The sequence below is a fragment of the Thunnus thynnus genome, chromosome 7 (assembly GCF_963924715.1).
Source record: "Thunnus thynnus chromosome 7, fThuThy2.1, whole genome shotgun sequence".
Taxonomy (NCBI): domain Eukaryota; kingdom Metazoa; phylum Chordata; class Actinopteri; order Scombriformes; family Scombridae; genus Thunnus; species Thunnus thynnus.
The window spans coordinates 1,130,471-1,202,559 of record NC_089523.1 but is presented as its reverse complement, the minus strand read 5'-3'; the positions used below and the strand labels follow the sequence as shown (position 1 = coordinate 1,202,559).

General features: G+C 39.2%; 1 protein-coding gene across 2 annotated transcripts; it reads left to right on the top strand.

Moving 5' to 3' along the window:
• The first annotated feature begins 20,976 nt into the window (after positions 1–20,976).
• On the top strand, positions 20,977–63,035 carry gal3st2 (galactose-3-O-sulfotransferase 2). Of its 2 annotated transcripts, none has more exons than XM_067593759.1 (4): positions 20,977–21,110; positions 52,430–52,534; positions 55,964–56,267; positions 57,850–63,035. In XM_067593759.1, exons 1-4 carry the CDS (start codon positions 21,055–21,057, stop codon positions 58,846–58,848), a joined length of 1,464 nt encoding a protein of 487 aa, XP_067449860.1. In that variant the 5' UTR covers positions 20,977–21,054; the 3' UTR covers positions 58,849–63,035. The 2 variants fall into 2 exon arrangements, with proteins under 2 accessions (XP_067449860.1, XP_067449859.1); XM_067593758.1 differs by having other exon boundaries at positions 55,964–56,624.
• The last annotated feature ends 9,054 nt before the right edge of the window (positions 63,036–72,089 follow it).

Here is a 72,089-nt window from a genome sequence, read left to right as displayed (position 1 = left end):
ATACCTGAATATCTTTGGAAAAATTGGACAGACAGACAGACAGACAAGGACCATGAACCTGTCAATGTTCTATGGCATGTGTAGAGTGTACAGTGCTAAGCACTTTTTTCATCGTTTGAGGTTTTAAGGCCCCAGTACTCCTAAGACACCGGTGACTGGCCCCAGGACACCTCCAAGGCCCCATTGGAGGGCTCCAGGAAGCCCCTGATGGGTCCCTTTCCCCTCTGGCTGCCCCAGGCGTTCCTCCTGAACCCAGTGGGAGGCTCTAGGACTCCCCAGAGCCCCCTAGGACTGCAATGGATGTCACGTGGCAACTAAGCAGGTGAACCCAAGTGTGAACACAGACAGGCCAGAGACAGGGTTGGAATGAAACAGTGTTTATTTTCAGAACGGCAGGGTTAGCTAGCCAGGTGAGGCCCAGGGAATGGTTCACAACGGAGCCAGGCAGAGATCCCATAGGTGAAGTATGGAGCCACAGAATTAGATGTGGAGGGAGTGTCAGGGGAGACAGCAGGAGCAGATATAACAATGAAGGCCACCAGGACCCTCCAGGACCCCAGTGAAGGGCCCTGGGACTCCCCAGAACCCCTGAGGTCCGAGCCCAAGCCCCTAGTGAGACAAAAACTTGGACAATAGTGAAGTCATCATTTATTTAAAGTGCATTATCTCACAAGAGTGTCTCAACATACTTTACAAAAAACAAACAGCAGCAGAACTAATAAAAATACAACTGATAGAGTATTAATAAACATTAATTAAAATAGAGATAAAACAAACAAAAATGTAAAAACAATGGCAATAAAACCACCAGGCTGCCAAGAGAGGGTTGTTGCACCAAACAGAATGTTACAATAAGTTATACATTGTAGGACAGAGAAAACAGGTGAGTTTTAAGTCTAGCCTGAACGTTTTCCAGAGAAGGAGCTGTTCTAATATAAATGGGAAGACTGTTCCAAGCTGTGAAAATGCTCTAAAGCCTTCCAATTTTTTTGTGAATTTTGGGAATGAATAAGTAAGAGGTACCTGGAACGGAGGAGACATGCCTATTATATGGTAAAATTAGATCATTGAGGCAACCAGGTTATTGCCCATATAGTGCTTTATAGGCTCTAGTGAGTACAGGCAGCCAGTGGAGAGAGATCAAAATTGGAGTGATGTGATCAAAAATTCTGGTTCTGGTTAGGATTCTTGCAGCTGTGTTCTGAGCAAGTTGACTGGAGTAGGCCAGAGGCCAGGGAATTGCAATAATGAAGCCTGGAGGAGATGAATGCGTGAATGAAAATCTCTGCATCAGATCATGAGAGGAACAGGTGGATTCTGGTTATCTTATGGAGGTGGTGAAAAGCTGACTTAACTGTCTGTTTTTCTGCATTTCAGATTCATCTTTGTTTAACATTAAAAAGTTAGAAGACATCTGATTTTCAATTTAGGACAGGCAAGCATGATGATTTGAGAAACTGATGGATTGAATGGGTTGAATTTGGAATGTATAATTGTCATCAGCATAGCAATGAAAATGAACCCCATAATTGTGAATAAATGAAGTATACCAGATGGTATACCAGATGTGGTAGAGTTAGACAGGTTATTATTAAAAAACTCTGTTTAACAGTGACTCTGCAATGACTCTAACAGCTTGGTGGAAATGTCACCAAATAAACTCCACTATTTCACAATCAAAATACACACCAATCTGGAACAAACCTGACTTTTTACTTAACCGAGACCCCTCCAATTCCTGGAATCGACAGTAAAAATAATTACACATCTTAAACATATATTCCAAAACAACATTATGCATCATTCCCTCACTTGGTCCATCAGTACAGTATTGGGAAAGAACATTTTTTGGAATATTCTAAACTCAAATCTTTAATCAGAGCCACAGTCAACACAAAGACCCATCTCCTGTAGTTTCAGAGTTAATCAGCATCTCATCGCAAGGAAAACTATACAAAATGATATCCAAATGCTTGCAACAAAATGGGAACATAACCTATTTGACCACTCCTGTTAGCATCTCCTGGACTCAAATCTGCAAATATATCTTCCATATAACCAAAAATACCAACATGCTCATACAATATGAGGGAGCTCACAGAGTTCACTTCACTGGCTATAAAATGTTTAAAATCTGATTCTTTGAATCTGAAATCTGCTTACACTACACTCAAGACACCTGTGATAACTACATCCATGCCAAGTAAATCATTGAGCAGCATACATCTCATAGCCCTAACCCTCACCAAGAAAGCACACCTTATAACTGAAAATCAAGAAACTCTGTTAACACAGTACAATGGAAAAACCTACTTGAAGATTACATATCCATGGAAAATTGTCCACCTCCATAAGAAATCAGACGAATCAGTGTGATTCAACATGGTCACCACCCTTATAATTCAATCCTAATCTCAGTTATTCCCACCTCATTCTTCTTGTGTTGGTCAATAGCAATCAAAAGATCATTTGTCACCTTGGCGAAAGCAGTTTCAATAGAATGGAATGCTTTCTAAAGGTTAGAGATTGGTCTAGAATTACTGAGAATGTTAGGGTCAAGATTTGATTTATTTCTCTTAACAACTGTTGCTTTAAATACTGGGAACAATGCCAGCAGCAAATGACTCGTTAAATTGGCAATAGAATCGTGGCAATAGAATTCTTAAGTGTGGTTTGGATTCCAAGTTACCAAACTCTTTTCATTTGTTCAGAATATACAGTATACTCAGGTGAGGTCACATGGTTCTCTCACAGCAGCAACACCCCAGCTGCCTGATTCACAGTATTTTGGCCTTTTGAATACCTGAGGAGTATTCCATCTATACAGCTAAAGAAAGCTGTGCTTACTTGAAAAAGCCTGGCTAGAATTAACATCAACTTTCACTTGAGGCTCATGCCTCTCCACTAACACAGTTTAGCCGTGTCTAGTCAATGCTAACTCTAGCCAGGCTGGAATAAGCTTGCAGTGTGCATGTGCATGGAGTACATAAGTCGATTGTTGAAAAGACGATAATACTATGTTGCAAAGAAGGGAAAACTAGAGTGGTGTCCTTCTCAGCAGCGGAACAAACCCTGCTGATGAAACTATATAAAGAATATAAAGGAGTCATCACCAAAAACAGCAAGACTGGCACAATTAACATGGTGAAAGTTAAAGTTAAAGATGAAAGTTAAAAAATAACAAGTTGCAGTTGGAGATGAAGAAACTGGAGAAGGACATAAGTACAGTTGAAAGCACTGTAGCATTGGAGGGCTCCAGGAAGCCCCTGATGGTTACATAACTTCAAACGTCACAGTTACAGCTATAATGTTTGAAGATATATAATTAAACACGGTGGTCCAACCTATCTGACATTTCTGTTGGGTTTATTTTATGTAGTGTTACTTTGCTAGTGTGTTTGGTTTGTTTTGTGGGGGGTTGAAAACCCGGAGTGGAGTTTTGAGTTGTCTTTCTTTTATGTTTGTGAAACAGTATTGAACTGAACTGAGGGTTTGTGGGGAAAACACAATGAACTCTTTACTGAGTGGATTGAACTCTGAGACTGTGGGATGAGTTACACACGCACACTCAATGAAAAACCCTTCTCCACCCTTTATCGTTACCCGGCACTCCCATACACATCAAAACTTTGCCATTTCCTCTTCAGTTGAGAGTATATCTCAGCTTCCACTCCAGCATCCTCCATCACCTGTACCTGTGAGTCAGTGACATGGCGTAACTAGCTTAAAAATGTTTGTGAAGTTTGCGGACGTAGTAGCTAAATCTGTCCATGGAAAAATTATTTTTTTCAGCGGACATCAAGATTGAGCTAACAAAGCAGTTTTGTGTTTATATGTGTAGTATTTATTCAGTTTGGGAAATCCCATGATCTCTAAAAAGCATTAGCTCAAGTTGGCTGGCTGACTCAACAAGGACTAGAGATCATCTCTGTTGGTAGGTCATTACTAAGGTTCGGCCTACTTGCTGGAGTAGTAAACTAGGTTTCATTACATAGGCGTTTACTGATGTGAGTGATTTTCCAGGTATTAGTCATACCCCATGTATTTACATGGAAACGGAGATAACACTAGCAAATTCTTTTTAATTTTTAGAGCGAACTGCCTCACAATATGAATACATTGTGTTTATGTATATTTTATTTTGTTGGTAAATGTTGTATAATCGCAATATTACACTCGAGGGTGTGCTATTGCTGTGGGTGTAATATTGCTTAAATTAATACTTTTTCAAATGTGACTATGCAACCAGATTTTTTTGAGTGGCAGTGCATTTCACAAATGCCAGATTGCAAGTGGGGAGCAGCTTCTCCTCTTCCACTTCCAGCTCGCGCATTGCACAGAGGAACATAAGCCTACTGTCCGCTAGCTGGCTGCTTTTAATGTAAGTTAAGAAAGAAACAAAGAACTTTGCTTGAGTTTGTCACAAAAAAACATTGTGGGGAGTAGGAGGAAGAGAATTGAGCTCAAGTTCAGTCATCATTCTCAAAACAGACATCTACTCCTGTGCCAGTTTCTCCTCAAGTGCCAAGTAGTAACAACATGTACATGGCTGCTAATTCAGCAGCAACAAGCTGTACTGTTCAAAGACTCTTTTCAGCTGTCAGCACCAAGTCGTCTCCTGCTGTAACTTAATCATCAAAAGTAAGCTAATTTACCATTTTGGGCTGAAGAAGGCTATTGCCTATTTTAATATTATTGTTTATTGGGTAAAGTTGTGTTTTTGGGTGTACAATTGGATTTTATGCTGTTGTTGCGTCTGCCATCTGTGTGTGTGTGAGTGTGAATGTGTGTGTGGTTTATGTGGCCACTGTGCCAGGCTATGTTGGTGTCATTTTTATCATTACTGAGCATGATGCTGGTGTACGTCTCTCCATAAGCTTGATGATGCTGTTGTGTCTGTCAGCTGTGTTGTGTGTGTTTGAATATGTGGCTGCCGTGTCAGGCTATATTGGTGTCATTTTTAATGTTACTGATGTACCTCTATCCATAGCTGTGCTGTTGCATCTGTTAGCTCTGTGTGTGTGTGTGTGTGTGTGTATGTGTGGTGACACACGTATTGTTTCTGCTGCAGTGGGATTGCTGCAAGTATTTAATAAACTCAAAAAGTTTTTGGGGCGGGGGTGTTTAATAGTCAGCAACCCGGCATCTCCAACTGAAATCGGGTTCTCGTGGCTATGGGTTCACCCGCCAATTTATGAGCCACATTCACAGCCATTTGTATGTAATTCCCTGCACAGTCAGGAATGGAAAATCAATCATCACAGTGGTATGGATAGTTTTCTTGATAGAATAGAGTGTAATGACACAGTTTTTTGTGAAATTTTTGTGAGCTGACTGGTGCTGAAGCAACAGTGGCTGTAGACTATAATGAATGCACCAGGAATATGTTGCATTTGCGATTTCTGTCTAAGTTAACACTTTCTCTGCTGTCTGGGTTTATGTTTAGTTGCCACTGTGTGCAATAAAATAGTTAATTAACAGTGCTGTGTGCTGTAGAGCTGATGAGCTGCTGGTGCAAATATATTGTGGTATTTTAGACTGGACAGGCTATGAAAGACCGTAAAATGGTCACTCGTTTTTCATAAGTTAGTTTTTCTGGGAAAAGATGGCCCACTCACTTTAAGTACTGGCCCAATCAAAATACAATTTCTACCTACACCACTGCACAAGTACAATACTTGTGTAAATGTACTCTGAATTACAGCTACCAAACCATCATCACTCAGTTCCATTTGTGAATGTACACAGTACAGTGGCTTCTGACTGGATCTTTCCCCTTCATTAGTCTCTCTTATTGGCTGCTTTACATTCAGTTTGTTCACATGAGTATGAGCCTTTGGGAAACCAAACACTCTCTCTCTGCAGTTATTTCATACATAGGTGTGAGAATGTGGTTGTGGTTGCAGCTTAGAGCAGAGCTGCTATGTTTGCATTTGATAGTGTGTGAGATGAGTGTGGCTGTTATTTCAACATCTGTATCATCATCAGTGCCCATAGCTGAGAATTTGAGGAAAAATAACTGCAGCGGAAAGTTAGACAAGTCTGTTGGCTGAATGGCTGAAGTAAAGAAGGTGGAGTCTCTACATGGCCGCAACTTTATTGCAAATTCTATTCATTACACAAATTATGCTTGCTTGGCTTACAATGCTAAACATAAAGATGAAATACTACAAAACCACAAAGATACTGAAAAGTAGCACTGTGCTTAGAATTATGTTGTCTTTTCAAAAATTAAATTTAGCATCAACCTCAGCAGATCTAAGAAGTGAACTCATACTGATGTGCTCATCAAAAACACTTTAGCACTTTCAAATATTTAATATGACAGAAAATGAAAGAAAAAAAGAAAGGAAAAAGAAATTGATACAGGGCCGGCTCATCTACCTACATGTAGCATTTTTAAAGCTTGCACTGTGTTCAGCTTTCAGTATGTCTGTCTGTTCCTGACTGGACTGTCAGAAATGTTTACTGACAGCATGCATGGTTAAAAGGGCTGGCCAGGGTGGCCAGTGCCACCCCTACAATCTCATTGGCCATCCCAGATGTCAAACCAAAATTTCTGCCATGACATTGGCTTCCACCTTGCTGTGGGGTGGGTGTTTGGCCAACACAATTGTTCCTACCAAGACACTATGACTGTATGGTTGACAGAGGCATGAGGGGGCCCCTGAGGGCTGACTCACACTGTCTCAAAGGGAATCCCCCTGAACTGGGTACCATTGCAGCGACAACCAGTAATAAGAACCCCCTAAATTGTTAGTTAGCAAGCTAACAATTTAGCTTCCTAGCTATTTACTTTGAGATAATATGAGACTGATTGACAGACGGATGACAGAATCCGATGTAAACTAAATAAATAGTTTTAGTTGAAACAGGGTTCTCTGCACGTCTTCCAGCAATATGCAGCTGAATCAAGTGCTTCTCAGTTCAAGGACAGCAGACTTACAGAGAACAAAAGGGACTGGAGCACACTGATGAATTCACAGCCTTTAATTGTGCAGAGTTTGCATAGTTTTAGCTTTGCTAAGGTTTGTGAAACCAGCCTGTGAAACTGAGCTTTAATTTACTGAACTGAAGTTAAGTAAATTAAATGTAATAAATTAAAAAAAGATGATAGGATAATATAAATTAATAAGGCCTGAATATATTCTGTTAATACTTTGTGAATATACTATTGTTGCTTAGTATCATAGAGCAGCTGTTTCTTATCTCTCCATAGGAACGTTGGTGTTCCTATCAACAACAAAAAAAGGAAAAAGCCCCCCCTCCAGGTCCTGATATTGATGAATGCGAATACTTTTATTTTTTCTTATCAGGTTCATCAACTTCCACCATCTCCGGCGCTTTAGCAACAGCACTTTTTTACTTTTAAGTTGTTTGCATTTATCTTATTTTATTTATCTTATTTCTTTAATATTAAACTATGTGTTTTTATTGTAACTAAGGAGTTCATACATTTGTTTTTTGCTGGTAATAAATGTGTCAAAATAAAAATGTTTAGATTCTATAAATGCTTTTTGATTAATATCTGATTATTTAATAGGTGTTCTGGGGAATGTAATGGCATTGTATTGTAACATTTGCCCTCATTCATAATGTTTTCATATTTTTTCTTAAATTTTATTCTTTTACAAAGCAATAAGGAAAATAAGAAAATGTGGAATTCAACAAACTCTCTTAACTGCCTGAACTTGTTGTAAATTGTTTGTTTCAGCCTGATAAATGCCACCTGTTCATGAGGTGGTGCATGTTCGTGAGATGTGATCATTAGCATAATCCATGCCCCTAAAATTGCCATATAAGGCTCCATGTTCCGCTCCATTTGAGGGAGAGTTTCATCCACAAAAGGTTCCCAAAGAGTAAAATCACTGCACAACTTCAAGCTTGCTTTCAGAAATCAGAAGACAAACACATAACAAATTAAGGAGTGACAGTAGGAGACCTGAAACAATTCGAAAATATGAATCCAGCTAACATGTGATCAGAGCAGCTCTGCGCTGTGACAGAAATAAAGAGGGAATACTACAGGAATTAGATGCTAAAAAACATCTTTCTAAAGCAATACGCTCTGTGATGGGAGGCAGTCATATGACAGTCACAGAGATATTAGAGGAGAATATTATAGTCTACAGGTGATGTTACACTGTCAGCTGCAACACAAGATACTGGACAGAGAGCTGCAGAGAGACACAAAGGCAGCTGTCAGAGTGAGAGCAGTGTCCAACAACGACTGAAAAGTAGCAGCTATGCACCAAAATAAATCTAAAAATCCTTTCAAATAAAATGACAGCCATGATGATGAAAATATGTTAAACAGAATATAAATTATGCATTAAATTGGTTTTTATTTTACACTTTTTGTTAATTTGAGTATCATTTAAACTCCGAATTAATTCAGATTAGGACATATAATTGTAAATCAAATAATTGTTTCTCCCTGTGAAGAAAGGCAGAGATTATCTATTCATGACACATACGACAGGTCTGGACCACTCATAACTTTTGCTTGTACCTAGGAGAAAATTCTAAATATGCGAAAACTGATGAATGTCACAAATGTTCTTAAATCACTTGTACATACATTTTAAGAACAAATCTGTTCGTACAAGTGCTTCTTGCATGAGGTCCAATGAGTCTACACAATAGAATACCATCAGTTTTAACACAGTTTACACATGTTTATCCTTTATTTGACAGCAAAATCCTAAAATGTAAAGACCAAATGCTATTAGATTATAGCAGATTAGGCGCTGAAAATTAAGTGAGTGAGAAAGCCTACTGCGTAGCTGACCAGCATTTAATTGTGTTAAATCACACAAGCAAGGTAAGGATTATCTGCATTAAAATAACATTAATATTCAGAAGCCATATTTTAATTTAACATATCAATCCAGAATAAATGAAGGTCCAAAGAGAACTGCTGTAGTTGATAAGGTTTTGTTCCACAGCAAGGGACAGAGTTAACCAGTCAACACTACTGGTGTTACAGCCAGGCTGGGAATTGATTTCAGTAAGTTAAAAATCATCATGATCATGCAGTGGGTCTAACTCTATGTTGTGTTGCATAGTGGACAAGGACCACACTTTCTGGAATTGTCTTTCATTGCTTCTGACATGAAAATAGAATATCCTCCCTGGAGCAAAAATGAACAGGCCAGACAGTGATGATGACAAAGATGATGACAATCAGCTAGCAAGGATCAGCTAGGATTGACTGGGCCTTCTTCAAAGTCCTAATCTTGTACAGATGAGGAAGGTTATTCAAGGTCATGCCTGCAATTTCACTATGCACTTTAACAATACCCTGCAACCTGTTTCTGTTTTTGAGGGTAAGTGACCTGTACCAGCTGACAAAGGAGAATGTGAGGACTGATTAAATAAAACATTTGCATGAAGGTATTGTATGTTAAAAAAAGTATAGCTTCAAGCAATCATGATGCAATGAAGTTATGCTTCCCCCTTTCTAAATTTAACAATTAAGCTAGTGACAGTTCTATTGTGTAAGTTTCTTTATTTTCAGTGTATAATATTCTTTTTGCAATAATAATAATATATTATGTTTTTGTTTTTTCCCGATATTTCAGCTTAGCACTTTCAAGACATGTTTGATTTACACACAAATACATTTCTGCAAGTAGAAGGGTCTGTTTTCCTTCTAGGCAAATAGAATTGGTAAGTAGCCTATTGTGGCATCATAACTGTTACCTGGATTATTTGCCTATACACACAAAGATTACAACTAGTCAGAAAACCACTGCACGTCACTATAATTTCTCCATTTGGCTCTCTTCCAGGAATAGTCTATCATCTTGCTGAAAGTAAGAGTAAGACGCTTCATAAAGTAGTCTATTTAGTAGTAGTAATATTTTTAGTCACTTTGATTCCTAGGAGTGATTCTGAAAAGATTGATAAATATGGCTCCTAATGTTACATTCACTTATGGCACGCACTGTGGGGCCATAAAGATAGGGGCCATAAAAGTCAGCAGGCCTGCAGGCAGGTGTAGCTGTGAATCCAGTGAAGGAGATGCAGTAAACATGTAGTATAAGAGCATGTTACCATGTGCACATGCAGGTGGACCAAATAACAGGTCATAACCATTGACTATATATAAAGATGGACGTCATGACACCTCCCCAAAAGTGCAGCCAAAATATCGCGATTGCTCCCTAGTGGCTGGCTGCAGTATAGGTCATAAGTCCCGCCCCCTCCATGACATGAGCTAAACTAAAAAATCTAAGTACACGTCCAATAAATTTTTCCCAAGATGCTTTCTGTCATTTTAAGTAGTTTTTATGCTGATGTTTGTCCATATACTCATTTTTCTTGTAAATTTGTTTTTTATTAGTTACTTAACGATATAAATATAGCTGTGACAGCCGCTCTCAAACTCTGACTCTACTGACTGGCTCCAAATGACGTCACACAAGCAATATGGCAGCTCCCCGAAAGGAGATGTTTTGGCTTCACTTTTCCATAGCAGCAGGAAGTGGAGACACGTCATCCATATTTATATACAGTCAATGGTCATAATATATTATTCAATCCAGGGTCACCTTAAAAATGTCAGCTGTGTTTTGGTATTTGAATTGTAGTCCATGTTTAATACAAATTAACCCATGTCATGTCATTTAACTGAATCAATAACCAATGTTAGGCTATTATATGAAAAAAAACCCATGTGTACCTATTATTGCGCCCGCAGTAAATCAGTTTGAGCTGTAGTCACTATAAACCCCTGGCCATAATTCCACATGGTTACCTGAGACATGAGTCAGAACTGTGGATCCAAACCTGCTTTGATCAGGTTCCTCTCCTGGTGTTTGGATCCAAGTGGACCTTTGAAGACACACAATGGCTGACCTCAAACGGACCTTGATGACATGCTGCATGTTGCTGGGGATCAAGGGCAAGTAACACTGGTCACATGGAGCAGCTGATGATCAAACAGTGGCAGATAGTAGGGATGTGCAGAAGGCCCAGTATTTGTATTTGTACTATGTTTGTTGAGGCAGCAAAATTATTTATATTTGTATTTGTATTCAAATAAAAGTGTAAATAGGCGTAAAAATCCAGTTTTGCTTTTATTATGCTTTTAATTTTAGGATATTAATGTGTTAAAATAAGTGTTTATGAATAAACTATCTTACAAAGGAGATCTCCACACCGGGTCATGAACTCCAGTCTCCCAGGTCATAGACGACTGCACTGACTATAGAGCTAAACTGAATGCACTGCCAATGTGCAGACAGACCTCTACTCTCTACTATACACCCATAACCCAGAAACAGCACAGCATGTAACATATAGAGAAGAACTTCAATGGTGATTCTTGCTTTGCACTTTTCATTTACAACGTAACTTTGAGGAAAGGAACAACAGGTTATGGAGAGGCCCTTGGGAGCACTTTGCATGTGTCAGTAGCTCAGCTTTATCTCTAGGGAACACCCCCAACCCCAGGAGTAATGTTCAAATAAGGCAATGTGCGTCATGTAGCAGGTGGATGTGACTCCCTTCGTTGAGACCTGTTGATAGAGGTAACAGCAGAGCAGAGGACAGAGACTGAGATAGTGATGTAAGTGACCTGCGCAATGGTATTTGACATGGTTTGTTTTCTTCCCGAAAACAACATTTTTAAAACATTTGTATGAAATAAATGTTCGTGAAAAATCCGCTATTTGTGCTTTGCCGAATAATGTATTTGTATTTGGGCACACCCATAGCAGATAGTGTGTCTGAAATAGTGGGAACCAAGCTTCTTAAGATGAGTTGCAACACAAACAAGTAAATGTCAGGTAAGGCAACACACATAATCTTTCCATTTGGATTCCGCCATATCAAAGTCTAGTCAAAGATATTTATGTAGGCTACACATGCTAACTTTTTGGAACACATCTTCACTGCCGAAGTGTGTGTTATGTTGCAATTTAAATGAAGTAGAAACTACATCCAGTGTCCTCACAAGACATTTGTTCAAATGCCTAAAAAGTATGTTTGACTCACAAAGACCTCTCAAGGCCTGAAGACTGAATATGACTCTTATCTCTCAGGAACAAAATAGGAAGTATTGTGATCTTGTTTTAGGGCCAAAAAAAACCCTTAGATGAATTGGAAGTTTGTGACTTTGATACGGTTTGCTTCCTGTTTCCTACCAAAAATTGATACTGTTTTTTAGTGGAAAGTTTTACAAATATAAAACCTCCATGTATGAAAAATTCACAATAGAAAGAGTCATAATTGACCTTGTTTGCAGTTGGAGGTGTCCTGACAACAGTTTTACAGATGGTCTATGGGGAAAATGCTTTTTGGGCCACAGAGGGATTTTTTGCTGCAATACCGTGAGTGACCACTGGGAAAAATTGGCTGCAAGGCTGAGCAGTGAAGCCCTGTGCAGCTCTTATAATACAACCATGCAGTCCACGCAGTCACAACGCTGTCTTCCTGTAGACGCCAATCTACTGTGAATGTTTGGAATGCATCCTCAAAGCGGACTCCAGAAAGTAGAATAAACAGAGTATGAGTTGGCTGGGGATTATGTCTGTGGCTTCAACCTCTCTCTCTCTCTCTCTCTCTCTCTATCTCCCTCACTCACTCACTCTCTCTCTCTCTCTCTCTCTCTCTCTCTCTCCCTCACTCACCTCACTCACTCACTCTCTCTCTCTCTCTCTCTCTCTCTCTCTCTCTCTCTCTCTGTCTCTGTGAGTTTGTGTGTGTTGGGCTGGGGGTTGGAGGTGTGTACAGTGGGGTCACATTTCAGGTTGCAAGGTTGCACTCTGGGAAGTGACAGACCCCCTTGGCTTCATAAAAACTAAATTGTTTTCAGGGGAAACCTAAGAGTGTGAAATGACAGGCGAGTATGAGGGACACCAGGGTCAAAATTCTGCTATAACTCTTGTCTGACCTCATCCTCACCATCTGTAAAACACCACCTCCCACTGAGGATGCACTCCATTTCTCTGCTCACCACCTCGTCTTCTTTTTATGTGATGTTTTCATGAGGTTGTACTGGTGATTTACACCGCAACGCCTTCCAGCAAGACAGTTTTACAAGACTCTGATCTACCAAGGTACTCTGACTTCCAAACATAACTCCCACTTTTATTTTCCATAGCTATTTGAATTTGGAATCCTTGTTGTATAAATTCCCCTAGTAGCAACAGCTTAACATTTATGAGATTCTTTTTTTCTTCCTTCCTTCCTTTCTCCTTTCCTTTTTCTTTCCATCCTTCCTTCCTCCCTTCCTCCCTACCTCTGAGCGATTTGAAGCCTGCACGTCTGTTTCCTTGCAAGTGAATTGCTACCCATAAATACCACTCAAAATACAATGGTCCCCTCTCTGACCAACCCCTGAGGCACTCAGCTTCACACACACACACACACACACGCACACACACACACACACACACACACACACACACACACACACACACATACACACACACAGGAAAGGTGAATTCCCTAAGTGTGGCTACCTAAAAGCAAAGGGCACCCAACCCAGCAGGGATTGGTGTGTGTGTGCGTGTGTGTGTGTGTGTGTGTGTGTGTATACGTGAGGTCAAAGCACCACACACACTGTATACTGACATTCTCTGCTGTCCACCATCTTCATTAGATCAGATTTTGATCTAGAAATGCAGCTGTTAAATAAATGACACAGTCTGGAGTAAGAAGTTTCCCTCTCCTTACACTGATACAGGTCGGTGGTGGCTGAATCTCTTCGCTCCACTCAACAACACAGTAAGAGCCTGGGCACACCAGTGGCGTGGCAATGTCAGATTGCTGATTAAAAAAAATACATGATACTTACTGGTGGAGTCCACCTTTCCCACAGAGGATTAAATTACGTACGAACACACAAAAGATTCACACATGTATGTACATGTAACGTGGAATCCTCTCAGCTGCCGCTTCTTCTGGTGCCAAATCAAACAGGACTGAAATCTGAAGGAATATACTGTAACTTTGTTGAAGAGATTTCCTGTATGAAAACTTTAGTGAAGGTGGTGCAGTGTAGTCCAGTTTTTAGAAGTCCTGTAGTAGAGATATCTCACTGTGGACCAACTGTTGGACCAATTCTCTCCATTCTTAGGTTCTGCCACTAGCACAGCAAACATTTTTAGTCAGTTCTATCTCAGTGTACAATAAAGGAAGCAGAAAGTGTCTTTATTCAAACACGGTCTCTCTTCCCATTTGTCCTTGAGATGAATGATCCAGTTTTGGGTTCATGAAGCTATTCTGGTCATTGAGAACAGCTCCAGTTTTTCAGGATCTCTCACTGTGTCTCTCTGATAGTGAGCGAGACACAGAGACATAGTTTCAGTGGCTCTCTGAGGACAAGAGCAGTTCATAATGAATATGTATCCCTAAGAGTCGACAAGGAAGAATCAAATTAGGCCATTCTGTCTCTGCTGACCCACTGATGGCCTGACCTTTCTACTGATGACTGCTGGAGCGTGTAATCTGCAGCTCTCAGACTGAGACAGGGAGAAACTGTGCATGTGTGTGTGCGTGGGCATTTTTCTCCTGTTAATACATCCTCCCCGATGATGTCTTACCAATTTGCATGTGTGTGTGTGGAAAATGCACGAAAGAGGAAACTGACTCTGATGCCTTGTGTGGGGAGAAGAGAGGTAGAAGGTTTTGAAAAAGAAAAAGACAGTAAAGAGAAAGATGAAAAAGAATAGAAAGTGAATAAGAGCAAAGAAAGGTAACACAAGTGTGTCAAGGAACAGAGAGACATTGTTCTGATTTCAGCCACCTCTCAGAGTGTGTGTTTGTCTGGCAGGTTAGAAGTTTAAATGGCCACAGACAGAGTGAAGCTATGTACCAATCCAACCGCCTGAGTCAAGTTCCAGACGTATGACAACAAGTTTCATGTTCAGCTTGGTTTCTCATACTGCTGAAAACAGAATTTGATCATAACCTTTTTTTTTTTTTAACCTCTGCATGTTTTTCTTGTTCTCCTTCAATTTGTTGTCATGGCCAGTTCCTCATGTGTAACACTCTCCCTGTCACTGCCAAATCCCTGTCACTGTGTTTTAGCCCAGTAACTACAAATCACTTGTATTTTTCACCACTGTAGACCATTTCCCAAAATGTGTTTGATCATGTCCCACTTTCCTGATTTCACTTAATGCTATAATGTAAATGATTACTTAGAGTGATTTATTATTGCACTTCCATAGAGTTGGAGGAGATCAAAAGAAGAATGGTTAAAAGCAAACACTGAGATACCCTGAATTTTACTGGGACTCTACATCAAAAGTGAGACGTTCTATAAGCACTACTTAGCTTCCATTCTTTCAATCCACACTGACTCTGACCTCTGTTACAAACATCTCTGTCCTTAGAAGCTGCTGTCCTGTCAGTAGCAGCTCCTGACAAACATCAGGAAAAAATAAAACAATAAGTTTAAGAGTAGTAGTGATGCATCACACATGCATGTGGGTCAATCTCCAAAAACACTGGCTCCTACATTGTCTATAATGCAACTGGATCTATTGATAACATGTCTTTCAAGCTCCACACATCCAGTTTATAACACAGGCTTTCTATTAAAAATGTGTGGTTTCTAAGCCCAAACTAAGATAACCTTGATGACATTGCTGTGACATCATTAAAGTTACTTCTGAGAATTGACAAAGCTCCTCCAGCAAGTTGTTGTACTGTATTTAATGGGACCATGTACATTGTGAAACATAAATGTTAACATTTGATGTACTGCACCAGAGTTAGCTTCAAGCAAATTTTCATCTGCAGTCCCTTACAATTAAAACATATAACAGCACAATAACAAACAGTACAAAGCAAAAAACACACAGGATACATTATACAAAATACAAAGCTACACATTGAGCCAAGCAAAGACAGAAGGAAGGAGACTGCTAGCAAGCAAAAATGGATGTAGACAATTAAGGTTTTCTAAAAATCAACTCTGCAAATGTTGTACTTAAGAACTAGTCTAAATGATTAACAGGGACACAGGTGGAAAGACATTTTTAAATAATGTGAGAACCACAAACAAAATTCCATTCACCACCTTGTATTGGGGTGGAGGCGGAAATCTCAGAGACAGATGAAAAATGAACTGCATGGAGAGACACTACCAGCTATGTTTTTTCTGTTAGCTTGTTTTTTGTAATCTGGGTGAAATGACCCTTTAAAGCCACACACTGAGGCTGATTTAAATTGAATTTCACACACACACATGATTTACACACACCTATGGTTGTACACAATACCATCCTCTCTGGGCTCAGAAGGAGTGAGGAAAAGAGTCTGTGTGTCTCTATGTGTGTGTGGGGTGCAAAACTCACACAATGCCATGTTCACCCCTGTGAGGGTGACTGGTGCAGGCTCGTTTTACCTCTCTGTTCATGGAGACAAAGGAGGCTTTGTGGGCCAAAAGCCCCCCTTACGCCCCTCAAGCCCTGAGTCTTTATGCCACCCCCTCTCACAGCAGCACAAGAGAGGCACAGACAGCAGATTATATGGGCGGGCTTGGCACCAAGAAAAACATCTCTGATACAAAAAATGGCTACACTGCTCTGAACTAAAGGGGGTACTTTCAATGGCCAGGACTCAAATACCATGTGAGCGCTGGCCTGAGACTTGACTGCTGCATTGTTATAGACTGTGTATTGTACAGGAAAAGGATCAAGTTGTAAACCTGCGAACAGTCATCTTGGCTTTTATATCAGACATTGGTGATGATAACTCAAAAATCAAAACATACTGACAAGCTGTAAATGTTCAAAAATGTGTTACTTCTCTTGTTACTTCTTTTGGGTGTTTGAGCTTTTCTGTGCAGAATGATGTATGTGTACAATTTGACTTGTGTTTTCACATTTATCTGCTTTAAGGTGTGTTTACCTATGAGCTCGCAACTATTTTGGAGCTAATCATGATCCAAGAGGCTATTTGTGGAAACTTGAAGCCTCCGGTGCACACATGTTGAAAACTGACTTTGCAGAGGAGTACGAGACATCTCCAGTAGATTCTGGATTTTTGAGCATTTTTGTGGAAAAACCATATCAGACACACATTATTGTTCAAAACAGAGTATTTTTTATATGTCTTAAAAAATGACTGGAGGGGATATTTAAGGAGCATTAGGACTATGTGGTTAAATCTGGTGTATGGGAAAGTAACACAACAAAATACATATGAAACAAGATGATAATGTCAGCAGTAAGCAATACAACAATGAAAAGTCTAACTTTTACTTAAGTATAAGTAAATTAACAGTAAAATGCACTTCAAAAGTAAAATCATCTCCTTGTGAGTGTTCTATCATTGTGGATAATATTATTGGAATGTTGATACTATAAGTAGAATTTAATATGTATTTATTGAGTTAGCTTTTGAATAATATTTTTCCCAAGTGAATTCCTCTAAGAATCAACATCTGCTTATAAACTCATCAAATTAAGTCTAACTCAAATATCATTCTCAGAACTTTGTCTCTATTTTCCCTCTACACTAATTATCACCAGATTACAAAGTTCTTTTCAGGTAATTATTAAGAAAATATGGACATGTAAAAAAGGGCTAACTGCAGTCACACTGAAATCCTCTCTAAAAATACTGGAATCAGCCTGAGAAATATGCACCATGTGTACTTTTAACTTGAACTTTAACTGTAGAATGTAAACTCCCCTGCAATATTGCTAAACCTTTGAAATTCACGTAAAAACAGTTGAGGACATGACCTCATTGTACTCAGTGATAGTTACAACCTTACTGAAACACTGACAATGTTACAAACATTAACTGCAACTTGTCTTTCCAGAAATAGTTTCCTTGTTACTCTGGATAATCCACAGGCATCTCTGTGGAGTACAAAATAGTTCCAATGAGAAAATGTTATTTTTGTAATTTGGATGAAGTGACCACTGATTTCAGTGATAGTTTATGAATCTCTGGTTTGCTCCTTTTGATTCATTCTGCTGAGTGTTTGTCCCTCAAAAACATCCACTTGCCTTCCACACTCTTAGTAAAGGCGGTTTGTTAACATAAGTTCAATTGTGTTATCATGCAGTTATGCATGATAACACATGGAACACATTTGCATGTGTTCCATAGTAAAAGAGGTCAGAGTAGAGGAGATGTGTATACAGTAACTGTGTGACTGCTGACTTGACTGATCCGTTAATTTACACTATTAGTCACTACTGACAAATAAAAGACTATTTATGGAGAATGAGCCTGCAGGGACACATCTGGCTTCAAAATTGTTAACACTGACTATCATGCAGAGGATTTATTCACTGGGTGCCAAAGACTGGAAAATACATTCAGGGTGCTACAGTTTATGGACTAACTGCAGCAGTAATTTTATTTCTGAGGCAGTACACTTAATAGTCTCATAAATGCCAACAGGCTAATTCAATAAGCAGCTTTTCTAATTTAACATTCTTGGAGAGTCCTGGTAGCTGACCATCATGGAGCCCTTACATGGACCACCCTATTCCAGAGACAGAGCCTCTGATGCACTACAGAAACCTACCAACTGGAAAACTACAACCTCCATCACCCCTTCATGACATGCCTGACAACAGCAGAGAAGAAAAGCAAGACTATGGAATTGTAAAGTGAAAGTAACCGCTGTTTCCAAAAGTGTTTTCCCCTTTCTGTATCACAATTTGGCTTTTTTTTAAACAATATTCTCAGTGTTCACATAGACTCTCTGCATATAGGTTTATATTATGGCCATCAGTTTCAATTTTTAAAACTTTGTTTCTCAGAAATCATGTTTCGTCCATCAGTTTCGCATGGCAGATGGGCCTAAATACTACTATTCCCATGAGCCCCAGCTGCAATTGCCAGTGGAAAAGAAGCCAATAAGACACTTAAATCAGAGTGGAAGCCACGTTTTGTTGTTGAATTCATCCACAATTGACCCAAAATCCAAAACATAATTGATTAATTGATGCAAATGGAATGGAAATCCCTGTACTAACCTGTCAGAAAAGTTTTATAGAATGACCAGCTGCCCTTCCAGTTCGCTGAGGAAACTACAGAACAAGCTTGTTGTTTTTTCAACACTTAAGTTAATTTGTCAAAAAACACAGCTCACTCATCCATTTGCCTGATGCATTTGAGCATAAACATCCTAGGACCCTTTCCTACCACCAACCCAGACGACCGCTACGTCCGTGTGGCCATGGACTACTTCACCAAGTGGCCTGAGTGCCGCTACCACGGCCGAACACCTGGTCAGTGAGATGTTCTGTTGCTTTGGTGTGCCCAAGGATCTACACAGTGACCAGGGATGGAACTTCATGGCTGGAGTGTTCAGCGATGTCTGCAGGTGGATGAGCATCAGGAGGACCTGGACTACACAACTACATCCCCAGAGCGAAGGGCTGGTTGAATGTTCTAACTGCATCCTGGCCACCCAGCTCACTATCCTGACCAGCCGTCAGAAGCAAGACTGAAACCTGCATCTGCCCTTGGTCCTGTGGGCGTACCGGGTGGCAGTTAAGAAATCCACCAAGTGCACCCCTGCAGCCCTCATGTTCGGGCATGAGCTCTGTACTCCTGTGCAGAGCGGTTATAAAGAGCAAGACAATATACAGCAACAACAGGTGCGTGTGTGTGTGTGTGCAAGGGGGGTGGGGTGTGAGAGAGGAAGGAGGAGGAACAAGATGGCGGACGTGACCGTGAGATCAGAACAGAGACAATGGCTAATGGCACCTGCTGGTTTAACATGTCTCTAACAATAAGATAACTTAGACAGAGCTGACCTCCACTACTGAGTTATTGGCTCACCAAATGTGTGTGTGTGTGTGTGTGTGTGTGTGTGTGTGTGTGCCTGTGTGTGTGTCTCACACATGATGGTGGGCTAACACAAAGTAGTCCAAGCAGTTGGACACACAAATCAGTTTAGCATGATAAACACAACCAATCAAGCAGCAAACAACAATACTTCACAGTATTATCAGCAGCAACAATTGGACACTAAGTCCGTTAACTTAAAACAACAGCAATAAAACAACAGCATATGTAAATAATCCACTTTAATAACTTATCTCTGCCCAGTTCCTTAGCTCAGATGCTGACAGAGGGTCAACAACAATACGAAGCTGCTGCTATTGTTTGCTGCTGATGCTGGCAAGAATCACCCATTAACTCCCATCAATTCATCAATTCAATGACCAGAAAAAAGTGAGAAAGTAGAAAAACAAGCAAAACACAAATAAAGGGATTTGTGTGATATAGAGAGGTTTATATAGATGTGCCTTCACCAAATAAAGTGACAAAAATAATACGGAAAATAAGTGCGCTGAGCTGCTCTAAGCAGGCGACGGCGGATGGCGTACTCATTCTTGGCACGAAGATTGCAGTGTGCCGAATTAGCACCGCCGCACCCTCTATTGCGCCTCTCCTCCGCCACTCCGCCGACACGAAAATAGGGCCCACTGTGTCAGTTCAGCCACAACAAGAGGTACTGACAGAACAACACTTCCTGCTACAGTAAACTCAGTAAACTACAGCCTGTGGAAAGGAACACGAACCAAGTTCTTTACCAAAATAAAACTCAAATGCCAAGAGAGACCAAAGCAAAGTCCAATATTCATTCTGGGGAAGAACTGACATACAAGCAGCAGAATCTGTCAGGGCATGTCACTGCCTGAGGAAAAATGTAATGTAAATGTAAAATGTGTCATGTCTTTTTTCTTACATTTTGAATGAAAAGACTTGCATTCAACCTTGTTCAACTTGCCTTTGTGATAAACATTACTACAAACATAACTGAATTATTGTCATATCATGAAAGCAAATTTGAATTTGAGAGAATTGCAGTTCAGCGCTTTAGAGCATAACAGTTCTCTCTCTCTCCTTACTCTTACGCTTATGTTTCTCCTCTGTCTCTGAGCGTGGAAGTGCTGATGTTTCAGCAGGAGGAGTCTGAGTGAGAGAGCTAGAGATGCACAGAGAGGGGGGAGAGACAGAGAGAGAGAGAGAGAGAGAGAGAGAGAGAGAGAGAGAGAGGACGGCAGACAGGACGGGGACCGTAGAGACATTCGGAGCGGGAGTTGTTTCGGGGAGATGCTGTCCCCACCGAGGAGATGGATCAGAGACCAGCCTCTCAGCTCTGTAACCTCGTAAGTCAACTCGTGTTCTGTTTTGGAAGTTGGTAGGACATGTAGGCTACAGCATCGCCTCTCTTAAGTTGTCATTTTCTAAGTAAAACTATCGTGACTGGCGCTGTGTGAGGATACACTGACAGTCAGCAGCTGCTCTGCTCCACCAACGGTAAACAGTGGACTACAGATCTAAACTAATGTCAACATACAAGTGCTGTTTAAAACAGTTTTACATTTGAACATTTTGTGTTAATTAATGTACAGTATTTGATATACAGTTATAAGCTCTCATATGAAGACATTTTATATTATTACAACTGTGTTTTACTATATTGTCATTCATCATCTGTTTATGGAGCAGCAAACACTTATGGGTGTCCACAGAAGGAGTTTAGCTGTTAGCAAATACATTCATAAACACAGATCTGCTTACAACAGGCTTAACTTAACCTAACTTAACTGTTTTATGGTCTGCTTATGAATGCTAAATGAAGTGTTACCCAGGCTTCAGTTGGATGTTCCAGATTTTGCTGCATTTGCTCCTTTTTTATTTGATCAAACCATGGCTAAAATGAGTTAAAAGTGTATTTTTCTGTTCATAATACACACATTCAATTCTCACTAATGTTTTTAATTGTAGAAAATGTCCAAATCTAAAAATAGGTTGGGATTATAGTCTTTGGTGCAGACATGTAGGCTCATTTACTTATTGTCTGTGTCTGTGTGTATGTTCTCCCCAAAAATAGTGAGATGTGAACACTAATATTGATGCTGAAATGACTGATTATTCAATTAGTCAAATGACAGAAATGAATCATGTAAAACTTGTGTTTGTGTGTTGTTAATCCATTTATCACTCAAGTCCTTTATCAAGTAAAAGTGCCAAACATTTTGCTGGTAGCTTCCCCAATATGAGCATTTATTTTTTTGTATAATATAATTATATATTCTTTAAAAAAAAAATCTTTCAGTTTTGGATTGTTAGGCAGATAAAACATGTCATTTGAAGACACCCAGAGCTCTGAGAAATTGTATTATTTTTTCTGATATTTTACAGACAAGAGGATTCATTGATTAATCATAAAAATAATCAGCAGATTAACTGATGATTAAAATAACTGTTGGCTTCAGCTCTAAATATCAGTGATCCTCATCAAATCATTCAGTTAGCCCTTGTGACCTGTGTGGAAGCATCTGCATTCCCTCTGTTTCTCCACTCCTTTATTCAGGTTTGTAGCCATGCTGGTGGCTTGCTGGTGGGATAACATGTCAGTCTGTCTGTCAGTCCTCCACTTTGGACTGAAAATTTGGACTGAAATATCTCAACAACTATGTAATGGATTAACATGAAATTTTTGGCTGGACTTGCCACAGACCAGCCCTATAAGCACAGTTGTCCCTATTGGCCGTTGCTCTTTCAAAATGAATCACCATCTCTCTGGCTGACAGTGCTATCAGCAGCCAGCAGGACAGATACTCTGCAGAACTAATAACACGCAAGCTTTTCATTTCTCTGATGTTTTCACATCACAAACGATGAACAACAGCATTAAAACACAAGTGTTGCAGGTAAAACATGAGATCCATGTTCATGTAGCCGTTATATCAGTTGAGTATGGGGCAGCTACTCTGAAGGTGCGCTTGATTTGACTGTAACTGCAGTAACCAGGCAGAGATAAGCCTCCTAAATTTGCAACCAAAATGCTATCAAAACTTTCATTTACAATTTCCACCACAGCCTCCATAATCATTGACTGGGAAAGAGGCAGAAAGGTGCACAGGACCACTACAGAAAAATGCAGATGAACATTTAATATTTAGGAATACAATTATAGACACTAACACTGACTCTCCCTGTAACAAATTGGCCACAATTTCACACACTGACCATATACGGTCCAGCCATATACTTGGTTTTGACCTAGTCTTGTGTTTAGTCATTCAGTGTTCCCAGAGGATGAACCTTACAGACTTTGGTGACCCCATGACTTTTCCTTTACTTCACGTGGGTGAACTACATTCTGTACTGTGTCTGAACACATCCTGGTGTAGACACTGAGGACTGAAGCTGCTGCTGCTCTGCTAACATTCTGCTTTCAATATGAGGCCCAGGTAGATTATATGTTTGTCATGTTTCATGTTCGTGCACTTGACCAGACCTGGAATCCAAGTCAGGCCAAATTGTATTTAGCCTAATGGAGTGGAGTGTGATTGTATTGCTGCAGGTCTCAAGTCTCTATGTTAATATGTCAAATAATTATATGGATCCAAGTGGACTACCAGCTCTGATCATGTGGTGCATCATCTTTGACTGTTCGAGTTGACTGCATTTTGTATCAGGGTTAATTAACCATGGGTCTGTTCAGACCAGATTTGACTGTCTTTGTACTGGTTATACTGTAACTGTCTTGTTACAGTATAATCAGACTAGGTCTGTCGCCTGACTCTGCAGTCGGACTGCATTGGATTTAAAATGTTTGTTTCCCTTGACAATACACCCCAGCATAATGAATTTAATTTAAGTAATTTCCTGTGAAACAAAATGCTTGTCAGGAAGTGTGTCAGAGTGTAGTGTTGGGTGGATTTAGTCCAGACAGCTGTAAGGTGGAAGTATGTGTGCATTCTTCCTCTGCTGTAACATATTCTTACCTTTTTGGTTGGACAAGAAATGAAACATATTAAACACACATGGATGACCCCTAAAATCCCATGAATCCACTATAAGCTGCCATGTGAACACACAGCAGCCAAATCAAAAGACCAAATCAGCGCATGCTGGCTAATGTCACTCAGCTCTCTGCTGATATTCTATCGCAGGTTGCAGGCAGTGTGAAACGTTAGCCTATCAGCATCAGATTACGGTCTGCTGATCGGACCAGATAAGTGTAACAGTAGGCTGCACTGTGTGCATGTGGGTTGGTCTCGTTACCTTGAGTCCAATTCAAGGTCAGTCAGGGCTACAGGCTCGACCCAAAAAGTTGTGCAACATGTCAAAGGCAGAGCAGACGTTTCAGGTCTCCTCCATGTAACCTAACACAGGCTGCTAATGTGACACACTGAACTCACTGATGTCGTTCTTTCAGTTATAAAGAATGGTAGTCATTTTTTAGCACCTAGACGGACTTGTTAATTACAGTAAATATGTGTACGTCACTGTTGCTTCAGTTCAGTTTGTAGCCCTACTGATGTCATTGCTCTAGCGATTTGAGTGTTGGATTCTTTGGTTGGTTGCCTGGTCCATGTTTTTACCACTTTGGTCCAGACTGAAATATCTCAACAACTATTGGACTTATTGCCATGAACTTTTGTACTGACCTGAGAGGATGAGTTGTATAACTTTTGTGATCCCCTGATTTTTTTGTCTTGTGCCACCATGAGGTTAACATTTGTGGTTCAGATTGAAATATTTCAAAAAGTGTTGGATGGATGACCATGAAATTAGGTACAGACATTCATATTCCTCACAGCATGAACTGGTGATCCTCTGACTTTTCATCAAAACCATTTACATTCCCATCAGTCTGAGGCCCTGTTTACATCTGGTATTAACATCCGTCTCGGGTGATCCGATCACAAGTGGACGGCTCTAAACACAGGTGTAAACACACCCAAGACACATTGAGGATGGATTGAGATCTGATCACTCAGACCACATTTGGAGATGGTCTGGGCCGCATGTGGCCACATTCATTCAGTAGTGCAAACGCAATGCATCCTGGGCCACACTGAAGGACCACCTACTCAACTGACGTCCTCTATTTTCCGGCAGACTAGGCACAAGACCCTCCATCCAAAGCTGTTCAACTTGTTTGATAACAGGATGAACAAATTATTTTGTTTTTCATGTGAATTAAAGATGTAATCCACCTCTCGTTTTTTCCTGTTTTTCCCGTTCCCCTAACCAGTTTCCCTTCTCAAATCGACAATTAGAATAGAAATTAAATTGAATTAATTAAATTCAATTTTTGCTTGTCTTTCTAAAAAATATTTCAGAAGCTAAACGTTGCTGGATAGTTTCTTCTGTCCTGTCAAGTTGATAACCACACGTTTTAGTTTTGCTGCGCTGCTCGACATAATGAGCTCAGAATTTATCAGGAGGACGGCTGCTTTACTCAAAACAGTATCAACCTGGACTGTGTGTGTAACAGCTGATCTACTGGATGTGTAGAAGAATACAGAACATTAATTAACATTAGATCCTGGCCGATGCTGTTAGCGTGTCAGAGATTTAAATAATCGATGAAGTTATGCTGCTGTGTCTTGTGTGTAAATGTGCACAGCGTCTCTCAATGGAGAGACACAGCTGCGGGGAGATCGCTGCACATCTCTCTCTCTCTCTCTCTCTCTCTCTCTCTACATATATATATATATATATATATATATATATGTGTGTGTATATATATATATATATATATATATATATATATATATATATATATATATATTTGTTTATCCTGTTATCAAACAAGTTGACCACAGCTTTGGACATAGGGTATAGGGACCCCTGCTCCTCCTATTGGTTAATAACGAATGAATTTGGTCTTTGCAAATGGAAATGAAGTCCGTGTTTATTTGCATATAGAGCAGGGAAGTGAGATCTGATCACAAGTGATCACTCAGGACGCATGTGGAGATGCATGTTAATGCCAGGTGTAAACAGACGTACTTAGAACTGTCCACTTGTGATCGGATCACCAGAGGCGGATGTCAATGCCAGGTGTAAACAGGGCCTGAGTTGTACTTTGTGTTTAGTGCTAATTAGCAAATATTAGCACGCTAAAATGCTAATCTAAAATGGTGACCATTGGAAACATTATACCTGTAAAACATCAGTATATTAACATTGTGAGCATGTTAGCATGCTGATGTTAGTGTTAAGTTCAAAGCCTGCCTGGCAGAATTGGTGCCTGGCAGACTTTTAATGTGAAACATCTGCAGGAAGTCTTGAGTTTCATTGATGGTAGCATCACAGCATTTAAAAAAACAGCAAATTAAAAGCAGCTGGAATTAATGAGTGAATGAAAACAGTATTTGTGTTAAAAAAGAGAGAGTGAGAGCAGCAGCGTGGTGAGTATTACATGACTGTTGTTGTACTGTGCTATTGAAATGTACATCATAATGAATTTATCATTCAGGCCATTATAGAACTGGTAATTCCACCACACCACAATCATCAATCATTATTTACATCAATGGCAGAGAGAAGCAGACCTTTATTTGGAACAGGCTGTTACTTGTAAGTTGATTTGGTGTTACTGTTCATTATGTTGTATCATGATGTGTTAAATATTCCATTAACAGATCCAAATCCACTTCACTGTGCTGGTTTCACATTCTCCTCAGGCTTCATATCAGCAGCCCAGTGTTTAGTTTAGGTCATAAATATGATTTCTTTGTTCAGGGTGACCTGGCTGTGTAAGATATCTCTATCAAGGGACAGATTAGCAGCTGCTGGCCAGGCAGTGTCAGTCCACAGTGAGGAAGGAGAACACATTGATCTGCACATAGACTGGCTGTGGTTTTGACTGAGCTCCAGACCACTGCTGGCAGAGAGATGCCTGGAATTCTTTAAAAAGAGAGTTGCCTACCTGAAGCTACCTCTTAGCTTACACACAGAGGGCAAAAGTTCATGTGTGTTTGTGGGGGCTGCAGAGGGAGACCTGGAGGAGGAATAGACCAGGCTCCAGATGTTGCTGTAGCCTGAGGAAACCTTATTTCCCTGTTCTGATGTCTGTAAGCTCCCTCTGCCCTCCCACCATAACATCAGAGCTCAGTGTCAGAATAGGGTCTTACTTCACAATACTGCTGACCAGTTTTCCAAATATATTGCAGTGTTTTGCAATTAAATGTGTTTCTTCTAACTTGAGAGCAGCTTGTGGTTTCAGTCCATTTCCAAATTATATGGAAATCACCTTGAAGATTTGACAGAAGCTTGAGATAGGTCAACTGAACAATGGACACTGTGCGTACTTTGTACTGTGCATATACAAACCCAAAAATGGGTACAAGAGCCTGCTCACTCTCCTCTGTATTTTTTGGAGAAACAATTTCACGTTTTTAAAGTAGACTCAAGTCTGCCTCTGGATTTGACTAGTGCAGTGTCCGTTCAAAATGTGCCTGTTCAGAACAGGCCGATTGCTTATTATTTCTCGAGAACCACATATATATGTATCAATTGACAAAAGTATCAATTGAAACAATAAGGATTTAACAAATTAAATGGTTTAAATCCAGACAGAAACTTGACCAGTGAGACTAAAGTGAGGTTGAACCATAGAAGCAGTTTACAGCCTTCCATTGGTTGATTTTGCTGCCAATCAAATGTGTCTGTGCTCCTATTGGATAGTTCCTCCGTCTCTGTTTTTTCTGCTGTGTATGCTCCTTCTTATCTCTCGGGCAGTTTAACTGAGCAGGGCATGTGTCTCTTGTCCCCTTCAGCAAATCAGAACCCAGAAGCCCCTTCCTGCTGTGATGTGACAGTGTTGATATCAAATAGCCCCAGCTGCACTCAGACATGGAGCTTAGTGGCTCACTGTTCACTTGTTTATGCAAAGTTATTAAATGTGACGCATGTCCAAATAACTTCACACTCGACACTGCACTTCCTCAGCAGTACACCCGCCAAGTGTGAACTTGAGTCAGAACCCAGAAGACCCGTCTGATATATCTTATTTCTCTGTGCCCTAGACCTCCACTCTTTTGCCTTTATGAATGAATCAGGATGCAGGAGATACTATGGACAGGAATGATGTGTTCTACTTGTTTGTGCCTTATAGACATCTCAAACTGAACTCAGCTGGAGAAGTGTTTTATGCATGTCTATGGTTTGTGTGGCTAGTCAAGTTAAATCACAGTTATTTATATAGATCAAAATCACACATTGCAAATATGCCTCAGTGGTGTTTACAATCTGCACAGCATACAACATACTCTATCCCTAAATAAAGAAAATCTTCACTAAAAATATTTAGGAGAAAAAAGTGAGAAACTTCTGAAAGAGAAAAGAAGAGGGATACCTCCTCAAGGATGGACAGAGTTGTATATAGAGTAGACAGAAGTGGCGGTGGTAACAATACAAGACACACAGTGACTAGCTAATGCTGTAATAAGATAAGATAGATGAGATAGACTTTATTGTCCCAGTGGTAAATTTGCCTTCGACATCACAGTGTCTATAGTATAAAATCACAGCAAAACAACAGTAAAAAACAGCAAATACATTCATCTATCAATTGCACATGCCCATCTACATCAGAAAAAGTGCACACATAGTACAATAACAGTGATCAATGTCAAGAAGGACAGCTATGGCGTACACATATTTCAGCCTAGGTGGTGTTGGGACTGGTAGGAGTGTGTCGGTTATTAGTAATAATTCATAATTATCATAGATCATTATGAATATGAAATCAAGATATTATTAATATTAATTAATAATGCGGGCACCAACTGTTAAAGAACCTCACAGGGGGGACACAGCTGTCAGATCTGTGAGGAGCACGGTTGGTTATTAGCAATACTTAGTTATTATCAGAGATAATCATTAATTATAAAACCTAATAGAATTATTAATATGAATTAACAATTACAGGGCACCACCCGGAAACCAGGACCAATAACCAAACAAGGCAGTCTCATAAAAGAGTTCACCTAGAATATTAATATCCGAGGGATATCAGTATTCACAGGTGAACAAAGAAGGGGTGTATTCAAGCTCTGACTCCCTCAATCCGTCACTTTTCACGATATATAAAACACAATAATGATAAAAGAACTTCTCTTTAAGAATATAACAGTATTTATTAGACTTAGCAGAATTAACAAAGTTAACAAATGCTTCATTCAATAAACCACTGTCCTAAAATCTAATTCTACCTAAGCAAACACATAAACAGCTATGTACAAGGTGAACACATGCAGGTGAATGCGTGTATGCGTGAATGCAAAGTGACGGCGGTATCTTGGTCAGACAATAACAAGATGCCGCCTGGTGGTTGGCAGTCTGTAATGCATGTTGTCTGGTTTCTGATCGACAAAGCAACTTTCTCACTCACGGTGTCACAAACACAGCAGTAATGAGCAGGACAAACACAAAAACAGTCTAGCGTGGTGAACACAATTAAACAGGCAGCAAACTTCATATATGTGGCCGATTTGTTACAGGGAGAGTCAGTGTTAGTGTCTATAATATGTATTCCTAGATATTAAATGTTCATCTGCATTTTTCTGTAGTGGTCCTGTGCACCTTTCTGCCTCTTTCCCAGTCAATGATTATGGAGGCTGTGGTGGAAATTGTAAATAAAAGTTTTGATAGCATTTTGGTTGCAAATTCAGGAGGCTTATCTCTGCCTGGTTACTGCAGTTACAGTCAAATCAAGCACACCTTCAGAGTAGCTGCCCCATACTCAACTGATATAACGGCTACATGAACATGAATCTCATGTTTTACCTGCAACACTTGTGTTTTAATGCTGTTGTTCATCTAACTATAGTGACTGGTGCTGTGTGAGGATACACTGACAGTCAGCAGCTCTCTGCTCCAACCACAGTAAACAGTGGACTACAGATCTAAACTAATGTCGTAGTGACTGTATAATCAGAGCATCAGAATAACACTACTGAAGAGAGCTGGACTTGAATAAGAATGGTGACACTTTAAGTCCCCCTATTTAGCATTTATAAGCAGTACACAAACCTTTAATAAATGGTTTATAACACACTATAATGTAGTTATAAGCAGATATCAGGACATTTTCAAAAAAAATAAACCTATTTATCTGTTAGGAACATAATTTGCATAAAAGCCACAGTGCATACACAACACTTAACTGGACAAATGACAAACACAGAGTAGACAACATACAAGTGCTGTTTAAAACAGTTTTACATTTGAACATTTTGTGTTAATTAATGTACAGTATTTGATATACAGTTATAAGCTCTCATATGAAGACATTTTATATTATTACAACTGTGTTTTACTATACTGTCATTCATCATCTGTTTATGGAGCAGCAAATACTTATGGGTGTCCACAGAAGGAGTTTAGCTGTTAGCAAATACATTCATAAACACAGATCTGCTTACAACAGGCTTAACTTAACAAAACTTGACTGTTTTATGGTCTGCTTATGAATGCTAAATGAAGTGTTACCCAGGCTTCAGTTGGATGTTCCAGATTGTGCTGCATTTGCTCCTTTTTTATTTGATCAAACCATGGCTAAAATGAGTTAAAAGTGTATTTTTCTGTTCATAATACACACATTCAATTCTCACTAATGTTTTTAATTGTAGAAAATGTCCAAATCTAAAAATAGGTTAGGATTATAGTCTTTGGTGCAGACATGTAGGCTCATTTACTTATTGTCTGTGTCTGTGTGTATGTTCTCCCCAAAAATAGTGAGATGTGAACACTAATATTGATGCTGAAATGACTGATTATTCAATTAGTCAAATGACAGAAATGAATCATGTAAAACTTGTGTTTGTGTGTTGTTAATCCATTTATCACTCAAGTCCTTTATCAAGTAAAAGTGCCAAACATTTTGCTGGTAGCTTCCCCAATATGAGCATTTATTTTTTTGTATAATATAATTATATATTCTTTAAAAAAAAAATCTTTCAGTTTTGGATTGTTAGGCAGATAAAACATGTCATTTGAAGACACCCAGAGCTCTGAGAAATTGTATTATTTTTTCTGATATTTTACAGACAAGAGGATTCATTGATTAATCATAAAAATAATCAGCAGATTAATTGATGATTAAAATAACTGTTGGCTTCAGCTCTAAATATCAGTGATCCTCATCAAACCATTCAGTTAGCCCTTGTGACCTGTGTGGAAGCATCTGCATTCCCTCTGTTTCTCCACTCCTTTATTCAGGTTTGTAGCCATGCTGGTGGCTTGCTGGTGGGATAACATGTCAGTCTGTCTGTCAGTCCTCCACTTTGGACTGAAAATTTGGACTGAAATATCTCAACAACTATGTAATGGATTAACATGAAATTTTTGGCTGGACTTGCCACAGACCAGCCCTATAAGCACAGTTGTCCCTATTGGCCGTTGCTCTTTCAAAATGAATCACCATCTCTCTGGCTGACAGTGCTATCAGCAGCCAGCAGGACAGATACTCTGCAGAACTAATAACACGCAAGCTTTTCATTTCTCTGATGTTTTCACATCACAAACGATGAACAACAGCATTAAAACACAAGTGTTGCAGGTAAAACATGAGATCCATGTTCATGTAGCCGTTATATCAGTTGAGTATGGGGCAGCTACTCTGAAGGTGCGCTTGATTTGACTGTAACTGCAGTAACCAGGCAGAGATAAGCCTCTTGAATTTGCAACCAAAATGCTATCAAAACTTTCATTTACAATTTCCACCACAGCCTCCATAATCATTGACTGGGAAAGAGGCAGAAAGGTGCACAGGACCACTACAGAAAAATGCAGATGAACATTTAATATCTAGGAATACAATTATAGACACTAACACTGACTCTCCCTGTAACAAATTGGCCACAATTTCACACACTGACCATATACGGTCCAGCCATATACTAGACATTCAGTGTTCCCAGAGGATGAACCTTACAGACTTTGGTGACCCCATGACTTTTCCTTTACTTCACGTGGGTGAACTACATTCTATACTGTGTCTGAACACATCCTGGTGTAGACACTGAGGACTGAAGCTGCTGCTGCTCTGCTAACATTCTGCGTTCAATATGAGGCCCAGGTAGATTATATGTTTGTCATGTTTCATGTTCGTGCACTTGACCAGACCTGGAATCCAAGTCCAAATGTGTTCAGTTGAATATGGGTGAAGTCTTGTCTGCATTTGCTCCTTTTTTATTTGATCAAACCATGGCTAAAATGAGTTAAAAGTGTATTTTTCTGTTCATAATACACACATTCAATTCTCACCAATGTTTTTAATTGTAGAAAATGTCCAAATCTAAAAATAGGTTAGGATTATAGTCTTTGGTGCAGACATGTAGGCTCATTTACTTATTGAGTTTGCCTGTGTCTGTGTGTAGGTTCTCCCCAAAAATAGTGAGATGTGAACACTAATATTGATGCTGAAATGACTGATTATTCAATTAGTCAAATGACAGAAATGAAAATCCAAAATGGACTCCCATTGTCCTGGGCGCCCTTTCCTGTTATCAGGCTTTGTGACTTGCATGCAGGCCTGCCTTTGTCTGATGCACATGGAGTATGAGGCCCAACAGTGGTGTTTTGGACAGGGGGACAAAGGAATTTTTAAAACTGTGGTGTCTGCTTAGTGAAACTCTGTACCACCTACCTGGGAGGAGGGGAGAAACTGATATTCAGGGTGGAGAACATGAGTTGGTAATCTAAAGATGGTTTCACAGAATTTCTTTTTAGTCATTGTACTGTACAAGATTTGGGATTTGGCTAACCAATTCTCTTATTTCTTCCCCATCTGGACTGTGGCTGGAGCTGTGGCTGACTGCTGAGTTCTGTTTATAGAAAGCTCAGACTGCTTAGACATCAAACCACAGAGCATGACAAAGTCAACGGCCACTTCTCTGCTGTGTGGAAACAGATATAGATGTTAGCTGGCCCCAGCTATTCCCTTCTGGGTCCTGAAACTTGGACTTTTGGGTTCTTAATTGCACTGAGGTGTTGGAGAGCAGTCAGTAGCCAAAATCTTATGCAGGTAAGAGGGAGAATATTGTAATTTGTTACAAGCTTATATTAGAGACAGGCCTTTAGTTCTGATTTCTCCTAAACTCAACATTTTGTCCATGTTTACCTATTTTCTTCATTAATTCAGTATAATGTACATTTCCACCAAAGAGTCATGTCATACTTACCACTCTGCTGAAAACACTTCTTCTCTAACAGAAATACTGTTTTCATTCACTTATTATTTCCATTTGCTTTCACTTTGCTGTTTTTTATTGCTGTTAAGCTACCATTATTGAAAGTCAACACTTCCTGCACAGATGTTTCATATTACAATTCTTCCAACAACTCAAGGCGTCGAGACGCATACCATGCAGTATAACCACATTGCACTCACTTCAGTTCAGGCCAGGGTCCTTTGTTGCATGTAACCCCCTCCACCACCTCAGTCTCTCTCTCTCTCTCTCTCGGAAACAAAATGGGACACTAAAATTGGACTAGAATTGGACAATATTGACCTTAACCATCAGAATAGAGCCCTGTAAAGGGAGCAGTAAAGAGTTTGTTTGCATGTGTGTGTTATTGTGTTTATTCAAGCAGTACCCACAGCTGTTGAGTGCTTCCAGGAGTTCATCTTGGCAGAGGAGGCTCAGTATTGCTCCAACAACAAATCTACACTCTGACACAGAGACAGACGGAGACTGCAGGACAGAGTTACTGCCTGAGTTAACAGAGAGAGATTTGCATCAGTGTTTTGGAGGGTTGCAGGGAGATACAATATACAAAAGCCTTTTTCTAACTTTTTAACCTCCTGCTGAACAAATTGCAAAGATTTGTTTTCTTTTTGCTGTTACAGCAGCAGAGTGTAAGGACAGCAATACTGTTTATAGGTGGTGTCCAGCAAATGACATAGGCTTTGTAGATATTTGGCTGACTTTCTGGGGAAAACCTGGTCTGATTAGAGAGACAGCATACATCCCACTTTGGATGGAGCTGCTCTCATATCTCGAAATATGGCTGAGTTTATTAGTCGACCAAAACCATGACAATCCAGAGTTGAGACCAGGAAGCAGAGTTGCAGCCCTACACGCTTCTCTGTGCTTCCATTAGAGCAGTTACCCACCCAAAACCACATAGAAACTGTGTCTGTCCCCTAATCACTTAAATCAATTAAATCTAAAGTAAACAGAAGAGGAGTTATATGTAAAAATCTAATAAAAACTAACACCACCTCTGCAATAGTACAACAAAATAGGAGAATTAAATGTGCACTCTTAAACATTAGATATCTTGTCATCTAAGGCTGTATTAGTAAATGATCTAATATCAGACTATCATATTGATATATTTTGTCTTACTGAAACCTGGCTGTATCATGAAGAATATGTCAGCCTAAGTGAATCCACAGTAATTATAGTAGGTGACTTTAATATTCATGTGGATGTTGATAATGGTAGTCTTAGCACTGCGTTTATCTCATTATTAGACTCCACTGGCTCCTCTCAGAGTGTAAAGAAACCCACCAACTATTTTAACCACACCCTCGATCTTGTTCTGACATCACTTTATCAAATTATTACTTGATAACTTTTGAATTCCTATTACTGGACTACATGCAATTAGACAAAAATGTTTTCACTAGATGTCTATCTGATAGTGCTGTAGCTAAATTTAAGGAAGCAATTCCATCAGCACGGAATTCAATGCCATGTCTCAACACAACAGAGGACTCTTATGCTATATTTAGTCCATCCCAAATTGATAATCTTGTTGATAGTGCTGCAGGCTCATTGCGAATAACACTTGACTCCTCCGCCCCTTTAAAAAAGAATAATAATAAAACAAAAGAGGTTAGCTCCATAGTATAACTCCCAAACCTGCAAATTAAAGCAAACAACTTGAAAGAATTTGAAAGCTATGGCGTTCCACCAAACTGGAAGAAACTTGTGAGGTCTGGCAAGATCTTAAAACATATTGGAAGGCCCTCTGTAAGAGATGCCTATTACTCATCATTAATAGAGAAGAATAAAAACAGCCCTAGGTTCATTTTCAGTAGTAAAGACGTTCTTTAATCATAACATTCTTACTGTTAGAGACAAAATTCATCACAGCCTACCCTCAACAGGCACCGATTTATCCCCAAACACAGGAACCTTAGAAACAGCTGTAAAACCTGATACATATTTAGCAGGGGTGTCACAATTCTCCAAATCAACGATTTGACTTTTGATTTTAAGGTCACGATTTGATTCAACTTTTTTTCTCCAGCACTGATGGCTACGTCATTGCTAGACTATTGAGTCTTGATTGATCATGGTTTTATGCCCTGACAACTGTGATTTACATTTTCAAATTCTTCTTTAAAAAGATAGCCTACATGGTATCAAGTGTGATATAACCACCATATTTTTTTGCAATGTACAACACTATGGCCATATGGTCATTCTTAAATTATTTAATTAATCATTAATTAATACTTAATTATTATAAATGTAATAACAATAACTAATTTCACCAGTCAATTGGGAACAAACTGTCAAACACAAAAACAAAAGGAAGATCCACTAGATGGCAGAAAGATACTTTACAACAAGAGCTGAGAACAAGAGTGAAAATTAGGTTGTAGCTCATTGTCTACCTTACTGTGGTCGTTTGTGTTTTAACAATGTTTTGCTCATGAGTTATTGATCCTGGAAGTTTGAATCTGTCAATATATTTCCAACTTTACCGAAGTGTGTTTCATAGTTTGCCTTGCCACACTGGTGACTTCAGGGAAGCAGGAGGATTTTCCATTTCTGTTGTTTCTCCATCATCTCCAACTCCAGCAGTGGCCATGGTGTCTCAGAAAGTAATGCAGCTGCAGGCTACCGGTGTGTCTTTGAAATGTGTTTTTTTTCTTCTACAGCGTGCAAGACGTATGCAAGAAGGCAGGGGTGGAGAGAAAAAAAATAAAGGGAGAATCGCCGATCCTACTTTTGATTTCAAAGGTCGAAATCCAACGCTCATTTCAATCAATTTTCGATTCAGAATCGAAATTTTGACACCCTTAATATTGTTATAATATTGACTTTTTTTCTCCAATCAACCTTTCTGAACTAACTTCAGTGATTTCTTCATCTAGACTCCATACCAACTAGACTGCTTAAGGAAGTTTCACCCTTAGTGAGCACTTCTTTACTAGTTATGATCAATCTGTCGTTTAGTAACAGGCTATGTACCACAGTCCTTAAAAGAAGCTGTAATTAAACCTCTTCTTAAAAAAACTATTCTTGATCCAGGTGTTTTAGCCAACTATAGACCTATATCAAACCTTTTCTTTTTCTCTAAGATCCTTGAGAAAGCAGTTGCCAATCAGTTGTGTGACTTTCTACATAATAGTTTATTTGAGGATTTTCAGTTAGGATTTAGAGCACACCATAGCACAGAGACAGCACTGGTGAAAGTTACCTATGACCTCCTAATTGCATCAGACAAAGGACTCCTGTCTGTGCTTGTCCTGTTAGATCTTAGTGCTGCATTTGACACCATTGATCATCACATCCTATTACAGAGACTGGAACATTTAACCGGCATTAAAGGAACTGCAATACGCTGGTTTAAATCCTATTTATCAGATCAATTTCAGTTCGTACATATTAACAATGAATCCTCCATGCATGCAAAAGTTAGACACCGAGTTCCACAAGATTCTGTGCTTGGACCAATACTAGATTCTGACAGGCAGTAAACCTCCGCTAATGAATTTGCCTCGATATGCGCTTTGATACAGACTGATTGAATGAGGAAGTGAAACAGTGTGTCTGGCTCTGTTAGAGGGAGAAGACGGAGAGAAACTCGAGGTTTATTGAAGAAAACCTGCCAGCAAGCAGATTAGCTTCACAGAGTCAGTTACTGCAGTAACTGACCCCAAGTTTAAGTAAGCTCTCTTTCTGAAACTGAAAACCCAGAGTTTCCCTCATCTCAGGGTGAACAAATTCAAAGTTTTCACTAAACCTCCTCTCTGAAACAGGCCTTTGTTCTATCTATCTCTAAAAGTGCCCTGAGATAACTTCTTTTGTGATTTGGTGCTATATAAATAAAATTGACTTGATTTGACTTGGCATGACTTGAATTTCTGTCCACTGTGGTTCAGAGCATGATATCTTGACTGCTGCTAGCCACGAGATTTGGTTTAGATTTTGTGGTTTCCAGAAAAGAAGAGATGCATACACTACTTAATTGCAACAGCAAATACATTTTGAAGGAAACATAATGCTGCCTGAATTATGTTTTCTTTCAACATAATGAGGAAATGTAGATGCTGGAGCTAATCATGTGTTGATAGCCTTGTGAGTCTGGTGACCCCTTGAAGTTTCATCTATCAAAGTTTAATGTAAATCTTTATCAACAGCTTTAAGGCTGTGATTCTGTTGTTTACATTATTATTGAAAATCATGTTTTTCTCTGCGTTTTACTGGTTTACATACAGATTTAATAATCTGTATCTGCACATGCTAAACAGTAATAATGCATATTAACATATGGAATGGATCTCAAGCTACTCAAAATGTCACATTTCTGACCACTATTTCTTTTCTTTTACAGCAAGCAAGCAAACTAGCAAAACTTTATTTATATGGCACATTTCATTCCAGAGGAGATTATAAAAAGTTTAAACACAAACAACATTCAAAATTAATCCATTGCACATGAGAAAAGGAATGTTTTCAGTCTGCTTTTTAACAATGTTAATGTTGGAGCACGTCAAATGCAATCTGACAAAGAGTTAGGCCCTTAAAAACCAAAAGTTGCTTCACCAAATTTAGATTTCTCTCTTGGAACAACCAGAGAGCCCCAGCCAGATGTGCTGAGAGGTTTGTCATAGGATAAGCAGGTCAGAGAGGTTGTGTGGAGCATGGCTGTAAAGTAAAAGTAAAACTTTGTAATAAATCATGAAACTAACCACAAGCCAATACAAGGATCTAATAACAAGTGAAATATGATCAGATTTGTCCTTGTTGGGATACTTGTTGGGGGATGTGGTATAAGTTGTATATTGTATATTTTATGTGAATCTCAGTCTTTTCAGTAGGGATGTGCAGAGGGCCCAGTATTTTTGTATTTTTATCTATATTTGTTGAGGCAGCAAAATTGTATTTGTATTTGAATAAAAGTGGAAATAGCCATAAAAATCCAGTTTTTATTTTTATTATGCTTTTAATTTTAAGACATTAAAATGTTAAAATGAGTGTTTATGAATAAACTATTTTACAAAGAAGGTCCCCACAGCATGTCTTGAAATCTACTCTCCCAGATCATAGACGACTGCGCTGACTACTGAGCTAGAACCAAATGCATCACCAACATGCAGGCAGACCTCTACTTATTTATACACCCATAACACAAAGACAGTACACAGTGTAATGTGAAGGGAAGAACTTCAAAGGTGATTCTTGCTTTGCACTTTTCATTTACTGCCTATTTTCTACAACCTAACTTTGTGGAAGGGAGAAGGGGAACAACAGGTTATGGAGAGTCCCTTGGGAGCACTTCCCTTGTGTCAGTAGCTCAGCTTAATCTCTGGTGAACATCCCCAACTCCAGGAGTGATGTCCAAATAAGGAAATGTGCGTCATGTAGCAGGTTTATGTGACTCCCGTAGTTGAGATCTGCTGATAGACGTAACGGGAGCAGAGGAGAGAGACAGTGATGTAACCGACCTGTGTGCTGATAGGTGACTTTTTTTTTCTTCCTGAAAACAAATAATTTTTAAAATATTTGTATGAAATAAATGTTTGCAAAAAATAACTCCACTATTTGTGCTTTGACGAGTAACGTATTTGTATTCGGGCACACACCTACTTTTTAGGCAGACCTGGATGATACAACAGTCCAACAGTTTTTCTTCATCAGCCTAAGACAAGAAGCCTCTTATTCTGGAGATATTTTTTAAAATAACAGGCAGTTTTTGTGGTGTTGGGGATGTGACTCTGGGACATAAATTCAGATTAAACCATTGCACACAGATTTCTGTTGTACTGCAGGTAGGCAGAAGATGGATGAGAACACACTTCTCGACACAGTATTTTAGAATCAATAAGAAGAATTTCAGTTTTGTCTGTGTCGAGTTGCAAGAAGTGGTGGGATGTCTGTGACTTAACAAGGTTTACGTCCCCTAGGGACAAGCATAAGTACAACTGTGTGTCATTTGAATAATTATACATTGTGTTTCTGGATTATGTGGTCTAGAGGTAACATACTGCATCTGTGCAGCTGCAACTGTGATGTAAATTTTCCTAGATATAAAGTTACCAAGAGATACACAAATTGTCACTTTAACACTCTAATCTAATAACTATAATGTAGACACTTCACTATTATTACTATTTACTAATTATAGGTCGTTGATCACCCTGAGAAGAACTGTTTCAGTACTGTGGTTAGCACATAAACCCAATTGAAATGTATTACATGGCTGATTAATGGTCAGGCAGTCACTAACTGCTTATCAATTTATCAATCAATCGATTTTTATTGATATAGCGCCAAATCACAACAAAAGACAGAATAACAACAGTCATAACAATAACAATAACAGCAGCAATAGCCAGGGAAGGACACCAACAGAACTGTGAAGGACTGCGAAGGCTCGGTCTGCAACCCAGGGTTTCCTGCGAGATGAGAAAACACAAAAAACTCTGGGGAAGAAGCCAAGTTAGTAACATGCATTGATGGTACATGCATGCAATGAAGGAGAGAGGAGCTCAGTGCATCATGGGAAGTCCCCCGGCAGTCTAGGCATATAGCAGCATGACTAAGGGCTGATCCAAGGCTAGCCTGGCTGGCCCTAACTATAAGCTTTATCAAAAAGGAAAGTTTTGAGCCTACTCTTAAACGTAGAGAGGGTGTCTGCCCCTCGGACCAAATCTGGAAGATGGTTCCACAGGAGAGGAGCCTGGTAGCTGAAGGCTCTGCCTCCCATTCTACTTTTAAAGACTTTAGGAACGACCAGTAAGCCTGCATACTGGGAGTGCAGTGTTCTAGTGGGGTAATACGGTACTATGAGCTCTTTAAGATATGATGCTGCCTGACCATTAAGGACTTTGTAAGTTAGGAGAAGGATTTTAAATTCTATTCTAGATTTTACAGGAAGCCAATGCAGTGAAGTTAAAATGGGAGAAATATGATCTCTTTTTCTAGTTTTTGTTAGTACACATGCAGCTGCATTCTGGACCAGCTGGAGAGTCTTCAGAGACTTGTTGGAGCAGCCTGATTGCAATAATCCAGCCTAGAAGTAACAAATGCATGGATTAGTTTTTCTGCATCTTTTTAGAACAGGATGTGCCTGATTTTTGCAATATTACGTAAGTGAAAAAAGGCAGTCATTGAAATTTGATTTATGTGGGAGTTAAAGGACGTATCTTGATCAAAGATAACTCTCAGATTCCTTATGGGGGTGCTGGAGGCCAGGATAATGCCATCCAGAGAAGCTATATCATTAGAAACTGTTTAGGGCCAAGCACAATAACTTCAGTTTTATCTGAGTTTAGTAGTAGAAAATTGCAGGTCATACAGGTCTTTATGTCTTTAAGGCATGCTTGGAGTTTGTTTAACTGATTGGATTCATCAGGCTTCATTGATAAATATAATTGGGTATCATCTGCATAACAATGAAAATTTATGGAGTGTTTCCTAATAATATTACCTAAAGGAAGCATACAAGATGAATAGGAATGGTCCAAGCATAGAACGTTGTGGAACTCCGTGTCTAACTTTTGCCTTCACGGAGGATTCATTATTAACATGTACAAACTGAAATAGGCCTGATAAATAGGACTTAAACCAGCTTAATGCAGTTCCTTTAATGCCAATTAAATGTTCCAGTCTCTGTAAAAGGATTTGATGGGCAATTGTGTCGAATGCGGCACTAAGATCTAACAAGACAAGTATGGAGAGAAATCCCCTGTCCGATGCAATTAGGAGGTCGCTTGTGACTTTCACCAGTGCTGTCTCTGTGCTATGATGCGCTTTAAATCCTGACTGAAAATCCTCAAATAAACTATTGATCTGTAGAAAGTCACATAACTGATTAGAGACTGCTTTCTCAAAGATCTTAGAGAGAAAGGGAAGATTAGATATAGGTATATAGTTGGCTAAAATGCCTGAATCAAAAAAGGAACCTAGGACTGTTTTTATTCTCTTCTATTAATGCTGAGTAATAGGCGGCTCTGCCATTACAGAGGGCCTTCCCATATCTTTGAAGACTATCTTGCCAGACTAAGCGAGATTCTTCCACTTTGGTGGAACGCCAAATCCTTTCAGATTTTCACGATGTTTGTTTTAATTTGCGGGTTTGGGAGTTATACCATGGAGCTAACCTCTTATGTTTTATTATCTTCTTCTTTAAAGGGGCGATGGACTCGAGTGTTATTCGCAATGAGCCTGCGGCACTATCAACAAGATTATCAATTTGGGAGAGACTAAAATTAGCATAAAAGTCCTCTGTAGTATTGAGACATGGCATTGAATTCATTACTGATGGAATTGCTTCCTTAAATTTAGCTACAACACTATCAGATAGACATCTGGTGAAGACTTTTTTTTCTAATGGCGTGTAATTCAGTAATAGGAATTCAAAAGTTATCAAGTAATGGTCTGATGAAATAGGATTTTGTGGAAAAATTATTAAATGTCCAATTTCAATCCCATAAGTCAGAACAAGGTCGAGGGTGTGGTTAAGACAGTGAGTGGGATTATTTACACACTGAGAGAAGCCAATTTAGTCTAATAATGAGATAAACACAGTGCTGAGACTATCATTATCGACGTCCACATGAATATTAAAATCACCTGCTATAATTACTTTAACTGTACTAAGGACTAAGTTTGATAAAAACTCTGAGAATTCAGATAGGATTTCAGAGTACGGGCCAGGAGGACGGTACACTATAACAAATATAACTGGCTGTAAAGTTTTCCAGGTTGGCTGAGAAAGACTAAGAACAAGGCTTTGGGTTGATGATTAGGCTTGAGTTGAAAATGGCTGCAACTCCACCTCCTCGGCCAGTGTCTCGAGGAATGTGAGTATTAATATGACTTGGGGGAGTGGATTCATTTAGGCTGACATATTCTTCATGACACAGCCAGGTTTCAGTAAGACAGAATAAATCAATATGATGATCTGAGATTAAATTGTTTACTAATACGGCTTTAGATGACAGAGATGTAATGTTCAAGAGTCCACATTTAATTCTCTTATTTTGTTGTAGTACTGTAGTATTGGTTTTAATTTTTAATAGATTTTTATGAATGAATCCTCTTCTGTTTACTTTGGATATAAGTGATTTAAGTGGTCAGGGGACAGACACAGTCTCTGTGTGGTTTTGGAGCATCAACTCTGGGTTGTCATGGTTTTGGTCTACTAATAAACTCAGCCATATTTCTAGATATGAGAGCAGCTCCATCCAAAGTGGGATGTATGCCGTCTCTCCTACTCAGACCAGGTCTTCCCCAGAAAGTCTGCCAATTATCTATGAAGCCCACATCATTTGCTGGACACCACCTCGACAGCCAGCGGTTGAATGATGACATGCAGCTATACATGTCATCACTGGTTAGGTTTGGCAGGTGCACAGAGAAAACTACAGAGTCCGACATTGTTTTTGCAAATGTACACACCGACTCAACATTAATTTTAGTTAACTTACCTCCGATTGGTATAATTAAGAGTCGTTCCTGCCGATGTGAATAACACTTGTCCCATATTTACATTTATCCTTAGCCAGCAATTTTAAATTTGATTCAATGTCACCCGCTCTGGCCCCAGGAATGCATTTAACTATGGCTGCTGTTGTCGCTAACTTCACGTTTCTGACTATGGAGCTGCCAATAATCAGAGTTGGTTTCTCAGCAGGTGTGTTGCTGAGTAGGGAGAACCTGTTAGAAACATGAACTGGTTGGTGGTGAACCATGAGCCTCTGCTTAGGGCTATACTTCCTTCGGACAATCACCCAGCCACCCTGGCTTCCCGACTGCTTGGGAACTACCGGGGGAGTAGGAGCTACGCTAGGTCAGCCCACATTGGATACTGGAGGCTGGCTAACTGCATTAGCTACTGATTGGTTTTCCATGGTGCAGAGCCGCGCTTTGAATTCACTGAGCCTCGCCTCCAGCACTGCAAATAAACTACATTTATTACACATACCGTTTTCACTAAAGGAGGCAGAGGAATAAATAAACATTTGACTCACTGAGCAAGATAGAGCAGGAGAGTGAGAGGGAGAGAGAGAAGCCATCGCTAACTGTTTCACTAGGTTTAGCTGCTAAGCTAACTGCTGAGCTAAAGATAACTAACAACTGTGGGATTAGCGAGAAAAGTCGGTAAAAGAAGGAGAGAGCTAAAAGTGCTTAAGAAGAACTAGTGTACGTTTAAATATACAGCAGGTGTTTATCCACAGTAGTGAGAAATATAGCAAAGTTAACTGAACTGGGAGCAGCAAAAACACTATCAGTAACCACAGTCGGCAACAGGAAATGACACAATATGCTTACCGTAGCACGTCAGCATGTATTCAGTCCCTTATGGCCGGTCTTCTCACTGATTTTGCTGAGGGATGACATTTCAATTATGCAAAATTTGGCAATGGCATATTCAATAAACTATCATGTTGTCTCTGAATGGCTTATCAATACCAAACTTAGTATAAGTGTCTTGATTTAGCAAAATCCAACCTATGATGTCAACACTATTAAAAATCATAACCCATAAGGTTCGCAGCATTCCGCAGTCTAAGTATGTCAGTCTTAAGAAAGCTGCACCTACTTGAAAAAGCCTGGCTAGAATTAACGACAACTTTCATTTGAGGCTCAAGCCGACAATGACAATGCTAAAATTAATGTTGAGTCAACGCTAAGTCTAGCCAGACTGGAATAAGCTTGAAGTGTGCGAGTGCACGGAGTACATAAGCATCCCAGAACAGTTGATTGTCGAAAACACGATACTATGTCGCAAAAAGAAGAGAAAACTAGTGCTGTGTTCTTCTCTGCCGCAGAACAAACCTGCAGATGAAACTATATGAAGAATATAAAGGAGTTTTCACCAAAAAAGGCAAAACTACTGCAATTAACAAGATCAAGGAGATGATTTGGCGCAAAATTGATGACAGATCAGTTGTTTACCTGTAGGTGGGTAGTGATGGCCTAAAGGTTAGATTATTATGATGATTATTATAACCTTTTCTTTTTCTTTATTTGTCATGTAGAATACCATCTATTAAAAGGCAAAGATAGCAGTGAAATTTACTTAAATCCCCCCCCCCCCCCCCTTTTATTGTCATAAGTTTCAGGGAGACTACGTTTGTCATTGGTAGAAAATGACTTTCTGTCATGATTTCAGTGTGCACACAGCAGCAGCCGCTTATCATGGGAGTAGTGTACGAAAATAGATTTACGTGGTTTAAAATGTTTTTCCATATGTTGTCATGTATGAAGAGACCCAAAATGAACACTGTGGGTGGACTGCTTAATTTCTATAGGCGACTTATTTAAACAGCATAAATGTTGTATAGGAATGATTCTGTCTCAGAGCTTTTTGATCCATATAAGCAGCTGATCACTGTAACTGTGATCACTATAAGCAGTTTCCACTGTATACATTTAAACACAGCAGAAGGTCATGGTTTGGACTTATTTAATTTTCTTTTTGTCTTCACAGCTTGAACAAAATGGGTGAATGAATAAATAAATAACTTCAAAATAATGCTGGCACACTTTTATTTCTTAAATTATGAATACTAAGCTTTTAATTAAAAGGGTTGCGAGTGTGAAAAGACACTTGATGGAACCATCTTTTGAGAGTCTGTTTCCGTCCATTGGACATTCTATGACACACAGCTAAATTAAGCTTGACCGTCAGCCTGCCACGGAGCAGGCTAGTTCTGCTGAAGTTACCATGGTTACTGAGTTGGGACTCATACAAGCCACGGTGATGGAACAGATCTCTCAATTAAGTTAGTGAGGCTTATCGAAATAAGCCAGGCTATCCCGTTAGCCAGCTTGATGGAACACCCCTCAGGGCTATCTTAGCTTGGATTTGGACACCGCAAGTTTAAAACAGAAAATTACAAACATCTAGTTTGAAAGATGTAGACATTTTTCAGGCAGTAAGTTTCTAACTAATAGACACTATAGAGTTGCATTATGGGAAGTGTTGAATCCAGTGCTGGTTGACTACAGAGACTAAAAGTTAGGATATCTCAGCCCCTGCTGCTCCAACAGTCTTTATTTAATCTATATGACAATATTATGGAGAGTTAAAATTTAGCTGTAGTAGACAAACATAGCTGCTACTGTAATTCAGTTCTCAAACAACCAGTCAGCACCCTTATTTCACTAGCTGTGGACAATGCAGAACATGCAGATTTTGCAGTTTTATGGACACTTCACTGTAGAGGGACTTTCCATCATTTGTTGACATAGTGGACATAACATTATTCTCCAGTGACATATATCCCAAGACTGAGGACTGTGTCGTACAGACTCTCACTACCCTACACAACACTCTGTACAGTGATGTCATTCTTCTGAAATGTCAGTTCGATAAAAACTGGAATCAGGGCATGAGTGATGACATACAGACTGAACTCCCTCAATACTTTCCTAGATAGAGAACTCCCTGAATCATTGGCCAACTGTAAAATGTTTTCATTGATGATGTGTGATAATTAAAAGTAATTGTAAAAGTACAATTGTATTTTCTGGTAGGGTCCTTGAATTTTTAAATTTAATTTCTGTTAGTGGCTGTAATGTGAGTTTATTAAACAATGGTGAGTGGCAAGTATAGTATTAGCTGCCTAATTTAAGCAAAAATAGTTTAGGAATCTAATGGCCTTGGACACACAAGGCCCGCCTGATTTTCTTGGAGTTCATCTACTGTATGATGTCTGGCTAATCAAGGGCTCCTCTGTCAGACAAGGCCTCAGGATAAAATAAAAATACAGGATTTATGGCCTGTAGCATTTCAGTTTATATTGTATTTTAGTGGTGCATATTTCAAAATTGTTACAAACCAACTGACTCGGTAAACTTGAGACTTAAAGGGGCCAGGGCCACTGGGAGTCTGGTGCCCTAAGACAGTTACCTGCTTTGCCTGTTTGGCATCAACTATAATGACAACAACCTGAGTTTATTTAACAAATACTCTTGGCTTATTTGTACTTAAGAATGACCACAAACTTTATTTAACTCATCAGATAACAGTAGTTGTTAAGCACAGATACTTATAATAATATAAAAAATGTTGGCAGTGATCTGAGCATTGTCATTAAAGGTAATCTGGGGTTTTGTACATCCAGTGTCAACACTCTGGTGAGTGAGCATGTCCACAGAACATTCCAGAGTGTCTGATAAAGGTGCCAAACCTTGCTATAGAGCTGTATCTTCTAAACCTGGATTGGATTAATTTTTAAAAAAGTTCAATTTACTTCAGGTCAAACATCAGTAAAAATAATGACTTGAGTAATATGCTTATTGCCAGTAACTCCTGAACAACAGAATTGCAGCTTGGGGTCATTTTTATTAATATTATACAATTAGACTACTTAATTATTCAGTCCACAGTCTTTAATTAAAATTACTGTGTAAAAAAACAAATACAGTTGGATGAAACAAAAGTAAAGAAAGGAGAAAAATCGAAACAAATGAACAAGTTTGTTTATTTGAGGAAAAGCAGTGTATCTAACTGTGGTGATCAGGAGATTCGTCATTGGTGAAACACTATGAGTAGAGACTGTGGTTTTCTGTCTGCTAAAATGGAAAATTCATTCCATCATAATTTGATATTCTGTTTCACCCAGAGGCAGTGCGAAGTCGCTGGAAGAGCTGCAATGGCAAAAGGTTACAGGGTGTTCTCTCATGCTGTTATTACCTCCACTCTGAACCAAGTCTCCACACAGGGTTGCCATCCATCTGCAGCTGCTGTCAAAATCACTTCATAATATTCTGGGAGGATCTCAGTGGTGGAAAAAATCTCTTGACATGTTCATCCATTTAAAGATTCCACTCCAAAACAAAAACTGCACAGTGCTTAAAGGAACAGTGTGTAGGATTTAGTTGCATTTAGCTGTGAGGTTGCAGATTGCAACCAACTGAATACCCCTCCCCCTCACTCCTCCCTTTGAGGCGTGTAGGAGAATCTACAGTGTCTGTGAAACTTGTGAAAAATGCGAAGGGCCCTCCCTAGAGCCAGTGTTTGGTTTGTCCATTCTAGGCTACTGTAGAAACATGGCTGTGCACCATGGCGGCCTCCATAAAACTTCCTGCTTCCTGTGCTGCAGAACCTGTGGAAATAATCTGCCAGAAATCTTCTCAATCTTCATTATTTCCTCCACCAAAATCTCACAAGTGGTTTTAAGTGCGTTTTTGCAACACACAAAAAGGAAATTTAGACCGAAATCTGATTTAGTTGGACTTTTTTACCTCAGTGCAGTTGGGGCCTACAGCAAAAGGCTTTCCCAAGCTGCCAAGATGGCTGGTGGAAAGGAGAAGGAAAAAGACAATGAACAATATATCTCACAGGCACAGATGCGTGATCTACTCGAGCAACAGAAAGGTTTTTTAGAAAGAACTGCTACAACAGCAAGACATGACTAACACAAGAATGGATGCCATTTTGAAAGAGCTGCAAGAATTAAAAGTCAGCCTCCAATTTACACAAAAGGAGGTAGATGACTTGAAAACTGGCAGTACTAGTATGTCATTGAATTGTAAATCAAATGAAGCTGACATACATAAACTGGCAGAATCAATGATTGTAATGGATACCAAAGTGGACTTTCTTGATGGTCAGTCTAGGCACCACAATGTGATTATTGATGGTATCCCTGAGACTGAGAACGAAAGGTGGTCAGAATCAGAAGAGAAGATGCTTGCATTTTTCAGGGACAAACTGGATTTGGATCCCCACACCATAGGGATAGAACAAGCTCAACGGGCTGGAAAAGTGTCTAAAGCAGCAGAAGGCATCTCTGGCAGACCTCGACCTCTAATGGGAAGTTTTTAGGCTCAAGGACAGAGACAGAGTTTTGGGCAATGCAAAAAAGCTGAAAGGATCAAACATTTTTATAAATGAGGACTATCCTGATTCAGTTCGGCAGAGGAGAAAGGAGCTGCATCCTAAGATGAAGGCTGCCAGAGAAAGAGGGGACATTACTTTTATACGATATGACAAACTGATCATCCACAAACGGCCTTAAAGCGAAAGAAAGGGAACTTCCAATTGATGACATGAACAATATGCATTAACACACACAACATATGAAGGTAAAATAAGGGTGGGAAATATATTTCATGTCTCATGTCTATTGATGCTTTACTTCCAAAGAAAAGCTTGAAGATTGCTCATTTGAATATTTGTAGTTTAAGGAACAAAGTGTATGAAATTACTGATCTTTTGTTTTCAAACACAGTTAACATATTTGCAATATCTGAGACACATTTGGATAAAACATTTAATGATCAAGCTGTGTGCAAGGGTATAATCTGTACAGAAAGGACAGGAACAGGTATAGGGGCGGTGTAGCTTTTTATGTTCAAAATCATATTCCTGTGAAAGTGAGGGAGGATCTCATGTATAATGAAATTGAGATATTATGGCTACAAGTTAATTTACCTCATATTAAATCCATTTAAGTGGGCTGCTGCTATAGGCCACCAAGCTCAAACCGCAATTATTTAGAAGCTATGGGTGAGATGCTAGATAAAGTGTGTGAATTGAATATGGAAGTTGTTTTTACAGGAGACTTAAATATTGATCACATAATTGTCCCTTAAAACATCAATTGGTTATCATAACTGACGCATGCTGTTTGAAACAAATGGTGTTACAACCAACTAGATTAAGTTCTAACAACAAGGGTATTGTTGGGACGGGCAGTAGTGTGTTTGGTTATTAGCAATAATTCACAATTATCATAGATAATTATGAATTATGAAATCAAGATATTGTTAACCTTAATCAATAATTAGGGCACCAACTGTTGGATCTGTGAGGAACACAGTTGATTATTTGCAATAACTATCAATTATGGTTTGAGGCCCAACAGTATCAACACATCATCGTGTATCGTTCATATTTACTTGAGTGAAGATGATTTATATACTAAGGCTGTGTCAGTTCCAATAGGTTGTAGTGATCATAATGTAGTAGTAATTGCAAGAAAAAGTAAAGTACCCAAAGCTAAGCCAAGAGTTGTATACAAAAGGTCCTATAGGAGGTTCTCTAAAGAAGCTTTCTTGGAGGATGTCAGTAATATATGTTGGTCAAACATCTATAATGAAAAAGAACCAGATGGAGCACCGGAACTATTCCTCAAAAAGTTTCAACCAATTATTGACAAACATGCCCCTGTTAAGAAACTGATGGTTAGGTCTTGTTGAGTGCCATGGGTTGATGAGGAATTAAAGGGATATATGGCTCAGGGGAACGAGGCAAAGAAAACAACACAAAAAAGTGGTTGTATAATTGACAGACAAAAATACCGTAAACTGAGGAATTATGTCACAAAACTTAATCAGAAGAAAAAGAAACAATATTATACTTGACAGTTAAGCAGGACAAAGATTGATGGGAAAAAGCTTTGCAGTACATTAAATAATATAATGGGAAGAAACGCCTCTCCACAACCTACATTATTGAGTGTGGGGGTACCTTTATAACAAAACCCAAAGAAATTGCAAATTACTTGAATGATTACTTTAGAAGCAAGGTACATAAATTAAGGAGAGAATTATCACATGGGCCAGACAATAGATTATCCATATTTAACATAAAAATATGGTGGATAAAACCTGTAATTTTGAGTTCAGTGAATTAAAAGTAGAAACAGTCGACAAATTAATAAAGTTAATATGTAATGATAAACAAGGATTGATAATATCGATGGTAAACTGATTAGAATGGCTAAAAACTATATTGCACACCCAATTTGTCACATACTAAATACCAGCCTGAAACAATCAATCTTTCCACAGGCTTGGAAAGAAGCAAAAGTTACTCCACTGCCAAAGACAAGAAAACATCATTTAGTGGTCCTAATAGTCGTCCCATAAGCTTGTTACCAGCACTAAGTAAGATCTTTGAGAAAGCAATATTTGATCAAATACAAGAATACCTCTCAGTAAATAATCTGATAACAAACTTCCAGCATGCTTACAGAAAGGGACACTCTACATGCACAGCTTTAGTGCAAATACACAGATCTGGACAACAAAATGATATGTGGGGCAGTCCTACTAGATTTTACGGCAGCATTTGATGTTATTGACCATGAGCCTCTTCTTGAAAAGCTTGAGTGTTATGGATTTAGACCATCTGCAGTTGCCTGGATGGAAAGCTATCTGGTAAATAGATCTGGTAAATAGAGAGTCTTCTCTAATGGAGGTTACTCAGATAGCATGTCTGTGGAATGTGGAGTTCCGCAAGGGAGCTGCCTAGGCCCACTTATGTATTCCATTTTTACCAATAACTTACCTCTCATACTAAAAAATGCTAAATTAACTATGTATGCAGATGACAATACTGTACATGCATTAGCAACAACACTTGCTGATTTGACTGACATCTTAAACAGGGAGCTAGATATTATTGGAAAGTGGATTTTTAAAAACAAATTGATACTTAACATATCCAAAACAAAAATCATAGTATTTGGTTCAAATCATTCACTAGACAGACAACCGAAGGCTGGTTTTCACTTCCCAAAGGCAAATACTAATTTCCTTAAACACACAGTAGTATATAGAGCAATGAAAACATGGAATTCTTTACCACTGTCACTGACTAAATTGACACAGAAATCAGTGTTTAAAAATCAAATAAGGACACACCTAGGAACAACATATTTGTAGGATGCTATGCATATGCTGATTTGTAGTTTTTGCTGTGTAAGTTTTACTCATATATATCAGTACAGTCAATTAAAACACAATTTAGAGTCATATACATATGCCACTAGACAGGCAACAGAAGGCCGGTTTTCACTCCCTTTTTGTGTAAGTTCTACTCATATATATTAACATTATTCTCTAATACATGTCTTTTGTATGCCATTTGTGTTGACTGTAATGTTTAATGTATGTTTTTAAATGCGGACCCCAGAAAGACTAGCTGTGCTTTAGGGCACAGCTAATGGGGATCCTAACAAATAAACAAGTGGAAGAGGACCTACTCCCTATGTAGATATAAAGGTGATTATACACTAATGAAAACATACTTATGAATTTTATATTCCATTTCTGCCAATAGATCCCCCTAAATCTTACACACTGGTCGTTTAAATATAGAAAGTCTGCAGACGAAAAGGACAGTAGTTGCTATATATACTGTATATATACTATATATGTATATACCATATTTTCTCTAATAGTGGTCAGTATTCAATTAAAAGCCTGCAATAATGGCCGGGCGTGTGGTCGACACGAACAAATAAAGGCCAGCCCCAAATACAGGCCAGGGAGGGAAAAAACAAGGATGGATTGAAGCCGTATTCAGGCCAAATCAGGTGTTGCTGTGCACCGTTGCAGGGTTGTACGGTGATGTGCGTGTGTTTATTTATGCTCCAGAAAGTAACCACTGTGAAACAAGTAAATATTTTTTTTTATTGATCTGATTCACTGCTTTCTTACCAGCTCCATCTCTTTATTCAATCTCTAGCCCCCTCTCCCTCTTTTTCTCTCGTCTTTTTTGAAAATGAGTCGGGAAACCGACATCAAAGCCTAACTTTACTTTTAACGTTATCAAATGAAAAGAAATGTCCACCCCTCTCCTCTTGGTGCCTGTTATAATGTGACTGTGGTTTTTAGTAATGTACAAGTGCCACAAGATAGTGGTAGCTATAACTGAAGTACCATATAGGACCTTTTGCAAGTGTCAGTGACTAGATTTTCCATAACACCAATGCCACAACACTGTAGAGAGCAAACATGACACCCACCAGACGGAAGTTTAATGTCAAATTCAAAGAGAGAGTTTTGGAAAATGCGGAAGAAAATTAAGGAGCGAAAGCTGCAATACATTTTGACACTGACCTGAAAAGGATCAGATACTGGAAAAAACAGAAACATGGGCTCCTGTTAGCTGACAAGAGGACAGCACAGCTAGCTGGAGGTGGGAGGAAGAAAGTTAGCTTGGAGCCAGAGAGACAGCTGATTGATATTTTACTGTGCTGTTAACTGGCTATTAATGTTTATGTCCAGCGTAACATTACCTCAGATTTGTTTAGTTTTTAACTGACACTGGCCATATTTCCCCTCCCATACTTGACCGGTCATACTTCACACAAGTTATATTGAAATGTTTGTGTAATGTTTCACAATAAAAGTTGGGAAATGAAGGCTTTTAATTTTATTCATAGCATAATGCAGCAACAAATATTTAACAGAGCAAACGGAAGCAGATCAGAAAACAGGGAGGCTTTGTACTAAAATATGAGCAAATATACTTATCAAACAGAGGGAATTAGGAATAAAGCAATAAGCTTGCTTCCAATAAAGGCCTGGTGCCCTCTGCAGTTGAGGTAAATAAAGGCCCTGGCCACTATTAGAGAAAATACGGTAGTATATATAATCAAACTGTATCATATTGCATGTGTGTGTGTGTGTGTGTGTGTGTATATGTGTGTGCATGTGTTGTGTATCCCCTGCAGGTGTGTGAGGAGAGTGCTGTGCAGCAGGCGTCACTCTCTGTGGATTCTACTCATCCTGCTCGTGGTCTGCATTGCCATTCAGACCTTTGTCGCCCGCCAAGCCAGGTAAAGTCATACTCACAACACTCAAATGTCTGAGTTCTGGGTGAACAATAACTGCAAGCCTCTCACCAAAGTCAAACTGACTGATATCCAGAAACCAAAACACTTGTTCAAATCTCATTATTACTACCACACAACTGTCAATGAAATTGAGATGCAGTTCTTTATATGATAAATACAGTATCATGTCTAGATCAATGTTTCAGAATAAGTGTAAACTAACTGGAGTGTGAAAAATGAAAACAAACAAACAAACAAATAAACAAAACTATGCAGGTGGATGGATAAGAGGCTTAGTCAGGCCTCCACCCTGAATCAGAGTACAGAGTGGTGTTCAACAAATGGATATCAAGTGCAGATAATCGCCCTAACAATACAGCTAGACATCCATAGCAAGCTTTTTTGTCACTCACTCCACACAGTATAACTTTAGGTCAGCACTAAGATGTCACACACTATCCTATAACCACTCTGACATGTGAATAATATCTGCAAATTGTTTTTGAAGGCATTATTATTATTATTATTATTATTATTATTATTATTATTATTATTATTATTGTTGTTGTTGTTGTTGTTGTTATTAGGGCCCAAGCATGAAAGTGCCTGGGACCCAGCAGAAAGTGTGAGGAACCTATTGTTTTTGAAGGGATTATTTGAAGGGACAATTTTGAGGTGCCAGGGGTGCTCGAAAATTCACAAAACTTTGCACATGCATCAGAAGTGACATAACTTGATATCTGATATGGGCCATGGGCTTGGGTGTGGCAAAATGACTCGAGGGCACCCCCTAGAAAATTTCTAAGTCAAAGCCCCCACCTTTAAATATGACATAGACGCCATACCCTAAATCTGACATGAAGTCAGCCATTTTGAATCTACTTTGCATTTTTTTCATAAAGTGAAGCTATTGACAGGCATTGTACTTTAACGAACTCCTCCCAGAGATTTAACTCTAGCAACTTCAAATTTAGTAGGTTACATCTGAAGACCTTTGCGATGTTAAATTGCGAAGCTTTTTATTTTTCATGGAATGCCCTTGATGTGGAGTGCTGATCAATTTTGCCCAAAATATGTCTGGGGTACTAAATAGGACATTGTTGTAACTCTGCTTTACATTGTCCAATCTGCATCACATTTCTCATGCTTGATAAGAGTCAAGGCCTGACCACATCTACATGTCAATATTGAGTCATAGTCATAGCCCCCCCAATGGCAACAGGAAGTCAGCCTTATGTCACAAATGTCATCCGATTGACATGAAATTTACATGGTGTGGTCTACACATGATATACAGCAACTTTACACATATTTACTGGGTGTTCTCTAGTGCGAAAGGCCACACCTTTCACAACGTAAGTCCGACTGACTTGACTCACAAGTCAAGCTTAATGTACTCAAAAGGGAAAAGTGAGGTGTACAAAACCACCTCATGGACCATAAAAGTCTGCCATGATGGATTTTTTGCTAATTTGCACATACTGAAAAACTTTTTCAAGTTTTTGAATTTTGATTCTATCAGCACCAAATTTGGTATATTCTGGTATTTTCTATTTTTATGTCTAAATGAGATCTGTCGAAAAACATCAACAAAAACATCTTCTCCAAATGATGGGGCATAGCAGATATTGGCCATAAGTCATTAACCATTCCTCCAATCATCATAAATCTTGGTATATACCTTCAGTTCATGATTAGGAATAGGTCTACCCAAGCATTTCAAACTTGACCAATAGGGGGCCCCAAAACTGCCACAAACATGTAAATGAGAACATGGTGGACAGAATTTCACCAAAATTGGTGTGCATGCTTTGGGGTGAGAATTAACCAAAATCTGAAATGCCATATTGATTGGTGCAAGTGGGTGTGGCCTATCACATATTTGCCCATAACTCAAGATGCCTTTGAGCAATCCTGATTAAACTTACTGGAGACATCCAACACTATCTCCTGAACACACACACCAAGTTTCATTCAAACCTGATGAAGGGGGGGTGAATGGCAGGACTTTGATTGTGAAATTATTGAAATGCTGCAGGCTTTCTGATGATGAGACAAGTATGTGATTGGTCTTCTTCTTTAAAAAGAACTATGCTCACCTTTGTGAAGCTTGAAACCCAATTGTTTTTGCTTGTAGCTTTAATTTTCAACGATTGATCTGCTTCCTTCTGTTGAGTACGAAAAGGTTTGAACCTGCAAATTGCTGCTTGCAGCTATATTTGTATTTTGCGGTTCCAATGCTATTGTGATGTCCATGTCAAATAAAATAGATTTAACTTAATTTAACAGATTAAAACCGATAAGGATAGCAGAGTAAGTAAGTATAGGATCAGATAATTCTGTATGGTTTACGTTATGTTTCTTCCACCTAAAAGATAACAGTATTCTGAAAAGAAATTGATCTACTACCATGTAAACTAAAGAATTATAAAAAAAAAAATTCATCATTCAATATCAATATCAATTCAATTTCCATTCAATCATTAGAGTAAACATCATTTTATGGTTAACTATATGTAGTTAGCCATAAAATAACTGTGTCATTCAATCTATTCTTGACTGAGCAGAAAACACCATCAATGAGAAGACTCCTTTTCAATTCGCCTGTCTATAGAGCAACACCTCACCTTCGTCAGCACTTTGGTCTTGTTCATATAAATGATCCTCTAGTGTCACAATTTCCTGTACATGGAAGTAACACCTATCAAAATTTGTGACGCATCTACAATAAATACTATGATACCAGCATGTTTGGTAACAGTTATCAAAATAAAGCATGCATTAAGTGTGTTAAAAATGAGACTGTAAGTCATTGTTGGGAGGTACGGAAGTCATAATTACAAGTTAAGGTCTCCAATTTTTTTTCTTCTATGAACGCAGGGACAGTGGGTTGTCCATTAATTGCAGATTAGTCCTCCTTAGCTCCTCCTGTCATATATCGAAGTGCCCTTGTGCACGACACTGAACATCTCCCTGCCATCAGTTTGTGAGTGTGTGTTAATGGGTGAACGAGAGGCAAAGTGTTGAACACTTGTAAAAAGTGATATATACATGCAGTCCATTTACCACTTAATGCAGTGTGCCTCCTTAATTATTCAAAGTTATAGGTATAAAATGAAATTTCATTCATGGTGAGAAATCTCAGGAATCCTGGGAGTGATACAGTCCTGGGAGGTAATACATTTAGAATCACAGGAAATCCTCCAACCCTAGTCAGGACCATAGGTCTAAAATATCATCTTTTCTGTTGTTCTATGTAAACCACACTCTCATTCACATGACAAGATGACAAGTTAGTCTTCTGGTGTCATGAGAATTTTGATACCTAAAAATCGGGTCATGACCTAATAGACTTAGGAAACCCAGTTGTGAAATATTACAATGTGGTACATCATATTACATCATACTAACTGCCTTTATGACTTCTTCCAGGAATGACAAGCTGACAGGACTCCCACATCTGAGATTCACTGTTAGTAAACAGCACCTGTTTCCTACTCTGCAAAATGTCTGGGACGGCCTTCAGTCTGAGACTGCACTGGCAGTGAATCAGGAATTGACTCTACAGACAGAAAGAGCTACAGATCTTCATCATCAGAATGAGGAATATGGAAAGCCATCAAATTATATCCTGTCGAGATATGTTGATACAACCATCAACCTTGCCACAGCCTCTCAGATGAAGGCAGGAAAAGTTTCAGCTGGAAAGCTGCCTCTACCCAAACACGGAAACAAAGTGAGCCCTGGACTTCCAGGTTCTTTGGTCCTCCACAGCACTAGAAAAGGCAAAGACACCCACTCTCCACCCAGTTTATTCAAGGCTCATATCAGAAGTGAACACAATAAAGTAACCTGCCAGCCAAAGTCTCACATTGTATTCCTCAAGACACACAAAACAGCAAGTAGCACCATCCTAAACATCCTGTATCGCTATGGTGAAAGCAGGAACTTGACCTTTGCCCTCCCCCTGAACAAACACAGCCAGTTGTTTTATCCATTCCCCTTTGCTTCACATTTTGTGGAGGGCGTCAGCAGCAGAAGTGTGAGGGAGTTCCACATTATGTGCAACCACATGAGGTTTAGAAAAGCTGAGGTGAGCTTCATTACAAAATGACTTAAGTTATATGGTTTAACTGTTGTCATGCCTGTTTTGTACTGTATGCATATCCATGTGGACTCCAAATGATGGGCCAATTGTGTGAGCCCTTAAGGGCTAAACATAGGTTAAGTGGAACTGGGGTCACTGTGTAGGACTGATGTTGTTTAAATAACTAACCCCCACATTGCAAGCCTAATAGCTATGGGAATTTAGCAACTTTTAACCTGGAATTTCCCATAACCTGAACTTGTAAGAACTCATAAGGTCTTGGTTGTAGGGTCTGCCATGTTTTCCATGGTTTACAAAACAGATACATTATTGAAAGGCGACAGTGGAACTAATGTAATTTTTATGCGCTGTTACATCATAGTGCAGTTCAGCTGTGGGACAGGCATTAATGGAAAAGGTGGCACTAATGTACACTCACTGAGCACTTTATTAGGAACACCTGTGCAATACAACAGTATTGCACTAACATGCAATGGTGTATGTGTGTTCTTATATTTTGTCCACCCACTTTTCAATATATTGCACTCCAGTACACCACCACCACGCACAATGACCTCAATAATAAACATGGAGTTGAATAATCACCTTCCTGAAAATGTCATGTGTCGGTGAATGTATATTTTCTTTACATTACAACCGTCAGTACTGTTAATAATATCATAATTGTTACTGGAAGAGCCCCACTTGCAGTAAGAGACTGACAGAATGGAGCGAAAAGAGAATACATGAGACCAGCTCCCACCCCACTGGCCAGCTCTCCACTGCCAGGTGCGTTCCTCAGGATAGGTCAACTGCCCTGAAGGACACACCAGCTTCGGCTGTTCAGGCGCAAACAATGTCCAGACAATCTACTCTTTACATGGACAAATGCATAACAAAGTAGCAAAACACACGTTAGATATTCTGAATCAGAATGCCACCCACATATTAAAACAAACTTCCTTTCAGTGCTCATCTAAACATGTGCTCTGCATTATTAATGACTGTGTTCACTGTGTTGCAAACCAGTTGTTGCATTTCTTCAAAAAATACACCAGTGGACTAATTTTATGGGCTCTAATTAGTTGGTATTTGGTTATAAACCAAAGTATCAGACAACTTAAAATTTTGAGCCGATGATGGCGCTAGATTAAACATTGGTGGATCATAATAATAATAATAATAATAATAAATATAATTTCCATTTTGTTATTCCTGTGTTATGTTACAGGTAGCAAAGGTGATGCCAGCGGACACCTTCTATTTCTCCATCCTGAGGCATCCTGTGGCCATGATGGAGTCCATTTACATTTACTACAAGAGCATCCCAGCCTTTCACAAGACTCACAGCCTGGACGACTTCCTGGACAACAGCTGGCAGAACTACAACTCATCAGTGACCAACAACCACTACGCTCACAACATTCTGTCTTTTGACTTCGGCTTTGACAACAACATTAGAGCTGGTGCTGAAGACCTGGAGGAGAGAGCCAGTGTGGCCATTGCAGCCATTGAACAGGACTTCCACCTCATTCTTATTTCTGAATACTTTGATGAGTCTATGGTCTTGCTTAAGCATGCCCTCTGCTGGTCCCTGGATGACGTGGTTTCCTTTAAGCTTAACAGTCGCAGCGAACGAACTCGTCACCCACTTTTACCTAGTACTGCAGAGAAAATCAAGAGATGGAATGCTTTAGACTGGAGGATTTACCTGCACTTTAACACCACCTTCTGGCACAAAGTGGATAGTCTGGTTGGGCAAGAGCAGATGAAGAGGGAAGTATCTCAGTTGAGAGAGCTTCAGGCTAAGCTAGCAATCAGCTGCCTGAAAGATGGAGGGGCAGTCGACCCATCCCAGATAAAAGATGCTGGGTTAAAGCCATTCCAATATGGAGCGGCTGTGATCCAGGGATATAACCTAAATCCACACATAGACAGACAAACCAAAACTAAATGTCAGAGACTAATAACTCCAGAACTGCAGTACACAGATCGTCTGTACACTCAGCAGTTCCCTGAGCTAGCTGCTAAGTATAGACAAGCAAATAGGATGGTTGCTCTACAGCGTCAACGCTCAGACAGAACAGGTGCAATGGAAAAGGTCTGGGTGAGGGAAGCTCACCAGAGACAGATCATAAAACACAAATTCCCAAATCTCAAGAACGAAAAGGCCTCCGCAAGTGCCCTGTTAACACACACAGCAGCTGGAAACAAAACAAGAATGCCATGAGTGGCAACTGGAATGATGGCTTCGACTAATGACAGGACTATTCTGATGTTATGTACTGATACAGGAAGCTGCTTTTCCATTTAATGCCTAGCCATTAATAAGCCCTAGAGGTGGCAGGGTCTGAAAGTGTTGGATGGAACATACTACATACTATTTTGCCATTCTTAGAGCCTTACCAGAAGTGAAGCTAAACATATAAAGGTGTTCCCGAAGGTGGTGGTAGACAAGGGGGAATTACCAACTGGGCGAAGCAGACAACTGCCCCAGGGCCCCATACCTTCAGGTACCCCAGAGGTCCCCAAGTCCACTGTGTGGCAATTAGTTTGTGATATCTGATCACTTGCAAATCTGTTTGGTAATGCTCTTTTTAGTAATATACTAAATTACAACACATGGTGAAGTTATAAGGGTCTTATTGTGCCTCCTGCATTATCATAATGTCCTGTCTTTTATGACCTTGTGTCAAAATGTTTAAAGGTGCAGTGTGTAGAATTTAGTGGTATCTAGCAGAGCAGACTTGGCAGAAATGGAATATAATATTCATAAATATGTTTAAATAGGCGTATAATCAGAAGAAAAGACAAACCAAACACTAGCTCTATGGGCTTTTCACGTTTATGAGAGTTTTGTGGTCTCTGTAGGTTCTCCTACATGCTTGGAAGGGGAGGGGGGTTCAATTTGTTGCAATCTGCAACTGCACTGTTTGATGCCTCTAAATCCTACACATTGCACTTTGTGCAAGTATTTCTTGCGCATTTTTGCCTTTATTAGATAGATACAACAGAGAAAGACAGAAAATGAGGGAAGGTTGATATGCAACAAAGGTCCCAGCTGGACTCTAACCAGGGACATTGTGGGGGGGCAGTGTCAATAGGGGCCCACAGTTCTAGGGCACCCTTGCGGGGTAATCTGGCCCTGGCAGTGAAGGAATGTTTGTGGTGTCATGTATGGAAAGTGGGGATCATGAATATGTTAAGTACCATGGCAGTCTACTACCAGATAATGACAATATTTTGTACAAATGACATATTTGGCCTGTCAGTGACACCCAAGGAATAGTTGTGTTGTCCTGAAGAATCTGATGTCCGGACAGCACATGTGAACCATGCTTCAGGATTCACCTTTTTTTGACCATGAATAATAGCCTTGTAGTTATGAGGTATGCATCTTAGAGCACTAGGTCACTGTGAAACAAGTCTTCCAATGTACATGGCAAAACAGGTTGTCCATGTCACTGCCTTCCAAAACAACCTATATGAGAGTTTTCTGATTTGGCGCTGAACTTTGCCACTGACTTTCAAAACACATATAAAAGTTAAAAAAGCTTTGGTTAAGTTTGAGGAACTAAAACTACTTGGTTAGGGTTAGGGAAAGATTCTGGTCATGGTTTAAAAGGAACCAAAGACTGACCAATCTGACCAACAGTTGTTGAGATGTCTTGATCTGGACTAAAGTGTTGATGGATGGACAGACAGGACATCTTGAATCTTTACTCTCCACAATAATTGCTTAAGAGAATTTTGGAACCCAAAACAGGTTAAAAGTCCAAAAAGGTTGAGAAAGCCTGATCTGTCCAAATCATACATGTTCATGTCATATACATATTTCCGTCAAATGTTAATTCTGATTTATTAACATGAGATTGATATGTTTTTCTGATTAATTAGATGAGGACATTCTTATGCCGCTTTCTCCATGAAGCTTAAATACTGTACTTTCAGACCATGTTGTTTAGCACAAGAATATCATGTTAGCTCAAAACAATTTAAAAATTATTCTTAGTTTCCAGGTGAGATCTCCTGCTGCTGATGTTCTGTCATTATTGTTTTCTCATGTGAAATTAGTGTTGAGAATGGAGTTACCATGGAGTCACTTAGCAGGAAAGAAATCTTCCTTTCTTTTATCAGAGAGGTGTTGTTATATACAGTGTTCTAATTCTTAGAATACTAAATGTATTCTGTTTTCTACTGAGCTTTACTTTGATCCAAAAAAACATGTTCAAGAAAGGACATTAAATGATTGATGATGATCTTAAAATATCACTGTTTCTTTTCTTCACTGTTTCTGTTCTTTAGAAAAAAATCTGTATGCTGAATATTGACTGTAAAAATAATGAGCACAGCGAGTGTAAGACTGAGAGCAGTAAACACAGTTCTTCTGGGTTCACAGGTCTCAGTATCTGCCTTTTGAACAGCAGGTTCTGTTGGACATACCACTAGATACAGTATGATGAGAATACACTAGCCTGCATAGTGGCAATGCAAGTGAAAGGACTGTCTAAAGTCAACACTAAGTACTGTGTAGTTAATAGTGTCACACTAAACTCACCACTTTCTTCAGGTACAGCCTTGCCACTCGCACCATATTTGAACCAAGTTGACTGTATTGAAAACATTGTCACAGTGAGTGATGCCTCATTCAGTGCAGCATTCAGGTAATAAGGGAATGAAAGACCTAACTAGTGGTGGAAAGTAAAAGACCTACAATAGACTGTTTTATTAAAAAGGAGAAAGTGATATACTCTATCAAGAGTTAACTAGCTGACATATGATACAAGATTTGTATGTTGATCTAAAATTGCCTCATTATTTAATGATTCAAATATTGATGCATTATTTAGCAATTGCCTCTGAAATACTTAAATGCTAAACATAAGAGAGTTTTACTTATGCAGATGAAAAAATATGTTTATGATTGTGTATGCTTGATATTGTTTCTGTATTGATAGAAAATGTGCGATTTGCAATTTGAAGTAAGTGAAATCGGTAACACTTCATTTTACGGGTTCGCAAATTTCATGGTAATTAGGTGGTAATTAGCAAGTAACTTCTTTGAAATTGCTTTGAAATTACCTCAAAATTTGTCTCAACTTTCATGGTAAGTAGATATAATAAGCAAGTAAGTTATTTGAAATTTTGTTGAAATTACCCCAAAATGACCCCAGCATTCACCTCAAATTTCATGGTAAATAAGTGAGTTGTTGCAGCTTAATTTCCGAGTAGTTCCTGTCTAATTTCTATTGAGTGGACCCCTAAATTGAAGTGAGTTGTTGCAGCCTAATTTCCAAGTAATTTCTGCTTAACTTCTGGGGATCATACCAGCTTAATTTCTTACTAGTTTCTGTCTAATTTCTACTGAGTGGACCCCTAAATTGAAGTGAGTTGTTGCTGCCTAATTTCCAAGTAATTTCTGCTTAACTTCTGGGGATCATACCAGCTTAACTTCCAACTAGTTTCTGTCTAATTCCTACTGGGTGGACCCCTAAATTGAAGTGAGTTGTTGCTGCCTAATTTCCAAGTAGTTTTTTGCTTAACTCCTGGGGATCATACCAGCTTAACTTCCAACTAGTTTCTGTCTAATTTCTACTGAGCGGACCCCCAAATTGAAGTGAGTTGTTGCAGCTTAATTTCCAAGTAGTTTCTGCCTAACTTCTGCAGGCCAGTAAATTGAAGTATGATTTTTAACCATTTACATTCTCACCAATTTCTGTATAATTTCAGCAGATCAGTCCAACCTTGTAACAAATTTCCTATATATCCATTTTGATATCCGAGAATGTTAATGGTTAAAAATCATACTTCAATTTACTGGCCTGCAGAAGTTAGGCAGAAACTACTTGGAAATTAAGCTGCAACAACTCACTTCAATTTGGGGGTCTGCTCAGTAGAAATTAGACAGAAACTAGTTGGAAGTTAAGCTGGTATGATCCCCAGAAGTTAAGCAGAAACTACTTGGAAATTAGGCAGCAACAACTCACTTCAATTTAGGGGTCCACTCAATAGAAATTAGACAGAAACTACTCGGAAATTTCAAGGTTATGAGTTATAAAATCTGGCACTGTTCAAGATGAAATTGATTATTGCAGTGGAAATTTCTGGAGGTACATTTTTTTAGACTGTAAAGCTCTTAAGGAGCACCTGAGTGCAATCATTAGTTTGGGTCTCTGTGAGACTAGGAGCACAACCTGGTGATGTACAGATGAATCCTCTGTACATCTACAGGAGGAGGATCAGATTCAGGCTGCTATGAGGATCAGTCTTCCAATGGACACATTCTCATAGGCTGAGTCCTTCCAAGAAGGTGGAGCCTGATATGGGACACAGCTACACACAACTGAATTCCTACCATCTATTTATGGTCTATCATATTTGATTTCAACTCTTGGTTTTGATCCTTCCTGTGCAGAATAAAAGACTGAACCAGAAGCTTGTCTCCAGAATCCTTTATCATCTACTGTGTGTGAAATGTTGGGGGGTATGTAAAGGAACCTCATTTAATCAAAGATAGCAGCAAGTATTAAAGTGACACTCCACCCACTCCACACTGTAGACTTTAAAAAGATGGCTGTAAAAGTTTGTAATTTTGTCAGTCAGAGAAAATGAAAGCTGAGTCTGCTTGACTGATTATGTTAATGACAATGGATTCCATAGTGACCAGTTTTATAATGGAAAAAAGAATCAAAGCCCTCATATATACGTCTATCTGTAACTTCATGTGTTCAAGACACTCAAACTTCCACTAAAATATGTTTATCTTCTGTTCTATTTATCAGTTTTAGTGCCTACATGTCAAACAGTAGAAGGTCTTTAAGATTTAAAATTTAGTTGCACAAATTTAAGTAATGTCCTTAAGACATATCCTCACACTGAAAGCTTCTGTAAAATTGTTATGCACGGTGGTGGAGTCAAGGGGGCAACTGCCCCCCCAGTGCCCCTGAGAACAAAAGAAATACTGCAAAAGTACCTTCTAACGTGCCCCCACAGTATGACAAAATGCCATCTAGGGTACCCCACAGTATGATAAAGTGCCCCCACATTATGATAAAGTACCCTCTAAGGTGCCTGCATATTATGATAAAATGCCCTCTAAGGTGCCCCCTCAGTATGATATAGCGTCCTCTAAGGTGCCCCCACAGTATAATAAAGTGCCCCCACAGTGTGATAAAATGCCCTCTAAGGTGCCCCCACAGTATGATAAAGTGCCCTCTGAAGTGCCCCCACATTATGATAAAGTGCCCTCTAAGGTCCCCCACATTATGATAAAGTGCCCTCTAAAGTGCCCCAAAATTATAATAAAATGCCCTCTAAGGTGCCCCCACAGCATTATAAAATGCCCTCTAAGGTGTCCCCACAGTATGATTAAGTGCCTTCTAAGGTGCCCGCACAAAGGAGAAAAGTAAAGAAAAGTAAAGAGAGAAAAAGAAAAATACCAAAGTTCTGTAATGACTGTCTAGTGGTAAATCAGGATGAAATGCCCTGTAGAGGGTCTCAAATGTGACAATCTGGAATGAAGTGCCCTCATAGTTGCCCTTTTAGTGGAAGAAAATGTTATAGTGCCCCCCAAAATGAGAAAATATGATGTGCCCTTTAAATGAAGAGGATGTAATACAGTGTCCTATGATGCTGTGTAATGGGGTGAGCTGGAGGTTCTGTATGGGTGCCCTTCTAGTGAACAAAAAAAAAAAAAGGAAAAAGTGTAATTTAGGGTTCCCCTAAGTCTAGCATACTGAAGTGCAGAATTGGGTGCCCTTTCAATGAAGAAAGTGTCATTGAATGTATCAGGTGCCCTTTACATTTTTTCGCCCCTGCCCCTGAGACAGCTTGAGTCCACCACAGCATGACTGAACATTGATGAACCCTTAAAAAGAGCCTAGATGAGTGTATACTTTATGTTATACTTTCATTTAAGCTGCAGTGCAGTGGTTTCTTTGGGTAAATTCGTGTAATTACTTTCTCTTCCTCCCCTCAGCAGTGTGGCTCCTATTTCTTATTCCACCGCACATTTTTCATGACCATACTATCAACAGTTACCAATTAACCTCAAGAATCTGTTTTGAATGTTTCTGAAAATACAATTAAGCACAGTATTCTAACCTGTCTGAAAACATGAATGTCAGTGTGCATCTTCTCACTGTGGAGTGATCGACCTGTTTGTGGTGTAGAAATGGGATAGGAATAAAACTCCCTTCTTAAACAGGAGAGAACAATGGACGTCAGAATTAGACAATAATGTGTTTCAGCCACTAGATGAAACTCTTGTCCGTGTTCTCGCAGTCATGGCAAAACTGTTACATGAAACAAGGCTGAAGCTGCCCCCTTGTGTTTGATGCCTGTCATGACAGTTAACACTGTTCTCTAACAAGGAATGACTGTTTACTCTATTAATTAGGTAAGATGACTGACAAGTTCTGACATGTGTCTTTGCTTTAGTCAGCAATGTGTGTTTGTGTGTGCATGAACGTGTTTGTATGGGCATTCAAGCACCTGCATGTTTGTGGGAGCTTTCCATGTTAGAGTATATATTTATGCAAATGGAATTAGTGGATATGTTGGTTTATCTGCCACTATTGATGTGTGATTGTGTGTGTGTGTGTGTGTGTGTGTGTGTGTGTGTGCAGGCATGCATGGCAGCATCAGTTCTAATCAGGCTGTGTAGTGCTTGCAGAGATCCTCAAATCAAAGTGAAAAGACCAACATAAATGTTTCAGCTTTTTCTTTATAAAACACATTCACACACAGACACAAGCTTCAGAGAAATAGTCAGCTGGATGTTGGTATGTTTTTGTCACTGTGTGTCATGTGCAACATAATGTTCCTTGGAGTGTCTCTGAAATGTCTGGCCAGATGACAACAAACCTAAGTGTTCAACTGGTAACTTCTTCCATAGTTTTTTCTCCCCACTTAACAGTTTGCCATTTCCACTGGGAAATGTGCACTGTTCCCTGACAAGCAGTGGCATATCCAGGACATTTTGAGTGGGGTGGCCAAGATGGGACACAGAGCTATTGTGGGGTGGCCATGGCACAGCGAACCTTAATGAATTGCAGGTGAACAAAATGTGTAAAAACAGATGTTCAGTGCATCACATTCCATTTACATTCCATTCTCCATTTCCACCTATCACAATCTTTGGGAAGCAGTGGTTATTTAAACATGTCTATTTTCAATCTGTGATTCTTTTCAGGATAGGCTACACATTTTCTGAGAGCCATTTCCCTTTAGTGGAGCAAATAATATACATTACAGGTTCCAAATGAAGCTCTGGGTTCAAAGTGGTGCAACACATTTATTAACAGGGGTTAACTGTGCAAAACTTATTTAAAACAGTTGTCTGTAATGTTATTCATATCATTGTGGCATTAACTCAGCTTGCATCAGCTCTATCTCTGAACTGTGAACTTCACTGTAATAACTTTAGCTTACACCCTGCTTTAAAATTCTCGATGGATTTCACTTACTTTAAACATCCCGTACACAATGCCAGAAATACCTACATGTGCAAATTACACATTTTCTACCAATACAGAAACAATATTGAGCATACACAATAATAAACATATTGTAACAATGGCTGGGAAACACACAAATAAAATACAATAAACCAGTTTAACTCATCATCAGTTTCACTGACTGAAAACATCACATTACACCTTTAACTGTGTTTTCTGAATGATCTACTGTAGACAGTCCAACAATGGCTTGGAAATACAATAAATCTCACTTTCCAGCCTACATCTCTATAGGCTCACAAGTTTAACTTGGCTGGTTAACTGCCTGTATTCTAGCAATAATCTCACTGTTATACACTCTGAACATAAATAACATTACCTATATGGCAAAGTAAAATGTTATTAAACAAAACAGAACAAACTACTGTGGTGAGTGTACAAACTAAACATTTCATGGGCTTTGTTGTATCAAAATGGCAGTTAATGCTATCTATTCAAGACAAAGGGTATGTTTTTCTCTAAAAGCATGGTACAACCTCCTAATGCTGATTTTCTCATCAAAGGTGAAAGGACTGACACAGTAACTGATGTTAAAAATCTTGGTGTGACACTCAATTCCAAATGTTAACTTTAAGACATGTTACATGAGACATGAGACATGTTAAAAAAACGGTTAAAACCATAAGTACAACTTAGCAAATTTTAGACATATTATAAACTGTCTCTCTTTGGACACAGCCAAGATATTTATGCATGCTATGATTATTTCCCACATGTCTCATTGCATCACATCTTGGCTGGAGAAACAGCCATAAAGCCTCTTGAGTCCTTATACAAACAAACTCTAAAAAGTCTGGACAAAAAGCCAATGCATTTCCATTACTGTAGGGTACTGGAGAAATACAATTTACTGAGCTTTGAAAATTTTAGATTAATCTCAAATTTGTGCTTACTTTATAAAATTTTAAATAGTTTGTCCCCTTCTCTGCTACGTACCTTTGTGTACACTTGCTCAGTAAGTTCTATTAGATCCTCCAGAATATCCTCTACACAAGATTGTACCAGATCATTTTGTCGCACTGCATTTGGGCAGTCAGCTTTCTCTGTGAAAACCACAACTCAGAAAACTACATTTTCTCAACTGTAGAACTTCTGTATTCCTAAGCACTGTATTACACCACAGGAGCACTTTTTGACCCAAACAGCTGATCTGCGGTGTAATACAGTGCACGGCATGTGTAGGAATACAGGAGTTCTTCAGTTGAGAAAATGGAGACCCAAAGGACAGAGCTGTCTGTCAGAAAGCAAAAGCAGTGAAAATATTCTAAATATAGTGTACACTTAAACTGATATTGATTTTTTCAGGTGGGCCTTTTTTAGTTGGCTAAAACACATTTTGCTGCTGGCCCTGTCCACAGCAGTACACATCAGTGGAGGACTAAGGAGCAAAGGTGAAAAAATATAAAGGGCACCTGATACATTAATGGGCCCCCACTTCACCATGTTTTTTTCCCCATACAGTGCACCCTATAGGGCACCTTTTTTCATTGAAAGGGCACCCAATTCTGCACTTCAGTATGTGTATGACTTAGGGGAACCCTAAATTGCACTTTTTCCTTTTTTTTTGTTCACTAGAAGGGCACCCATACAGAACCTCCAGCTCATCCCATTACACAGCATGATAGGACACTGCATTAAGTCCTCTTCATTTAAAGGGCACATCATATTTTCTCATTTTTGGGGGTTCTTTACAGGGCACTATCACATTTTCTTCCACTAAAAGGGCAACTATGAGGGGACTTCATTCCAGATTGTCACATATAGAGGCCGTCTATAGGGCATTTCATCCTGATTTACCCATAACTAGACAGTCATTACAGAACTTTGGTATGTTTTCTCCTTTGTGTAGGCACCTTAGAGGGCATTTTATCATACTGTGGGGGGGCACCTTACAGGACCTTTCATCATACTGTGGAGATACCTTAGAGGACACTTTATCATACTGTTGGGGCACCTTAGAGAGCACTTTATCATACTGTGGGAGCACCTTAGAGGGCACTTTCGCAGTATTTTTTTGTTTGTTCTGGGGGGCACCGCAATACTCTGCCTGAATTTTCAATGTCTCACTCTGAGATTCTGTATAATAAAGGGTGAATCTTCAGGTACTGCCATCTTATCCTCTGTACTGCTAATGGGCTCAGGAAGGACTTGGCTATCTGGCTCCATATTTAAATTTGTGATTTATGTAGGTGGAACAGAGAATAAATATATTTTAGGTTTAACATCAGGGGTGGTGGGCTTCTTTAGGTGAACATTCACTCTCAGGTCATCACACATCACCATTTCAGGTGTTTGGCTGCTGAATTAATTCATAGTCTCCATTTAAGTCACCCTCCACTCAAACATGAGTTTTCCTTCTTGTTCCTCCAGTTGCATGTTGTTCTCTTCTCTGAATGATGTATGTGCAGAGTTTGTTTTCATATTCATCTGCTGAAGGAGGAAAATTGCTGTGCTCACCTTAAATCTCAGTTTAAGACGTGTACCTACAAGCATGATTTGTGACATCACAACTAGTTTGTAAGTCAATCATGGTCCAGTGTGCGACTTACATAAGTGTGATGTAGAAATGTGAAGCCTCCAGTGCACATACAGAGAATGGCCTGCTTTCTCTGCAAAAACCACAAACCTTGCAAGGGTGGTCAGGTGAGGAGAGGGATTGGGTAGAGAGAACAAAGCCCTTGAATGAGAGAAATAAAACGTTATTTTCTGATTGTTTCATGGCGGTTACGTTCTAAAGCACAAATAAATAACCATCAAACACTCAGCAGATGATTTCCTGTGGAGACAGACACTCTTAGTTTCAGTTTCATTTCTCTCCTCTGCATTTCTCCACTCATGAAATTCATTTATTAAATCCAAATCATGCAGCAGTAAACACAAAGAACAACAGGATTGAGCCCTGGTTGAGGTTGTGGCCGGGTCTGTGACAGTGGACATGGTAGTTTCTGGGCTACAGCTACAGCTGTAGTCGTTGCTATGGTGCTATGAATATGGCTATGGAGCCGTACTGTAAAGCATTGTTAAGTCCAACACTCAGGATTTGGATCCAGTGCTTCTATCAGATATGACCAATGTGTTCACTATACACCACAGGATTTCAGGAAAGGCTGCTACAGCAGCGTCATAATGCAGAGAAGAGAACTAGTTCAATTAGTCTCCGCTAGTTAGCTTCAATGATACAGATTTGTGGCTGAGCCACACAGCTAATCATGTGTCCTCTTGTGAAGTGGTCACAACCAGAGGCTGTGTGATACATACAGATGTGGCCGAAATTATTGGTAACCTTGCATCTTATTAAAATAATGCGCCATTCGCCCTGAACAGTGTTGAAATTAAAAGATATTTTATTATCAGTGCATGTCTATGTTTGGTTTGCAGTGGAACAAAACAAAAAAGTTGTGAAAATAACTGAATTCATGCTTATTCTACAAAGACACTCTAAAATAGCCTGGACAAAATTATTGGTACCCTTTAGAAGTTGTAAGAAATAATTGGTTTGTAGTGATACTTTAAGCAGACTATTGTGTTTTAATTAGTATCACAGATGGTTTCGTTGCACCATCCATGGCTGTCTGAATGAAAATGGGCTCCATGGCAGAAGACCCAAGAAGACCCCACTTCTAAGAGGGAGACACAAAAAACCCAGACTGGTCTTTGCCAAAATTCATGTTGACAAGCCACAGTCCGTCTGGGAAAATGTGCTTTGGACAGATCTTTTTGGTAAATCATACCAACCCTATGTTTACAGAAGAAAAGATGAAGCCTTCAAAGAAAAAAACACCATCCCTACCGTGAAACATGGAGGAGGCTCAGTGATGTTTTGGGGTTACTTTGCTGCCTCAGGCACTGGGTACTTTGAATCAGTGCAGGGCACAATGAAATCAGAAGATTATCAAGGCATTTTGGAGCACAACATACAGCCCAGTGTCAGAAAGCTGTGTCTTAGAGGAGAGCAGGTCATGGGTCTTCAAGCAGGATAATAACCCCAAACATACATCAAAAAGCACCCAAGAGTGGATAAGAAGAAAACATTGGACCTTTCTGAAGCAGCCTGCTATGAGTTCTGATCTGAATCCCATTGAATATCTGTGGAAAGAGCTGAAACTTGCAGTTGGGAGACAGCAGCCATCAAACCTGAGAGAACTGGAGCAGTTTGCTCAAGAAGAGTGGGCCGAACTACCAGTGGAGAAGTGTAGGAACTTTATTCAGAGTTACAGAAAGTACTTGACTGCAGTTATTGCCTCCAAAGGCTGAGCTACAAAATATTAAATTAAGAGTTTTAATATTTTTGGCCATGCCATTTTCATTTGTTTTACTGTATTAAATAATATGTTAATTTGTAAATCAAAAACAAAGTTTCAGTTATAGTCAATGCGAAATAATGAATGATGGATACCATATACTTCTGTCAGTTTCAACTTAATACAGAGAAAATTTAGTTTTTAGTAATTTAGTAATTTAGTTCTAATATATAATATTATATCAAAATACAGCTGTCTTCCATGATGTGATTAGGTAGAGCTGCCTAGGATGAGCCTCAGTAAGTCAGATCACTATTTTAAATTGCAAATACATTTATTGTTCCAGTGTGTACTTGAAGCATAATGCAAATATTTATAGATATCATTTCATATCAATATGATCATTTTAAGAATGGCATAATATTTCTGTTTTTTAATATTTTATTTTTTATGTTATTGTTACACATGTAGCATTGCTATTTCCAATTAAAAACAAAAAAAAGTAAAAAGGGATACTCTGCACAGAGAAAAAACTGAAGACACTGATTATTTGCAGCTTTTAACAGTGTAAACTGACTGACGTTTCTACACTACCGTGTCTTCATCTGAGTCGACAACTCATACAGATGCAGCTGTTTGGAATTGCCGGATGGTCTGTGACAGGGCCCATACAGATCCGTGGCAGACCCCTTTTGGGTCCTTGGCTATAATGAGATCCCCCCTCGATGACATAGTCAACGCAGCCCCAACTCATAACGCCCCTAAGCACCATGTGTGGAAACCAGTTGCAATGCTTGATCTGTCCACAGGGAGGGGCAGTGATTATGCCTGTAGTGCTGCTGGAGATTTTCATTGACCCAGTGAGCCTGAAATCAGCTGTTCTTATCATATTTGATGTGTATGAGGGCGGGTGCTTCCCACACAGAGCACACTTTTAGTGAAGTGCTTGTTATTATCATTAAGGTCATGAAAATATTATGCTGAAACATTTTGTAAAACATTGATACACATACTTGTTTTTAGCTAACATAAAATAGAGGTTGTTCAAATTGAGCGAGCAAGCGAGAAGGCTGAAAGAGCCTCTAATTACTGATTATACATCTATTCTGTGCAATGAAAGCGCCAAAAGATGCATTATTCAACAGAACTGCATGAAAAATGAAAGGAATACAGGTGGAAAATGAATAACTGTGTGTGATAGTGTGCACTGCACTCGTCTGTGCAGCTGATCTGCTGTTAACAACACACATAATTTATCAAGTCACAGAGTAGCCTACAAGCTGGAACTGCAACACACCAGGACAAACTGGCACAATGTTTTTTATACATGTTTACCATCAATGAAATTGTCTTCTGTCATAAATGTAGCTCTAGAGCACTATGCTAGGCTTCATTTCCACAGAAAGGACCACTTTGTTGCCAAACCACAGCCCAAACATCCCTTAAGTCTCCATGTCTGGGGAATGATTTCACTACACGGCGCAGGTCCTATGGTCATCTTTGAAGGAATCATGAACAGACAATATTTTGAGAACACTATCATTAAAGAAGTTGCAGCACCATAAATCAGGGGACATTTTGTGTCAGCTCATCACTTGCTCCAGGACAATTTAAAGCACACCACTGTGCTGCTGCAACTTGCACAGCATCAGAGGGAACCCACTGTGGAATGGTGAATAAATTTTTTTGAGTGTCACAACCTCTGCAAAATG

Excerpts from the sequence above, each read along its gene's own strand:
- gal3st2 (XM_067593758.1), top strand. The coding sequence starts at position 21,055 with ATGCTGTCCCCACCGAGGAGATGGATCAGAGACCAGCCTCTCAGCTCT. Across the intron at positions 21,111-52,429 it reads CCTCTCAGCTCTGTAACCTC|GTGTGTGAGGAGAGTGCTGT; the intron begins GTAAGTCAACTC and ends TATCCCCTGCAG. Across the intron at positions 52,535-55,963 it reads TTTGTCGCCCGCCAAGCCAG|GAATGACAAGCTGACAGGAC; the intron begins GTAAAGTCATAC and ends GACTTCTTCCAG.